The sequence below is a fragment of the Pygocentrus nattereri genome, chromosome 24 (assembly GCF_015220715.1).
Source record: "Pygocentrus nattereri isolate fPygNat1 chromosome 24, fPygNat1.pri, whole genome shotgun sequence".
NCBI classification, from domain to species: domain Eukaryota; kingdom Metazoa; phylum Chordata; class Actinopteri; order Characiformes; family Serrasalmidae; genus Pygocentrus; species Pygocentrus nattereri.
The window spans coordinates 32,817,481-32,879,980 of NC_051234.1; the positions used below are offsets into that span (position 1 = coordinate 32,817,481).

General features: G+C 43.5%; 3 protein-coding genes across 4 annotated transcripts in view; all 3 read right to left on the reverse strand.

Annotated features, from left to right (window-relative positions):
• Nucleotides 1-12,539: 12,539 nt before the first annotated feature.
• On the reverse strand, nt 12,540-17,172 carry ccr9b (chemokine (C-C motif) receptor 9b). The gene is made up of 3 exons (XM_017723317.2): nt 17,042-17,172; nt 16,123-16,178; nt 12,540-14,068 (listed from the first exon to the last, which is right to left on the reverse strand). Exons 1-3 carry the CDS (start codon nt 17,052-17,054, stop codon nt 13,025-13,027), a joined length of 1,113 nt encoding a protein of 370 aa, XP_017578806.1. The 5' UTR covers nt 17,055-17,172; the 3' UTR covers nt 12,540-13,024.
• A 4,326-nt stretch (nt 17,173-21,498) lies between these two features.
• Nucleotides 21,499-40,035, reverse strand: LOC119262351 (keratin, type I cuticular Ha6-like). Its single transcript, XM_037533818.1, has 8 exons — nt 40,028-40,035; nt 39,754-39,814; nt 39,388-39,483; nt 30,206-30,325; nt 27,707-27,927; nt 22,872-23,012; nt 21,850-21,882; nt 21,499-21,649 (listed from the first exon to the last, which is right to left on the reverse strand). The coding sequence occupies exons 1-7, from the start codon at nt 40,033-40,035 to the stop codon at nt 21,864-21,866; spliced, it is 666 nt and encodes a 221-aa protein (XP_037389715.1). The 3' UTR covers nt 21,499-21,649; nt 21,850-21,863.
• Nucleotides 40,036-49,463: 9,428 nt separating this feature from the next.
• lztfl1 (leucine zipper transcription factor-like 1) overlaps nt 49,464-62,500 on the reverse strand; it is a 19,272-nt gene continuing 6,235 nt past the window's right edge. Inside the window, exons 4-10 of one of the 2 annotated variants that reach the window (XM_017723316.2) lie at nt 57,678-57,735; nt 57,224-57,295; nt 56,137-56,202; nt 55,338-55,415; nt 53,862-54,020; nt 52,228-52,331; nt 49,464-50,195 (exon numbers count right to left, since the gene is read on the reverse strand). In XM_017723316.2, the coding sequence (XP_017578805.1) occupies nt 50,177-50,195; nt 52,228-52,331; nt 53,862-54,020; nt 55,338-55,415; nt 56,137-56,202; nt 57,224-57,295; nt 57,678-57,735 (556 nt within the window). In that variant the 3' untranslated portion in view covers nt 49,464-50,176. Of the gene's footprint in view, nt 50,196-52,227; nt 52,332-53,861; nt 54,039-55,337; nt 55,416-56,136; nt 56,203-57,223; nt 57,296-57,677; nt 57,736-62,500 lie in introns of both variants that reach the window. The other variant, XM_017723315.2, reaches the window with a different exon arrangement.

Consider the following 62,500-nt stretch of genomic DNA (forward strand, 5'->3'; position numbering starts at 1 on the left):
ATAAGGGTCTCTTAATCTGAATCTACACCCACTGCATCCAAATGAAAGCTAAATTGCTTGTTTTAGGCACATACAACAACCAAAAGTATCTGCCAATACAGTGAGATAAGCTGACCAATTAAAATCACTCAAAACAAGTAAAAAAGTCTAGAAAAAAGCGACAAAAATCTTAAAAGAAGCTTATAACACTCTCAAAAAGAGAAGAGACCACTTTTTGCAGTGAAGGGGAGGCTCTGAGTTCGAGGCCCACTTTTCATGAACACGGCACTGGTGGGAGATGTTTTCTTCTTTTGTTTTGCACTGGATTTATGAGGCTGTGTGTGGCGTAAGTAGAAAAACATGCAAATTTGAACGACCCCAGACAAAAACCCTGCTCTGCGCCCCCTCAGCCCGGTGAGCCGTGGCGCAGTTTCAGGCCTGCTGCAAGCCGGGCTCCCCTCGCTGCGTGTCTGCGTGTGGGAGCAGCAGCAGCAGCAGTGGAACAGTTGAAAGGGACCACATGAAGGCCACGTGTGGCTCGAGCAGAACCAGAGAACTTGCTAGACGTGCGTCATCTCACTCTGCGCTGGCTTACTGAAAACAGAACGATTGTTATGCGGGGGGGAAGCACGTGTCGCAGTTGTGAAACAGTTTCAGAAGCTCTGTCACAGTTTCTTCGATCCCATTTTTCTTTCGAGCCTCTAAAGATGTCAATAAAATTGTTTGTGTCAGTCAGAAGGAACAAATAAACGGCTGCGGGTGGTTTTGCAGAAAAGCTGGCCTTTTTCTCAGTTTTTATCCTCTATTTTTGGAAAAGAAAAGATTTGTAATTTGCAGAAGTTGCACAGGATCAGCACCCCTGCTCTGTTCAACTGGGTCAGATTGGCCTGGTGCATGTTTTGATTTGACTATCCCTCCTAGAGTTGATATCCGTGGGACAATCCCCTCATTATCTATTATGATCACCTCCTCCTCGGCTTCGCTGTCCTGATCGAGGCGGAGGGTCAGGTCCTCCTGATCTGTCTGACATTGTTCTGCTCATATTGCTCATCTTTTCAGCCTCTGAGTGCAGACGTGTAGTGTTGATAGGCCTATATAGGGCATTATGTGTGTTATATAAACATGTGGGGGCTGCAAACAGGTGAAATTTTCCATTTACATGTTCGTTGCACCAATTAAGCTGAGCAGAAAAGGTTTCATGCTCCAGGAATGTTTGACCTGCAGCATATCAGGAGAGTTAATGTCACCTGCCATAAACACGTAAACAGCCCTGTGTAGGTCTGCACGCAGACTCTCCTCTGGGTCCTAGAAGTGGTTCATTGGCGAGTGTTTGAAGACTGCAGTGGAGGAGTGATGGGGCTTTTGACAGGACGGTTCAGAGTCGGGGTGTTCTGGATAACAATAGCAGATAAAGGGCTCACAGGCTACGGTTCTCTTTGGTTTTATTGTTTCCTTCTTTATAATGTGGTCATAATTCATTTTTCTAGTGTGTGTGCACACATACTCGAGGTTAACCGTTGCAGGTCCCCGAATTCATTTGGTAACATCCCTATTCTTTGTTATTACGGAAAGTCAGAAAAAAACATGTCAATTCAAATTCGCTGCACTGCGTCCATTCCAGGGATTTGGAGACCTCTCTGGTGGAAATGTGTAATTGCACGCAGCGTGAAGAACATTTTGAGCGTGGGCTGCGCTTTGACCCTCTTCCCAAAGCGGACGAGCCTGAAGACTGAAAGAGGACCGAGTGTAAACTCGGTGAAGGAGCGTCTGAGACGCCGCTGGCAAAGGATGTGTTATAAAGGACGCTGTAGCTTGTCATGGGCCGGGCTCTGAGTTCTCTCTCTCTCTCTCTCTCTCTCTCTCTCTCTCTCTCTCTCTCTCTCTGTTTTCTGTCTCTCTGTTTTCTGTCTCTCTCTCTCCCTCTCTCTCTCTCTCCATTTTCTGTCTCTCTCTCTCTCTGTTTTCTGTCTCTCTGTTTTCTGTCTCTCTCTGTTTTCTGTCTCTCTTTCTCTGTCTCTGTTTTCTGTCTCTCTCTTTTTCTCTCTGTTTTCTGTGTCTCTCTCTCTCTCTCTCTCTCTCTCTCTCTCTCTCTCTCTCTCTGTTTTCTGTCTCTCTCTATCTGTGTTTTCTGTCTCTCTCTCTGTCTCTCTCAGCTCTATGTCAGTCATCAGTATCAGCTGGCCCTCATTACTTGTTGCTCCGCCTCCTCATTATCCACATGCTTGTCCACCTGGCTAATTACCGTGGCCTCACTGCAGGCCCGGAGTCGCCGCCCTCTCACTCGCGGTGTTCCTCTCTTCCTCTAAAGCTGCTCTTCAGCTCTGGTGTAAAAGCTGTTTACAGGCGTTTTATTCACCCACTGCAGCCAAACAGGAGCTAAATTACTGTATTATTATTATTTAACACTTGTTTGTCTCAAACAGCTGAAGCTGCATTGACACTTTGAAGTGGAAAATGACGTCTTGGCAAGTGAAATTATCTTAAATCTAGTTGATATATATATAATATTTCTCATTTTGAGATTATTGTAAGCTAATTATAAGATTATTTCACTTATTTCTACATTTTTACTTTGTTTTGAGTGATTTTAGTCAAATTGTGTCACTACACTGGCAGATAAACTGGTTTAAAGCACATTTATCACAAAAAGCTAAATTATCCACCGATGTAGTGAGATGTCTGATGCCACTTGATGGTCCTGTCCTGTAAACTGACGTCCTAATCTACTCAAAGATGTTTAATTTAGGAGAGGGTTTGGATATTTATAACAAATAGCACAGTCTTGGTTTCACTTGTATTTTTGCTTCACTTGTGGTTTGTGTGAGGGGTACAAAAGGTATTTCAAGCTCTGAGGTCTTCAGGGACGGCTACAGTGACCTTCACTGATTCTCTATAAGAGCAGCAGTCAAAACGCTCAGCATCAAATGGAGTAGTTCAGAGTATATTGCATAAAGTGCTGCCCCAGTGACACACACTATTGAGAGCGTAGAAGACCATGCAAAGCTACGGCTGTAGAGTTGCAGGAAGCCAACTAGTCAGTTTTTTTGTGGTTGCTGTTGTCTTTCCAGTATGTTCACTTTCCTGTTCCATGCAATTTCACTATCACGGCTGCTTTCTCAATCACTGGTTTATAACCACTTCATCTAGTTAAACTTTAGATCTGGGCCACGTATGGCAGCAATGACTCAGTTGTTGTACTTGTGGTTGAGTGGTTGGTGAGTGCTGGTTGCAGTGCTGGTTTAAAAGTGGCTGAAATTTGACCATCTCATGCATTTGAATGGTCTTGCACTTTGCCTCATCTGTATTCCTTGCAGTTTGTGGTCCGCAAGTTATGAAAATAGTTGACGCTGTTGAAAGCTGACGCAAGTTTCTTGGAGTGTCAGCTTCTGACGTGTAAAAGTGTAAACGCAAAGTTGAGCTGAAAAAAGATTAATCATACAGACTTTCATTCCACGGCGCTACAGTATCAACAACCCGGTATTTAAGTCAGCGTTAAGTAAGTGTATTTACCAGCTTAAATGGCCAAAGAGACGGCTGTATATTATTTCACTTTGCCAAGTTTTCCATTAAACATGAGTGCCTTAACTTGCCATAGGCATGAAAAAGTGTGGCTGGGCTGTCCGAAGTTGAAAAGACTCCGTTCTCAATGTTACTTTGTCAAGCCAACATGTTTCCACATCATTTATCCATCTATCCATCCATCCATCCATCCATCCATCCATCCTCAACTGCTTATCCAAGTCCGTGTCGCGGGGGCAGCAGCCTAAGCAAAGAGGCCCAGGCGTCCCTCTCCCCCGCCACCTCCTCCAGCTCTTCCGGAGGGATGCCGAGGCGTTCCCAAGACAGTCGAGAGATATAATCCCTCCAACGTGTCGTGGGTCTTCCCCGGGGTTTCCTCCCCGTCGGACATGTCTAGAGGCCATCCTTACCAGATGCCCGAACCACCTCAACTAGCTTCTCTCAATGTGGAGGAGCAGCGGCTCTACTCCGAGCCTCTCCCGAATCGCCAATCTTCTCACCCTGTCTCAAAGGGAGAGCCCGGTGACCCTGCGGAGAAAGCTCATTTCGGCCGCTTGTATCTGTGATCTCGTTCTTTCGGTCACTGCCCAAAGCTGACCATAGGTGAGAGTCAGAACGTAGATTGACCGGTAAATTGACAGCTTCACCTTCTGGCTCAGCTCTCTCTTCACCATGACGGACCGGTGTAGGGTCCGCATTACTGCAGACGCCGCGCCAATCCGCCTGCCAACCTCTCGCTCCATCCTTCCTTCACCTGTGAACAAAATCCCGAGCTATTTAAACTCCTCCACTTGGGGCGAGAATTCACTCCGACCTGGACAGAGCATTCCACCCTTTTCCTTAGCACAAAAGGAACAAAAAACAGCCAAAAGGAAATGCAGATTAAACCAGAAAGTAATGAGCTAACACTAGAGCTAACCGGCGCAGCGGCAGACAGTGTTGATGAGGTGCTGATTCATCATCATCATTGATCATTTACAGCTTTCATTGTTTTCGGATCTGAGTAATATAAGCAAGAGTAATTAGATCAGTCTGAGGCGTGCGCCCGTCCACCAGGCCCAACGGCGAGGGCGAAGCACGGCAGGGAGAGGAACACTGCGAATGAGAGGACACCAGCCGCCTGTCCCGCAGTGAGGCCATGTTAATCAGCCTCACGTTCGATCCAGGCAGAGCAACGAGATCTCGTTCCCTCTTGGCTCAGGTACTCACTTTAAAAACGAGCAGAGAGGGAACAGAGAGCGAGAGAGAGGAGCAGCAGCAACACGACAGCGACAAAAAAACTAAAAAGCTGAAAAGCTCACAGGAGAAAAGGACTGAAAAGTCCATCTAGAAGCCACTGAAATGTGGCCAGCTGTGCACTGGTTTTGTTTTGGTCTCATTGTTGGGTTTATTTGGTGAGTGAAATAAACTTAAATGGCTGCTGCAACACTGAACCCTGCCTCGAGCGTCCTCCGTGAGCCCGGGGTAGCGCATGCTGTGCTACAGTTGTAAAGACGATGGTTCCAAAAAGAACCATGAATACTCAAAGAAACATGTGCATGCTTAAAGAGCTCATTGCATGGTGGTGGAGAATGTATTATACCACTGTTGTCAGAAGAAAACCTCGTATCTTAATTCTTGACGTTTTTCAGTTTTTGACAAATGACCTGTTGCTCTTTACATTGTACGTAAAGTTCAGGATGAATGGACCTAAAGAAATCACCGTAAATGATATGGAAAAAAAAATCTGGTTCCATTGAATTCCATTAAAAGTAAAGTATGGTAACGGCGATATGGTTCTGCATAGCACCAGAAAGGGTACACAAGCATGACTTTGACACACTAGCAGAACCCTTTTTGGTGCCATGTAGAACCATATACAACACATTCTCCACCACCATGGAGCGAACCCTTTAAGCATGCATGTTTTGGTTCTATTGAGAGCCATTGTCTTTACTAAAGAACCCTTAAAGAACATATGAGCCAAAGACCATGAACAGGGGCTAGTTCGTTCTGAGCACATAGGTTGCTTTGCACAGCGTGAGAACCCAAAAATATGAGTCTCACAGCAAAAGTGTGAGTCAACAACTTTTTCACGTTTCCCCCCCATCATATGCTCAACGACGGAAACACAAACTTCCTCATGACTGTATGAGTTCATGAGTGAGTGCAGTCAGCCGGTTCACACGAGGACAGAGACTTTGAGAGAGTACTTTTCCTGGCGGCGCACTCGGACACTTCGCTAAGTCTCGGCACGCTGTTCTCTCGGCTCCCCTTGCAGTGCCGCAGCAGAAAGTACTGGAGTAGCTCAGAACACTGGCATCAGCATGCAGACAGAGCAGCGAGCACATGACTGACAGTTTCCTGTCGTGAGAAGAGAGAGAGACAGAGAGAGTAGGTGAGAAAGTGTGTAACTGCGGTCTCACCTGTAGGCCTCAGATACACACTCAAACCTCAACAACATCATACCTGTTTATGTCTAGCCTATAAAAACAGAGCATCATGATGCCCACAAAGAAAAACACAAACCATTGGCAGTGTCGCAACAATCCTACATCGCCTGCAAAAGTCATCTGGCTTGTGTAATAAAGCTGGAAAAAAGTAAACAAAGAAGTGAGCGATGAAACACAGACTAATCGCAGTGACGGTCATTAAGCACCGACACGTTGCCAGTGCAGTGTGCAATGAACAGATGTGGAAAAAGTGCAGATAAATTATATTAAGGCTGTTTTTTTAAAAGTTTTTTTAGTTAAAATTTTAAGAAGTGGCATCGCTGAGTCAGAAGAGTGACGACAGCCTAAAATATGGGGTGAAATAATCATTTAAAAGTCAGATGTGTCGGGTCAGGAGTTCTTCACACCACGTCATACGTCTTTATGTATTATTATTATTATTATTATATAACAGTGAGCTCCGGCCGTGTGAGCTGATTGGTTGAGAGGCATCTGACTGCTGTTATTTCACCAGAACATCACAGGTTTTTCAGAAATGCTGCATCACTCTGCCTAGATGCCGTTGCTAAGCAACGACTCTGACAGCTGTAGGACATCTGACCGACAGCCGATTTGGTCCGACTCTGAAGACGAGACGACGCTAAATTCCCAAACTGTCGTCTCCACTGAGCAGCTTTTCAGTCGGCAGCTGTGACAGAAGAACAGCTGAACAACCTGGAATCAGCCAGAAATGAACCCAACACCATTCGCCAGACGTGTCTGATCTTCAGAGTCGGACCAAATCAGACTGAGCCGTAAAACTGACCCAGTAAAAACAGAAAAGCTGCTCAGTGGAGACGACAGTTTGGGAATTTAGTGTAAGGAGCTGGAGAACGAACTGCCGGCTGAGCAGCGAGTGGGCGGAGCTCGTTACTCTGACGTAGCAACGAGCTGCTCGTTAAGGAGCTCTAATTAGGAGGAAGGAGCTGAACTTTAAAACATATTAATGACTTACAACTGCATGAAAACAGACGTTGTTGTTTTTTTATGTATATTGGTGTATAGTGCTGTATTTACATATATGTCTGTTTCACATTTGGCCATCATGAATGGTTCTGGTGCATTAAGATGTGCATACAGAGAGAAAGTATATTATATTTTATGTAGTTCTTTATATTCAACCTTAACTAAATCAACAGTATGACACCATTTACATTTCCATTTCCAGCTTTTTTCCAGCAAATTAAAGAGCTCTGTCTGTCTAGAGAAAGTCTCTCTGCTAGTTACCAGTAGGTTAGAGAGAAAGACGGTCCTGAGCTCAGATACTGATAGAAACACAGTCACTGTAGATACAGAGAGAAGGAGCAGAGCTGAACTCAGAACAGTGCAACACACTACAACACACTACAACACACTACAATACAATACACTACAATACACTACAACACACTACAATACACTACATTACACTACAACACACTACACTACAACACACTACAATACACTACAATACACTACATTACACTACAACACACTACACTACAGTAAACTGCAAAACACAGTGCAATACAATAAAATATGATGTACAAGTGCAGCACAATATACTGCAAACAATAATTAACTCAGTGCTGATTTAAGTGCTGTGTAAAGAGACGGTCTTCAGTCTGTGTTTGAAGACCGTGAGAGACTCTGCTGTTCGGACAGCCAGTGGGAGTTCATTCCACCATCTGGGCTCCAGTACAGAGAACATTCTCCACGCTGGTCTTCCACGCGCCTTGAAGGATGGCGGGTCAAGCCGAGCTGTACTCGAAGCTCGAAGGGCTCGTGGTTCAGTTCCAGATTTCACCATTGCCATCAAGTCTGTAGGGGCTGGTCCATTTCTGGCTTTATAGGCCAGCATTAGGGTTTAAATCTGATGCAGCTACAGGAAGCCAGTGAAGGGGTTTACACCGTTTACACCATTAACAGCTGCATCATCTGACAGTAATATAATCTGTCGTATGCACATGAGGACGTTATGGACCCACGTAAAGAAATTGCTGATCATGCCCACATTACCAAACTCACAGTGCCTTGCCAACCAAATCTTGCTTGCTCAGCAGCCTGTCAGTCAAATCAAGAGCGTCACTGAAGACACCATGAAAACGAAAAGCCACATTCTCTCGCCACAAAAAGTACGTTAGCACATTTCGCCTAATGGGAAAACTCCGGATCCACAATAATTGGATTTCTGCTTTGCAACCGGCCAATAAAATATGACGTGACGTAAAAACGCAACGTACAAACGTACGCTTTTTTTTTTTTTTAAAACATCGAGTCACTTTGCCGGAAACAATGAAGATGAATCATCTAAAGCACACGTGTCAGGCTCCAGTCCACATGGGCCAAAACTCTGCAGACTTCAGCTCACTGCCTCTCTGAATACACCTGATTCAGCTCATCAGCTAATTAGGCTTAATGAACTGAATTCAGAGCGTTAGATGAGGGCAAACGCTGATCTCTGCAGCACTTCGGCTCAGAAGGTCCCCGGTTTGACATGCTTGATCTACAAGTTGAAGAATATTTAAATCCTTCATTTTGCTGAGTGTGTAGTCGGGTTTCAGCGTCGCTCCAAAAGTGCTGGGTTGGTCTTGCAGGTGCTGAGTTACAGTTAAACCCCCATGGACCCTCACAGAGCAGGTACTGTTTGGGTGGTGGGTCATTCTCAGCACTGCAGTAACACTGACGTGGTGGTGGTGTGTTAGTGTGTGTTGTGCTGGTACGAGTGGATCAGAGTTTTTAAACACCTCAGTGTTGCTGCTGGACTGAGAACAGTCCACCAACCAAAAATATCCAGACAACAACGTCCTGTGGACAGCGTCCTGTGGGCGGCGTCCTGTGGGCGGCGTCCTGTGACCACTGATGAAGGACTAGAGGATGACCAGCACAAACTGTGCAGCAGCAGATGAGCTGTCGCCTCTGACTTTACATCTACAAGGTGGACCGATGAGGTAGGAGTGTCTAATAGAGTGGACAGTGAGTGGACACAGTGTTTAAAAACTCCAGCAGCACTGCTGTGTCTGATCCACTCGCACCAGCACAACACACACTAACACACCACCACCACCACGTCAGTGTAAATGGACAATGAGAGTAGAAACGAAGACCCGATTGGTCTATGTTGTGTAGGGCATATCTATAGTCATCTATATCTGTTTTACGTTTGATCTTCATTAATGGCTCGGCTTCATGTGCGTACAGAGAGAAAGTAGATCTGGTTTAGACTTTGGTTTGTGAGGAGCCTTGAAATGTGAAAGAAGCAGGTGAAACGACCCAGGTGACCTTTCTGAACTGTAACACACAGGACTTCAGCACTCTCCTGATACAGCTACAGTTTCTAATATATTTCTGAATATTTTATGTACTTCTTTATTTTTAACCTTGACATTTTCTTCGTCCTGTCAGAGCCTTTGCTGGCGTTGGGTTGTGAAAGCAGGCTCTCTAAGCCCATCCCTAGAGTTATCGACACCTCGAGCTCCACTAGTTCTGCAGAGATCAGCAGGCAGTGGATACGGTCTGCTGCACAGGAACTGTTATCAGACGCTCACTTTAAACTCCAGTGGTTTTTCTGGTAGCGTGTTCAGGTTGTTTATGCCGTATGTCATGCTTAGATACCTTAACCTCGATCTCCAGATTAAAAAATGGTTTTCCTTCTTAAAAACAAAGACATATTTGACTGTAGCCATAAACTGCAGGTCTTTCTTCAGTCACGTTCACAGAGTAAATTCTGCTGCAAACATGCTTTGATTTTCATCAGGGAGCAAGTCAACACTCATCAAAGTGTCTAAATGCTGTTTTATCAGTGTAACTGTGGCAGTTGTTTATATTTTTTGTCAGTAAAGCTGCATTTGTTCATCATTTTATCTGCCACGACCTTCAGCATGACCTCCTCATTCGCTCCTCGTTGCTCACCAGCAGCTCAATGTATTTCACACACAGAGGCCTGCAGAACTTTATGGATTATCGGATTACATATTTAGATTAGACTTTTTTGCCTTTTGCAAAACTGAATTGCATGAGCATTTACAATGCAGACATATTTACTTCTAAAAGAAAAGGAAAAAATAAGTAAGTAAATGAAGACAGGAAATGCCTCATTAGGATGCAAACCATCAGTGTATTAGAGATTCTAATTAGCAGTGGTGGCATTAACTGAGTAACTGAGTAACTGAGTAACTGAGTAACTGAGTAAATGTAATTAGTTTCTGTACTTTAGTATTTTTGGTGTATCTGTACTGAAGTTTCTCCGTTCTGGGCGACTTTTTCCTTTCACTCCACTACATTTCAGAGTCTAATTTTCCTCCTACATTTTGAGAAATCTGTCGTTCCTTTTGGTTTCTGTGTGTATAAAAACGTAACATGTCAAAACGAAAGAAGCGCAAAGCCAGAGCACCAATCAGGGCCCAGCGGTCACTTTGTTTAGAGCTGGTTTTGACCTGTTGGTCATACCGACCCAGTGCAGCACGCGGTTCAACGTCAGCGCAGCAGCGTAAAACTTTGGGAGAGTCTGTTCAACATAAATGATGAACTAACCTAACTTTGTGTAAATAGAGCTCAATATAGAAATATGTCCACATATGCAGTCGAGACTGACGCGGCTTTTTTCTGAATTTCTACAAACACCATTTCATTTTATAGTAAATGAGTTTGGGCTGGTTTATGTTTATGAACAGACGCCTACAGATCAACATAGTAAAGGAGCTCATCTGTGATCCTGAGTTTAAAGCCAGTTTTTATTCAACTTAAACTTGGAACTAAGTTGTAAATAAATCTGAAACTGAAACTTTGCTTGTGTGTAAAAAGTGATTTCAGAGCCACTCGGTTCTCCCTGATGGAAACTGTTTACCTTCAGTGTTTTGTGCTTCTGATCATTTTAATAGACGTCAGCGTCACTAATTAATGACGTTCTATTAAAAGACTGGTTTACCAAGAGAGACGCTGGAGGACTTTCACCTGAAATGAGTTCATGAAGCCAGTCTGGTTATAAAAATGATAACAGGACATCAGAGCCAGAATTCCTCTTTTAGTACTTTTACTTTATACTTAAGTACATTTGAAGGGAAATACTTTAGTACTTTTACTCAAGTGGAGGTCTAAAGGGAGGAACTTCTACTTTTACTGGAGGAATATTTTACCTTGGGGGTCTCAACTCAGTACATGGTTTCTGTACTTCGTCCACTGCTGGTTATTAGATTGTATATAATTCTTGTTTAGTCTTTCTGCACATTACCTCCCGATTGTATTGTCATGTAATGCTTTGATTTCATTTACTGCATGATTTTGCCAAATCTTACAGTCTACTTTATATTTTAATGCTATAAACAAAGGCTGACTGTGGTCAGGTGGTCTTTGGCTAAGGGTCCCACACCAAGGCCCTCCAGGGGCAGATAAGGGTGAACATTGCTTGTAGCTTTAAAGCTCCACACTTCAAAAAGATGTGTCTTTGAGGGTTGCATGATTAAATGGTTCTTCAGACTGATGGAGAATGTGCTGTTGAGGGTTCTATATAGAGCTTTTTTTTAAAGGGTTCTGCTATTGTTACGAACTTGACATCATAACAGTAGAAAAACCCTTTTTGGTGCTAGATAAAAACCATGCACAGTACATTCCCCATCAATCCAAAATGACACGCTCTTTGAGTGTTCATGGTTCTATAAAAATCCAGTGTCTTTAATAAAGAACCCTTAAAAAAATCATCTTTTATTTTTGAGTTCAGCTTGTAGCTTCGACTCTTTTGACTCAAGATGAAAGATACTCTTACGGCTGTTTGTAGTTGAGTGTCCAGTGAGGGAAACCAATTGACCGACAATACATTTTTCCATTAAAGAACCATATTTTTAATTTTGTGCATCTAAATCTTCACATATGTTGCATTTGGTGTATATAGACATGTATGTCTGTTTCACATTTGGCCTTCATGAATGGTTCTGATGCATTAAGATGTGCGTACAGAGAGAAAGTAGATCTGGTTTGCACACTTTGGTTTGTGGGGAGCCTTAAAATGTGAAAGAAGCAGATAAAATAGACCTTTCTGAACTGTAACACACAGGACTTCAGCACTCAGCTGATACAGCTACAGTTCATTTAACTGTAACTCAATCACCAGCATGAGTTTATTAACAGCAGCATCATCTGTAGGTAACCCAGCTTTCAAGGACATCAAGCAAAGCAAGAAATCTGTGCTGATTTGACTAGGTGCCCACATAAAAAAAAGAAATTGCTCGGTCATGCCCACGCTACCAAACTCGCAGTGCCTTGCCAACCAAATCTTACTTTCGGAGGTAAATGTGATGCTCAGCAGCCTGTCAGTCAAATCAAGAGTGTCAGTGAAGACACCATGAAAATCAAAAGCCACATTCTCTCGCCACAAAAAATACGTTAGCACAGAGAGGGGGGGGGGAACATCTTGCGGCTTTCTCAGGGCGAAGGTGAAAACAAAACTCTGAGTATAATTTCTATGAATAACCTGAACGACCAGGTGAGGCTACGGAAGTGAAATATCAAGCGCACTTTTGCTTATTTGATGTTTGAAACGTGTTAAGATTGTCGGGAATCAAAAAAAAAAAAAAAAGGAAGAGGAAGAAGAAGATGAAGATTTTTCAGTGCACTTTATTTGAACGTAGGAGTACAGAAGAATTTGAGTTCCAAAAAAAAAACAATCCACCTTTTTCTATACACTTATTTACAACAATGTACAATGCAGAAAACTTAACGATGAAGGAACTTCGTGACGTCAAACCAGGAACATCTAACATCTAAATATCTGAACACTGTTTAAAAGGAAAGTAACTCCCTCAATGAGCTGCAAAAAAAAAAGTTGCATGGAAAAGTATTACAAGCATTGACTATACACCTCTATAACGGTCAGCACGTGTATTTGAAAGAGTCTTGTTTGGTGGAACTGGTTTGTTTGTTGTTATACCGGATATGCTTACATGTAACCTGTGGAAAGAGAGCAGGGTGAAGATGGAAGGACGGATAAGAGGGTTGTGGCGATGGTGAGTGACGACTGGCCTGTGATTGGATAGCCTTGAAACAGTTGATCAATTGACAACTGGTCAGTTGTAAACATCAGGCTACAAAGACAGTGCTGGGGTGGTGTCCGTGTCAGACATAACAGAGGGTCTCTTGGGAACCGGTTGGGCTTTGGTGACTCCACTCATCCCGGTCAAGCAATGGCAGAGGCGCAGCAGATCCTTCCGGAAGCGTACCCCGATGAAAGCGTACAGGATCGGGTTGAGGCAGCAGTGTGTATAGGCCAGACTCTTCACTATCTGTCCGGCCACATCGAAGGCTTTGACGTCCTCGCAGTTGTTCATGGTTGCGTTGTAAGCTTGCGCCGCCTCGACCACCAGATGACTGTTGTACGGCAGCTGGGAGATGACGAACGCCGCCACCACGGCAAAGATGACCTTCAGCGCCTTGTGCTTCTCGAAGTTGCGGGCTTGCATCAGCTTGCGGATGATCACGGAATAGCACACCACCATGACCAGCAGAGGAAGACAGAAGCCTACAGAGATCTGCAGGCACAGCACCATGACTTTGGTGAGGTTGTTGCTGCTGACCGGATAGACCAGACTGCAAGAGAGGTCACCGCGTGAGTTTTCCTTCACCTTAGCGAACAGAAACTCAGGCAGGGACAGGAGGCAGGACAGCAGCCACACCACCAGGCAGGCCAGCTTGCTGTAGAACATCCGCCTACTCTTGAAGTTGTGGGCCGCAGTCACGCGGACGATGGCGATGTAGCGGTCCACGCTGATGCAAGTGAGCAGGAGCATGCTGGAAAAGAAGTTGACCTTGTAGACGGCGGAGACTGCCTTGCACACGGTGACGTGGAACACCCAGCCCTGGGTGGCGTCCGTGGCCCAGAAAGGCAGGGTGCACAGGAAGAGGAGGTCTGCTATCGCCAGGTTGAGCAGGTAGACATCTGTCATGGTCTTGAGACGTTGTTTCACGGTCGTGTAGATCCACACCACGAGGAGGTTGCCCACCGCTCCCACTGCGAAGATGATCCAGTAGAGCGGGGGCTCGTAGGAGCTGCGGAAGCTCCTCACCCAGCTCTTATCACAGATGCCGCTCTCGTTATCTGTGTAGTCATAGTCCGCTGTCCCACTAGACATCTGAAAATGAAACAGGTGTCAAACAGCTTGGAGTTAATGGAAGAGCTCATTTCTGTCACACTTACAGCCTCACAGATATCGATTACGCCCGAGCCTGGATTGGAAAAGACTGGAACAATGAATCACCACTGGCTTTACAATCCAAGACTAGACGTAAAACATGTAAGTGGAGCTGGAGGATAGTGTACACTCTTAAAAAAGATGGTTCTTTGAGGGTTCTTTAGTAAAGGCTATGGTCCTGTATGGAACCATGAACATTCAAAGAGGTCCCAACACTCTTGGGTCCACTCTTGGGGGTAACAGGACAAAGTAACATGTAATGCATTATGTTACTTTTCCCTGCAATGAAATACTGTAATTCATTACAGCTTAAAACTCTTAAAAAGGATGGTTCTTCAAGGGTTCTTTAGTAGAGACAATGGTTTTTGTATAGAACCATGAACACTCAAAGATTTGCATGCTTAAACGGTTCCTTGCTTGGTGAAATGGTTCTTCAGATTGACATAGAATGTGTTCAGTATGGTTCTACATAGCACCAAAAAGGGTTCTTCTGTTGTATATAAGCTTGACACCATCATAAGAGCAGAATCCTTTTTGTTGCTATACATAATACTACACACAACTTTACCATGCAAAGAGCCCTTTCGCGCCCTTTAGTAAAGACAATGGTTCTGTATAGAACCATGGACACTCCAAGAGCCATTTGCACAATGAAAGGGTTGTGAAATGGTTCTTCAGGTTGATGACTGGTTCAATATAGCACCAAAAAAGGGTTCTTCTATTGTTTTAAGCTTGACATTGGAACAATAAAATAACTCTTTTTGGTGGAAACCATTCGCTATTAACCTAAAATGATGCAAAGAACCCGTTAAGCATGCAAATAGTTCTTCGTGTGTTCGTGGTCCTACAGAATTACCATCTTTATAACACAGTCCGTGAAGAACCATCTCTTTTAAAGGTGTCATAGGAGAAGAATCTCAACCTCTGTCACATTATCTAGGCCTGATGGTTCTAAGATTCACCTTCTGTCTTATTTGCAGTTCCTAAAAATAAAAGTGTGTTTTTTGGAACGAGCTCATAGACGAACCTCTTTTGCTTCCTCAAAGGAACCCTTCAGTGGATTGTTCACTAAGGCATCGGTCCAGAGGACCCTGGTAAGCACCTTTATTCACCCAAGGTGCGCTGAGCGCCGCTTTTCTGCCGTCTTAACTGTTTGGATGTGAGTCATCGCTTTATCGCCGCTTTTTCGCCTTTTCTCTTTTTTTTCTTCTTTCCGCTGTCTCACACGTTCAGGGTTATGAAGAGTTTCGCATGTTGCTTTTCTCAAGGTGCTTCTCCCAAACACTGGATTTCCTGTCTAGTGAGTGTCTCGCTGGAGCAGAAGACAAGCCCCGGTTACAGAGCGTCATACGGCTGAAGCCGTACGGCCTCAAACCCATAATCTGAACGTTATAACTTTCAAAAACACATTCCAGGCGCAGGTGTTCGGTGTTACTAGCGGCAAAGAAACCACAGTGCACCACATCCTCCTTTTAGAGCCGACCCCCGGGGGGCGACGCAACCGGGCCCCCTCAGCACGCGGCGAAAAGGGAGCGACTCCATGCGCTGACACAGATATCGAGGCGAGATACAGGTACGGTTTACGCAAGCAGTGGAAACTGTAATGATGAGAGTGGCATCAATGAGCTACGTGTCTAGGCATGTGTCGTGTTAGTTTGGAGCATGAACAGTTAATTTTGTCAGAACAGACGGGCTAAAAAATCTTGAATAATGAAAGAAAATGTATGAATGTCATGCTGATAGTCCCAAATGTGTACGCATGCACACACAACGCGGAAAAAACAACAACAACAGGAACAACACACAGGCAATCGTTTTAACCACTAGATGTTTAACCCACTATGTTTGCTCCTCCCGCTGCACCTTGGTGGGGTGCTGGTTGTATATTTAGGTTGTTTCTTCTTTACGCTACACCGCATATGCTGCCCCCTACCCATGCTTTTGTTCACAGTGTGAAACGGTAAAGTGTTGATGTGCAATAATAAAACACCTACATAGTCTGGTGTCGTCCAGCTGTCAAATATTGGGTCAGTCTCAATGTCCATTTTACCTAAAAAGGAATCAGATGAAGATTAGTTAAGAAGAAAGGCATTGATTATACCCAGAATGTGCACTTATCTTCAGCTCCAACTTTTGGTTAACCCTTTAAAATCTTATTATTCCGTAACTACAGGGGCTTTGGTGCACACTTGCTGAGCTATTCTCAGGTTATAGAGGCGTGGAATAAAACTTTGGGCCTTGGCCTTTTAAGGGGTTAATGTTTTACCATCAATTGTATTTGTGAGGTCTACATGCAAAAACATCAGAATATTGATCAGTCACATCAAAACAGCAACTCAATTTTTCAGTGCAAGCTTTTGAAACATTAAAAGACAAATAAAGCGTTATATTCCTAATAATTAAACAGTAAAAACAACTACACAAAATGTGAATTAGTTAGATAAGCTGCCCTAAAGTAGAAATGTGGTTGCTTTGATGCAATAAGGACTCGAGTAGAAGCAAAAGTAGTCTATAAAAAGTAAGTTGAGCAGAAGTAATCCAGGTCCAAAATGTAAAAATCCTCTTTGGGATTTTGTTCCAACTGGTTCAACGTCTTCTGTGTGCAAATTGAAGCAGCCAGGAGGTTGGAACAAAATCCTGGGGAGGATATTTTACTTTTTGGCCCTACATTATCCACCTCACATAAGAGTAAATAAAAGTTATGAAGTCAAAAGTACAACAGAACTACAGTGGAACTTCTCTCAGTATGAGAACTAAAGGTGTAAGTGCTGTTCTTCTCTATTGAGATCCTTCAGTAGTACTACAGTAGTAATAGTAGTACAGATCCATCATTATTGCACTTACATTGTACTGATAAACATGACTAATTCCAATCCACCTGTACAAGAAATGCACTTCAACTGATTTACTTACCATTAACTGTCATTGAAGAGAGCAGTGGGGAAATCTGAAGCACAAAGAGGCAAGTAGTGTAGCTATGAATAGTCCCTCCTTCGAGTCGTCACCTCATTATAAAGCGTGTCGTCTTGACCACAAACATCATGTGACTGCGTACATTTTACAAGATGAACTTGTATTTCCTCAGCACTCATTTCCGGCACTCTGAGAGTGTCACCGTTTTTGCATCGTCTTGATTGGCTTCTCAGAATTTGCATATTTTGGTCCTGCAGTAATTACAACACAACCACTTCTCCTCTGAGAATGATGAGCAGATTGCTTCTTTGTCTGATCACAGAAAACACTGTAGGCACTTGTGATATGACTCAAAAGCAGAACCCATGGTTCACGCATTGCTTTCCATGAGAAGCAGATATGACCAGTCAAAATCTGACAGTACACCAGGCCTCTCAACCATGAAGGTGCAGAGAGAACGGACGCTGGAACCTGAGCCGGGATCATTCCAAGCGGACGGATCGCGGAATGATGGGTGTGAGGGCTTTTAAAGATTCAGTTTACAAAGTAAAATGATACAAGCAGCACTAATGTAATGTGGTCTGGGTCCCGGGCCAAAGTAAACGGAGGCTTGTGATAGTGGGACAGACATTAATCATGCTGATTTGAGTTGCTCTAGTCCAGCGCTTATTCATCCCAACCATGGGAATCCCATTTTCCTGGTTTCTGACAAACATTATTCAAATGCTCTTGATATTTGAGTCAGACATGTCAGAGCAGGGGAAACGCAAAAAAGGGAGACTACCATTAAAAACTGCTACTTAGTACAGGGTGCTGCGCTGGCCGTTTTATCGGAAACACTTATTATATAGTCGCACTCTGTAGGTTTATAATAACTGACTGCAGCCCATCTGTTGCTGCACAGTGTATCTCATCCATGGAAAGAGATCAGGGGTCAGGGGTGTCCGGTCTTATCGACAAATGGCCGGTGTGACTATGTGGTTTCCATTCCAACATAGCAGGAGCACAAACGATCAGCTGTTTTAAGACCGAGCAACTGATTGAACAAGTGGAATCAGGTGTGATCCAGCTCATTTGGAATTGTGGACTGGACACCTTTGCTCTAAGTCTTCATTATGGGTCAGTTTCTGACCACAGGTCCACTGTTTCCTGGATGTTTTTGCTCAGAAGACGATCCCCAACCCAGCAGTGAAAGTGATATTGTACCAGCGCAACACACACTACCATGATCCCACCACTCAGAACGTATCTGATCTGTGGTCATCCCGCGGTGATTAGAGAGGGCTGATGAATTGTACAGCAACAGGTGGGCTTTAGTTATTAACTGTAAGACTACAAAGTGCATCAATATTGGTGTATCCGATAAAACGGCCAGTGTTTGTAGGTACAAAGTAGACATGCCTAATAAAATAGCACCTCCCTAACTAAAACCAGCCCATGTTACCAATCAGACGTGTCCACACACACACACACACACACACACACACACACACACACACACACACACACACACACATATACACACACATCTTCTACGCTGCTTATCCTTCTGGGTCATGTGGGGGGCTGGAGCCCTTCCCAGCAGTCATTGGGTGGAAGGCAGGATACACCCTGGACAGGTTGCCAGTCCATCGGAGGACAGACAGACAGACAGACACATTCACACCTAGGGCAAATCTACCATGTCCAATTAGCCCGACTGCATGTCTTTGAACTGTGGGAGGAAACCAGAGAACCCAGAGGAAGCCACAGGGAGAACATACAAACTCCACACTGAGTGGACCCTGGCCGCCCGGCCGGGGAATCGAACCCAGACCCTTTTTGCTGGGAGGCAACAGCGCTCAGACGCATCTATAATTGTGTAAAAAAGAACCGAGAATGTTTGTGTGAGTGGGGATTTTCTTCAGAAGTGAAATAATTTTGCTTCAAACAGGGGAAATACCACCGTTTGCTTCAGTGTAGCATCAACAAGACGCGACAATCCTCAAGCGTCAACTTCAAGGACAACAAGTTTAATGGTGATGAGAAAATTCTGAAGTGCGCTTTTAAAAAAAATAAATTCTTTCACGTGGAAGAAAATAAAAATGAGGAAAATCTGCATAAATGAAAAAAGGGAAACCACATGAACTGCCACATGACGAGACTGAGGCGAACAACAAACACCGGGAAAGTACCAGGGTTTCCTAAAAATAACTGGAAATGTCCATGAATCATGAAATCATGGTTGTGATGGGACCAGTCGATCCTGAGAACGTTGTATGGGATGTAATACAAGGGCAAGGCAAGTCATATGACTGAAAAGCTGACTGTAAACCGTCATGTGAGCTCATATGAATCTGCAGCACAAACAGCTGTGAAAACACAGCCATCAGATTATGGCCATATGTGACTGTGTGGCTGTAATGAGATCAGTCAGGTCTGAATTCATGAGTGTGTGTGTTTTCTAACAGCACACTTTACTGTGCGTGCATGTACTGTATGTCTGCGGTCATCATCCAGTGTCAGCAGCGGTGTAATTTTGCGTGTGAAAACCTTGTCAGGTCAAATATGGGTCACCTATTAACATGAACATGAACTGTCAAGGCCGACCTGCGAGCAAAGACTCAGCATTGAGCAATAAGGCTTTGTGATGAGACGGATCCCGTCGGGCTGAGGGTGCATGACCACACCAAAACAGCTAAAGGCCTTTGCATATGTTTCCTGTTAGCATTCGTGAGGAAGCCAGTACAATGTGAGGCCGGCTAGAACTGAGAGTATGAAGTGATAATCTGACGAAAACACTCTGTGGCCCCTCGTTGGAGGAGTTTCACTTCTTAAACTCTGACTTCACCTCATTCCTCTGATCCAAAGAGCAGGGCTCAGGGTGAAGAGATAGAAATGTTCGCTCACGTCTTTACGGTGCTGTTTCTCGGTTTGGACCACAAAACGGTGGCAGCTATGTCCGGTGTCAGAACAGCCTGGGAAAGTGTTCTCACAGGATGTGAAATGCGCAAACTGGGGTAGACAAGCCAGCGGGGCACCTGTGCTTAAAAGTGTGCACAGAAATTTCAAAAAACGTTTGTTTTTCATTTCGGTGCTGCCTGTATGAACCGCAGGCTTGAATAATTTGCATGGTTTTGTGTTTTCATTCGAATTTCTTTTATTTGTGTAATTTATGTAAGCTTTTCTTCGTTATCGTACGTGCAGTACACACCCACAGAGATCAATACAGTACATCGGTGTATCTATGTATCCGTACTACATGGCCAAAAGTGCACGGACACCCCTCCTGCTTGTGGAGTTCAGGCGTTTCAGCCACCATCATTGTTAACAGGTGGATAAAATCAAGCACATAGCCTCGCAACTTCCATAGACACAGACTGGCAGTAGAGGGTCGTACTGAAGAGCTCAGTGATGTTAAACATAGCACCATCATAGGATGCCTTGGGCTCAAGTCAATCCGGGAAATTTCTGCCCTGGACAGTGCAACTGTGCTGTTATTGTGAAATGAACAACAGCCCAGCCACAAAGTGGTTGACAACACAAACTCCCAGTGCTAAAATGCATAGCATGCAAAAATGATCAATCCCCTGCTGCATCATTCACTACAGATTTCCAAACTGCCTCTGGAAGCAAAGTCAGCAAAAGAGCTGTACGTCGGGAACTTCACGAAAAAGGTTTCGGTGGCCGAGCAGCTGCACACAAGATCAGTCTGCACAATGCCAAGTGTTGGCAACCTACCAGGATGCATAGTGCACTAAACTTTAAAGTTTGGTGGAGGAGGGATAATGATAATTTGGGTTTATACAATTTTACACTTCTCCTGTTCCAGCATGACTGAGCCCCTGAGCACAAAGCAGCTTCATAAAGACACGGTTTGATGAGTTTGGTATGGAGGAACTCCAGTGGCCTGCACAGAGCCCTGACCTCAACACCATGAAATACCTTTGGGATGAACTAGAACAGAGATTGTGAGCCAGGCCCTCTTCCCATAGACACTCTCCAAAATCTTGTAGAAAGCTTCCCAGAGGAGTGGAGGCTGTTACAGCCATGAAGGGGGCCAACTCCATATTACTGGCCACAGTGTGGAATTGGATGTCCAACAAGCTCATACAGATGTGATGGGTCAGGTGTCCACATACTTTTGGCCATCTGTCGTATGCAGATTCTGGTCAGAATATATGTTCTGTTTATTTTTGTAAGTGAAAATCAGCAAAAATGTTGCCGTTTTTGCACAATTAGTGCACACTTCCCATTGGAAAAAACACACCGCACTGTATATAATGTCCTTTAACTTTTGCCAGGCTACATTTTATGTTTTTTTCCCCCAGTAGGTTCAATGTAGCAAATAAAGTGCTCAGAAAATCACTTAGAAAAGATATAAAACATGTTATTTGACTATTTATCCATCTTTTATTTAAATCACATAAACTTGCTCATGACAAATGGCATGACTATGTTAACAACAACCTGTAAATACCTTAAACTACAGTCCCTGCTTGAGAAAGTAAATGTTCAAGGTGAATATCCAGAAAGAAGATGCACATCAAGAAAAGGCACAGCGATTGTAGACGATGTCCGGTTTGCAACATGCACAACATCTTAGTACTGGACAGTCCCCATACCTTCCTATAGGGAGGGAAGACAAAACGTGCCACTATTAACACTCTCCACTTCCCTCTTGACTCTAATATCCACAGTTTGTGGAAGTATCTAATATATATTTGTTTAAATACATTCTACATGGTGTTAAAAACGTAGAATATAGTAATATACTGTATCCCAGCGAAGGCCACATCAGCAGCTGGGTGTGCTAAGAGGAGTCTCACCTGCTAATGTTGTTTCAGTGACTGGCTCCAGCGCTGGAGAGGAAGAAAACAAATGGTGACAAATGGAGAATAAAGAAAAGTTTTTGTAACATTTCAATTCAAGTTTATTTATATAGCGCTTTTTACAACAAGGTTGTCACAAAGCAGCTTTACAGAAAAAACAGGTCCACGCCTCTTATGAGCATCACCACAGTGAAGCCAATTTTGTGGTGACTACAGTGGTAAGGAAAAACTCCCTTTAAGAGGAAGAAACCTTAGAAGGGACCAAGGCTCAGTCCGAGGAACCCAACCCCCGTGGGTCGACCCGCACAGAAGAAACAGAACAGAAACAAGAACAACAGTACAAAGAGAGTGCAAAAAGATGGCTGGAACGCTGGAACCACGAATGGGGCACCTCCAGACAGGCCAACGGGGCATCTCGACACATGTGAGAGAGATAGAGAGAGAGAACGGAGTGGGAGGGAAGAAAGATAGGTTAGAAGTTACATTTCCCCTTTAGTAAATGGACTTTGTGGGCATAAACGTGAAATTTCCACGAGGACAGGACCATCCTGGTATCACTGTGCCATGTTTTAACCATGTTTGGCTCGGTTAAAGTAAGAGTAAAGCTGACAAGCAGGGTTGACAACATGCTGACTCATTCAGAGATTCAGCCTGGTGAGACAGCAGACACGCAGCATTAGCGGGGAAAGTTGCCGTGACTAGTGGCGGATTTAACCACCAACAGAAAGAGGGCAAACGGCAGCTTTCACCCCTAACGGCACACATGAGAGGCCTGGCTTCTGTGAGAAACATAACAGACAAAAATCATGAACTGAAGCCTGGGCCCTGGGAACAAAAGGCCAGTTTAGTCTCTAAATGAGTGGACAACAGGAGTGGAGTGTAGGAGGGATGAGGGAGGAGGAGGTCAGTCGCGCCTCGGATCATCTGTTAGATCAGTGCACTATGAATAACTAGTCTGTTTGTTAGAGGCAGTTATTTATGCGGTGGTGCTGGAGATGCAACCAGATGGTATATCTTACCATGAATATCTTACTTCAGATCGGGTCTCCGCAGTGACGTCAGCCTCGGCAGGATTAACAGGGGAGGAGCTTCTGGTAGAAGGGGGCGGAGACTCCGATAGGTAGAGCGTGGACGAACCGCGGCTGGCCTGTGTCGGGAAGCTGCACACAGGAGGTGACATCAGATACATGTGGCAATTGCGTCAGACAGAATTCTGCAGTCATACGAGATCACAAGAAATAATCAGCTGTACGTAGGACTGTATAAATGAAGCACTGAGCCATGATGCGTTCATGTGAACCTGCGGAGGTTTAGCCATTTTTTTATCAAATTAAATTTAACGATGATAATATTAGATTAGATTAGATTAGATTAGATTAGATATTGTTTTCACAGTCTGTGCCATTTGTACATTGCAGTGAGATGCATAGACCATTACATTCAAATGGACACCAAATAAACCTGAGTACAGGCAAGCCCACCCATAAAGCACCATCAGAGGGAACTATGTATTGGCGACTTCCTCTAAATTAGACATTGTGGAACATCCATCTCAGCTTGTCTAGCTTGTTAAGGGCTGATATGGCTGAAGCTAGAGGTGGACCAGATGACAAACATATAATGTTGTGATCATTTTCATGATACACAGTAGCTGCGTTCCAAAGTCTAGGCTGCATTTCTCGGCCACTACGTCACAGAAGGCCGTTCCAGAGTGACGGACCCTTCTTACACAGCCTGGAAATGCAGCCTACGTTCTGAGTGATTTTGAGGACTCAGATGTGTCATTCCAGGCCTTCGGTTACCCACAGTTCTCTGTGGAAAAACAAACAGCACCATAAAAACGTCAGGAAACAAAGCCATGGAGCAGAGCTCGTTTTAAAACGGAGGTTGTTCACGTGCTTGAGTTCATCTTCGTTACCTTATAACGTGTAAAACGACGGATTAATTAAAGCGTTCGTCTGTATGTCGCACATCATCCGTATTTAATTTAGAAGCATTTGTGTTTGTATGTAGTTTATAGCTTATCATACAACCCCAATTCCAGTGAAGTTGGGACGTTGTGTAAAACATAAATAAAAACAGAAAACGATGATCTGAAAATCCTTTTCAACCGATATTCAGTTGAATCCACTACAAAGACGAGATATTTAATGTTCAAACTGATAAACTTTATTGTTTTTTGCAAATATTCACTCATTTTGAATTTGATGCCTGCAACACGTTCCAGAGAAGTTGGGACAGGGGCGTGTTTCCCACTGAGTTACATCACCTTTCCTTTAACACTCAATAAGCGTTTGGGAACTGAGGACACTGATTGTTGAAGCTTTGTAGGTGGAATTCTTTCCCATTCCTGCTTGATGTACAAGCTTCAGCTGCTCAGCAGTCCAGGGTCTCCGCTGTCGTATTTTGAGCTTCATAATGCACCACACGTTTTCAATGGGAGACGGTCTGGACTGCAGGCAGGTCAGTCTAGTACCCGCACTCTTTTACTACGAAGCCACGCTGTTGGAACACGTGCAGAATGTGGCTCGGCATCGTCTCGCTGAAATAAGCAGGACGTCCCTGAAAAAGACGCTGCTTGGATGGCAGCAGATGTTGCTCCAAAACCTGTATGTACCTTTCAGCATTAATGGGGCCTTCACAGATGTGCAGGTTACCCCTGCCATGGGCACTAACACACCCCCACACCATCAGAGATGCTGGCTTTTGAACTTTGAGCTGAAAACAATCCGGACAGTCCTTTTCCTCTTTGGCCCGGAGGACACGACGTCCATGATTTCCAGAAACAGTGTGAAATGTGGACGCGTCAGACCACAGGACACTTTTCCACTCTGCGTCAGTCCATCTCAGATGAGCTCGGCCCAGAGAAGGCGGCGGCGTTTCTGGGTGGTGTTGATATCTGGCTTCGCTTTGCATGGCAGAGTTTTAACTTGCACTTGTAGACGGAGCGACGAACTGAGTTCACTGACAGTGGTTTTCCGAAGTGTTCCTGAGCCCATGTGGGAATATCCGTTACAGAATGATGTGGGTTCTTAATGCAATGCCGCCTGTAGGGTCGAAGGTCACGGGCATTCAGTGTTGGTTTTCTGCCTTGCCGCTTACCTGCAGAGATTTCTCCAGATTCTCTGAATCTTTTGATGATATTATGGACTGTAGATGATGAAATCCCTAAATTCCTGCAGTTGCATGTTGAGAAACGTTGATCTTAAACTGTTGGACTATTTGCTCACGCAGTTGTTCACTAAGTGGTGAACCTCGCCCGTCCCTGCTTGTGAACGACTGAGCCTTTCAGGGATGCTCCCTTTATACCCAATCAGGACACTCACCTGTTTCCAATTAACCTGTTCACCTGTGGAATGTTCCAAACCGGTGTTTTTTGAGCATTCCTCAACTTTCCCAGTCTTTTGTTGCCCCTATCCCAACTTCTCTGGAACGTGTTACAGGCATCAAATTCAAAATGAGTGAATATTTGCAAAAAACAAAGTTTATCCGTCTGAACATTAAATATCTCATCTTTGTAGTGAATTCAACTGAATATAGGTTGAAAAGGATTTGCAAATCATTGTATTCTGGTTTTATTTATCTTTTACACAACATCCTAACTTCATTGGAATTGAGGTTGTACTACAGGAGAACATCTCCTCCATTTCTGTGAAGAAAAAAAAGCAACAAACTCAATACAGCAGCTCCATTTTCTCTCGCCAGTTCCCTCATGAGTTTGGCGCCACTCTGGTGGCGTCACCATGCAGCCTCGTTAATTGATTAACACAATGATTGTTATTCAATATTTGGCTCTAAATCCTGTTAAACTGAACTAATTTTGCTCTCTTTATAGAGGAACATGCATTTAGTCAGTCTCTTACAAGTACTGATGGACAAGATTCATGATCCACTATATGGACAAACGTATGTGAACACCCCTCCAATTTTTGAGTTCAGGTGTTTCAGCCACACCCATTGCTAGCACATGGATCAAATTAAGCACATAGCCTTGCAGCCTCTGTAGACAAACACTGGCAGTAGAGGGGCACACTGATGAACTCAGTTGTGAAATTTAGGTCTTGCTAGATCTGCCCCTGACAACTGTAAGTGCTATTATTGTGAAATGGAAGCCTCTATGAGAAACAACAGCTCAGCCACGAAGCTGTAGGCCACACAAACTCACAGAGTGGGCTGCTGAGTGTCTGTCCTCTGTTGAGTCACTCACTAAAGAGCTCTAAACTGACTCTGGAAACAACATCAGCAAAATAACTGCACATTAGGAGCTTCACAAAATGGGTTTCTATGACCGAACAGCTGCAGACAAGCCTAAGATCTAAATGCTGTCATGGAACGTCAGGGAGACGGACCAAAGTGCAAAAGAGGAAAACCTGTGAGAAAGGGTGTTAAATAAGTTTACTGAGGCAATGGAGTGGGAATTGGGCCCAGAGTTGAGGTGACCCAAGAGCCCGGCTTGAACCGCAGACGTACTGATTGATGCTCTGTGGAAAGCTGTTTGTGGCTCAGGACTTCTTGTGGTTTTTAAGTCATTTTGGGGCAATTACCATCTTTCATTTTTCCAGCTCTCTTTCCTGCTCTTTTTGATTTTCTTTTGTTTTCTTTTTCATTTAAATACACACCTGGGTTAAGTACTGTACCGGTCACCCCTTACAACTGTGTATCAAAGGGCTGCTGTTTGCCACAGCTTTAAGTAGAGGAGTCCACAGGTGTGTGTGGTTGGGCCTAATCAGCCCAAGGTCTTATGCCACCTTGTCACTGGTGCCCTCTGCTGGCGACTGGCGACACAGGCAAACACACAATGCCGAGCATTGGTTGGAGTGGAATAAAGCGCTGCCATTGAACTCTGAAGCCGTAGAACCGTGTTCTGAGGAGTGAATCAGCTTCTCTCTCTGTCAGTCTGATGGACGAGTCTGGGTTTGGCGAATGCCAGGAGGACGTTACCTGCCTGACTGCACTGTGCCAGCTGTAAAGTTTGGTGGAGGAGGGATGATTAGACAGGGCTAGGGGTCGGTCTAGAACCCTCAGTTCCAGTGAAGGGAAAACTTAATGCTTCAGCACCAAGGCATTCTGGACTTGTGTAGACTTCCAGCTTCGGGGGAACAGTTTGGGGAAGAACCTTTCCTGTTCCAGAATGACTGAGTCCCAGTGTCATGGCTGGGTGAACATGACTGGCCCAGTCATCATGTCTGACCTCACAAATGCTCTTCTGGAACTTTGGGCAGAAATTCCTACAGATATTCTCTGGAATTTTGTAGGAAGATTCCCAGAAGAGTGGAAGCTGTTGTAGCCGCAAAGGAGGACCAACTCCGTATTAACGCCTATGGATTTAGAATCGGATTCATAAAAGCTCCTGTAGGTGTCCCAGTACTTTTGTTACTGTGAGGAAGAGCACAGAACCGCACTAGAACAGAGATTCTACAGAAGAACAGCTGATAGAACAGACATTTACTGACAGTGAACTTATCACGAGTGAGCAGCCAACTAACACTGGAGTAGCCAGGGGGCATTTCGCACATTAAGTCCATCCATTTTTGGCCAAAATAAAGTTAACGGGCTAATATAAAATATAAAAAGCTTCTTTTTTAGGTTCCACTACTCCACAAAGTTCCTTTGGTTACATTTGTGTCTTTAAAATTGAATTGTGGTAAAATAACATATTTCAGAATGCATCAAATAGTTTTAGAATAAACAAATTGTTGTTTTATATTTACATTCATAGTTCGGGAAGCGAATTTCCAAACAGTCAAATCTCCAGTGAGCTGTTGTAGTGATCTGGGCATTTTGATCACTTTGGGCACCAAATTAGTTCTCAGGTCTAAACAGCTCTCTGTTAAAGTTTACGTACAGGTCTTACCCCAGCTCCTCCCCATCCAGGAGTGACCAGTAGGTGGCGATTTCAGCCCCGAGGGCTAACTTCATGTCCAGCAGCTCTTTGTGGCTAATGATCTGTTCATGCAGGTCACATTTTGCTGCCTCGATTGCAGCTTCCAGCCCAGCAATCTGAGCCTCGTACCTGGAAGCTACGGAGTTCTCCTGAGACCGAGCTTCAGCCAGAGTCCGCTTCAAGCTTCGGTTCTGGAGGAGAAACGAGGAAGCAGTTAAATGAAAATGAGACACTTGACTCGGGCAGTTTGAGGCAGTTGTACTCGTTGCGCTATCGAACTAGGTGGCTATTTTAAATAAGAATGCGTTCTTAAAGACTTGCCTGGTTAAACACCATAATCACTGCTGCGTCTGATCCACTCAGACCAGCACAGCACACACTAACACACCACCACCATGTCAGTGTCACTGCAGTGCTGAGAATGACCACCCAAACAGTACCTGCTCTGTGAGGGTCCATGGGGGTCCTGACCACTGAAGAACAGGGTAACAGAGTATCAGAGAAACAGATGGACTACAGTCTGTAACTGTAGAACTACAGAGTGCAGCTATACAGTAAGTGGAGCTGATAAAGTGGACAGTGAGTGTAGAAACGAGGAGGCGGTCAGAATGTTACGCCTGACCGGTGTATACATATATACACACCAGCACAGGCCCTGGTCACCCGACTGGGGAATTAAACCCAGGCCCTTCTTGCTGTGAGGTGACAGAACAACCCACACTGCCACCGCGCCTATTCAGTATAAGTGGAATATACTTAAACTTTTCTGTATGCTTGAAAGGGAAGTCCACCTTTCAAATTTTATTTGGGAATAATGATTGCAGGTGTTTGGATTGGGAATAAGAATGCAGCTGCAAGACTGACCTGCCCATTGGTGCATTATGCAGAGTAATATACAACAAGGGACACCGCTGACCAGCTGAGGTGTTACATCAAACAAGCCAAGCATCCACTTTCACAACTACAACAATGCAGCTCCCAAAGTATCACTGAACAGCGTGAAAACAGTACAAAGACAAGATATTAAGTGTTTCATCTAATTAACTACAAACACATACACTATATATATTAACTTATGTATATACATTTTAGCTGCTGTCTGTTTTTATTTACATTTTCCAACTGTCCCATATTTGGAATTGGGTTCATACGTGCATAGTTAATGTAATTTTAAAAAAAACTAAAAAAGCTCAAAGATTGTTTATACCTCTTAGAGGCCAGTTCTGTGAGGTTCAGCCCAGTCCCAAAGACAGATTTTAATTCTCATTATCTCATAATATCTCATTATCAATTATCTTCTAACATTCACTCAACTGACACTAGAGCCCATGTGTCAAACACAAGACCCGCGGGCCAAGTCAGACCCGTGACGCCACCCTATTCGGCCTGCAAAATTATTTTAATTTTCCATTAATAACCCATTTCAGCATAAGCTGCACTACATTTCCCAGCATGCGCTGAAGTGAATGGGTAGTTTTAAAAACCCTGATGCCCATCGGGGACATTTATAGAGGTTTACCTGTTCTCTGCAGCTAATGTGGTCTATTACTTTATACAGGGTTACTTAGACTTACTTATACTTAAGATTACTTCTGAATCGTTCGAGTATTCAGTGCCTATTTTTTTACCCCTGTAGTTTCGGCATATTGTGAATAAACAGTGGTCAGTTGGGGTCATGGCAAAGTAAAAATAAAGATTTGTTGAGATTTTGTCATAAGGCCCTTTCAGTGGCTGGGTTTGACACCCCTGCACTAGGTAAACACCCAACTTACAAGGCTTAGTGACATCTTGTGTTGCGGCATTCATCTGTTTGATCAGCCGAGTTGAGACGAGCGCATCCCACAATAATCCCCTGAATCATGCACTTCTGTGTAAAACCATGGTTTCGAGGGACTACAGTGTAGATGACGTAAAAGTCCCTTTGACAAACCAAAGGATGTGAGATGTTTGGTGCTGAGCTGAGCTACAGCCAGCCGGCAGCAGTGATCACCCGTGTCGTCCTGTAAGCTGTTTAATTGTGTGGCAATTGATGGGGGAGTTTCTGATGGCAGGCGTGGTAGAAAAAAAGCTGTATAAAGCACAGCAGCCATCAACCACTTCCTGGCTGCTGTTCCTGAGCACTGAGATTTATTTCATACGTCTGTAGTAATCGACGTCAGCAGCCGGGTCCTAAAGCTGTTGCCGGTTAAAATAATCTGCTTTGAGCGCTGCCGGGAAGCAGCGAGTCTCTGGTTGCAGGCCTGCTGCCTGTGATTCACCCTCTGAGGCTCACTTTCACTGGCAGGCGGTGGGTGAGACGACATAAGCAGCTGTGCAGATGCAAAACTTGCTTGCAGCGGTTTCACACGAATGAATCTAACACATCTCGCCTGGGCCAAAGTAACACAGCTGTCGGCGAGGGTAAAGGAACATGCTTTCCGAATCTACCGTGGCTCTCTCTCACGCACACAGTCATGCATATAAACTCACCACGCTGATAAGGTTGTGCAACCATATTAAAAGGGTCTGTAGTTTCCTTCTACAGGCTGCAATCAGTTCAGCAGACGAGAGAGGCTGCCGAGTCAGACCGGCTCTCTGAGTCGTCTTCTTCTGGAAAACAAGGAGAACAACAGATTAATTACAGATGTAAATACATTGAGTTGTCAGTTTCTTAGGCTTTCTAGACATGTTCCTTTGGACGTCTTATCAGAAACACCTACCACACAGGTGCACTTTGCAGAGAATGGTCCAGCGACCAAACATGAATCACAACTCAAAACCACTTTGTCCAACATTTGTGCTGGCAGTATGTCTAAAGTGGCTGTAGAACATTCAGGAGGGATGTAAAGGGGCTGGGATCAGCGGCCTCCCGTTCTATAAGGCTTGCGAATGTGATGTCAGGATGCAGCGTCTAATGGGCGAGCCGCCATTTTGGCAGGGTTGGTCAGTCAAGGCTGGGTCTGAATAGTTGGATGAATCTTCCGCATCCCACCTGCTTCCCATGACTTGGAATATGAGGAGTCAGAGTCATGATGTCAATTCAGTGCGCAGCAGTCTTAGCCTGTGTAGCAACATTCATATTTCAGCTAATTAGCAAGCTCATAATTAAGAGAATCCAGTGACAACCGCCACGCCTACACACAGCCGGATAATCCGTTAATAATCGGACTAATAGCTCAATCAGAATAGAGCACGTCCATGTAAACACCTCACCTGAACCTGGCTTTCTATTTGTCAGCTTCTTGTTCGAATTTTCCTGTTCCATCTTAAATGGTGGCGGTGGTGGATGCGCACGTCGCCACCATTAGGACTTATCATACGATGGTCATAAGATGGTCATAAAATGTCATAAAATGTCGTAGCGTCACCTGCTTTAGTGGACAGGCAACACAAAACTGCAGAATGTACAGTACTGTGTGAAAGTCTTGGGCACCCAAGACCCAGTTTCAAAATCTATTTATTTGTCTAGTTTGTGTTTATTTGCTGAGAAATGTGTAAATATTTGAATAAATTTATAGAATATTATTAATATATATATATATATATATATATATATAATAAACAGTGATTTTCTGGATGTGAGTGTGTGTGTTGACCCATCTCCAAGCCGCTCCTCCTCGAGGAAGTCCAGTATTATATGTAGTTAAAAAGCAGCTCCTGGTTTGACCAATCAGTGCTCAGTAAATTGAGCTCATGATGTAATTGATGATATTAACGAGTCTCTGTGGCGGCTGTGAAGGTGTCCAGGAAAAATATGGACCCGAGAAATTCTTGTTACTGTTTATTGTTTTTCTGTTTATCTGAATTATGAATACGACTTTATTCTAATGTATATTGTGATAAACTCACTGCTGAGGGAAGCTGTTTTCTTTCTCTCCCTCTGACACACAGGTTTCCAGTCGCATCCTGGCATGTCTGTCTGACATCTCTACATGGATGGCAGCTCACCACCTGAAGCTCAATCCCAGCAAGACTGAGCTGATATTCATCCCTGTGACTACAGGTCCTCATGATCTCACCATCTCATTCGAGAACTCTGATTGTTCCGTCTGTAGAGGCGAGAAGTCTTGGTGTGACTCTGGACGGCCAGTTATCATTCTCGACTCACATGGCCAACCTGACTCGGTCATACAGGTTTCTTCTGTACAACATCCGGAGGATCCGACCCTTCCTCACCCGAGAGGCCACCCAGGTGCTAGTGCAGTCTCTGGTCATCTCAAGGCTTGACTACTGCAACTCACTCTTGGCTGGTCTTCCCATGCAGACCATCAAGCCTCTGCAGCTCATCCAGAATGCGGCAGCACGGCTCGTCTAATCTGCCCAAGTTCAGCCACGTCACCCCACTGCTGCGCTCCCTTCACTGGCTTCCTGTAGCTGCATCAGATTTAAACCCTAATGCTGCCTACAAAGCCAGAAATGGACCAGCCCCTACAGACTTGATGGCAATGGTGAAATCTCGAACTGAACCACGAGCCCTTCGAGCTTCGAGTACACGGAAGACGAGCGTTGAGAATGTTCTCTGTACTGGAGCCCAGGTGGGGGAATGAACTCCCACTGGCTGTCCGAACAGCAGAGTCTCTCACGGTCTTCAAATGCAGACTGAAGACTCTTTACACAGCTCTTAAATGAGCACTGAATTATAGGCTGCACTTATTTTTATTGTACTTCACTCTGTATTGTAGTTTATTGTACTGTAGTTTATTGTATTGTATCTTATTGTTATTGTATTGCATTGAATGGCTCAGAGTTCTGCGTTCAACTCTGGTTCTTTTTCTCTTGGTGTCTGCAGTGACTGTGTTTCTATCAGTATCTGAGCTCAGGACCGTCTTTCTCTCTAAGCTACTGGTAACTAGCAAAGATACTTTCTTTAGATTGACAAAGCACTTCTAGTAAGTCGCTCTGGATCAGAGCGTCTGCTAAATGCTGTAAATGTAAATGAAGCTGGTTAAACATTTGCTTAGACGCCCACAACTTTCACACAGCGCTGTATGTGAGCTTATTAACTCGCGAGGTACTTTCGGCTACGCTGAGGCCTTAAAACCCAGGGCAGGCCATGATCTGCTGCAAGAAAGTAAAACTCCTCCCCGCCCCCCTCAACCCCACGTCAGCCTTCACCGTGGCTTAGCACAGTACAGCAGTTACCGTGGTCAAAACGCATTAATCTGGACCTGTTTCTGAACCATATATAAAACATTGGATATTTCAATGATATAATGACCGCAGTTGCAGTGCTGAGAATGACCCACCACCCAAACAGTACCTGCTCTGTGAGGGTCCATGGGGGTCCTGACCACTGAAGAACAGGGTAACAGAGTATCAGAGAAACAGATGGACTACAGTCTGTAACTGTAGAACTACAGAGAGCAGATATACAGTAAGTGGAGCTGATAAAGTGGACAGTGAGCGTAGAAAAAGGGAGGTGTTTTAAAGTTATGCCTGATCATTGTTTATCTCAGCTTTATATACCACCAGAGAGTCCTTACACTCAGGCAGGACTCAGTGGTTGAATGTCTGGTGATATTATTAGCACCCTGATTACATATTTAAGTGCTACATTACAAATGAGGAACTGAAACCCAGTGAAGCCTTAAACATGCTGGGCAAAAGTGGTGGGAAAATCTGTTAACAGATGAGGCTCTGTCTAGGTCTCATAAATCACACACACACACCCCCACACACACACACTTTGCCATGCACTGATGCTGGTAGATAGTCTGAGGGCAGACTGTGGTTTACGATAGTTTCAGTAAAAACAATCTGAAGGGCTCAGGCGGACGCTGTCACCATGCCAACGACACGGTAAAGGACGGGCTTTACCCCATTTTCAGTGGGGTCCTGATCTGAGCTCGGTGCTCATGACAGGCAGTATATCCTTTCACAGGAAGTCTTATATAGATAGTTAACCATAGGGGTGAGTAATATGATGATGTTTTATCATTATTGTGATCAACTGTTATCATAATATGCTGCTCTGAGCATATCGCCAATAAAGAACAGTGACTAACTGCATGTTATATTACATGTGAGCATCTTTAGGCCGGGCTGACTGGGTTCAGTGCAGTGCAGTTTGTCAAACACGGAATAAAAATCGTTATAGATGCGGATTTATCATTATTAAGATTATTATTACAGTAGTTTTATTTATGGCCGAATGTGCTATAGACAGCTCTATACAGAACCTTCTTGAAAAGGGTTCTGTATAGCACCCAAAAGGGTTCTTCTGTTGTTATCAGCTTGACATTGCAGCAATGGAAGATCTCTTTTGGGTGCTATATAGAACCATTTACAAAACCAACTACAGCACACACCCTGCACCACATTTGCATATGCAAATCACTGCTGAGCTACCACTGGGTGATGAAGCTGGTGGTTCAAAGCTTTCTAGAGCCTTTTTTTTAGTTTGTGTGCTTCGTGCAACACTCTCATGATGAACTGCGTGGTTAGGGTTGTAGGGTATTTACACTATATTGTCATTTTAATCAAATTATTTTTCATTTTAATTTTTGGACCTAATTTTAAAAAGGCAGTTGTCCTTTATGTTGTGTCAACATTTCATAATGAAAGGATCGACAGGAATGGTCCAAAATTGCTCAAAAAAAAAAACCCTGTCCATTTACTTCCATTAAAAGTTGAGAAAGTTTTTCCTTCTCCTGTAAAGTTTTTTGGAGATACAAGGTCTTGCTCCAACAGCAGTGATATGATTATCAATATACACTAAATTTTAAAGTTTTCACTCCCCCATGCAGATCACTGAATTCAGGTGTTCCAGTCTCTTCCATGGCCACAGGTGTATAAAGCCGAGCCCCTCGGCCTGCAGACTGCTTCTACAGACATTAGTGAAAGAATGGGTCGCTCTCAGGAGCTCAGTGAATTCCAGCGTGGTACCGTGATCGGACGCCACCTGTGCAGCAAGTCCAGTCGTGAAATTTCCTCACTACTAAATATTCCACAGTCCACTGTCAGTGGGATTATAACAAAGTGGAAGCGATTGGGAACGACAGCAACTCAGCCACGAAGTGGTCGGCCACGTAAAATGACAGAGCGGTCAGCGGATGCTGAGGGGCATAGTGCGCAGAGGTCACCGACTTTCTGCAGAGTCAATCACTACAGACCTCCAAACTTCATGTGGCCTTCAGATCAGCTCAAGAACAGCGTAGAGAGCTTCATGGAATGGGTTTCCATGGCCGAGCTGCTGCATCCAAGTGTAAAGTTTGGTGGAGGGGGGATCATGGTGTGGGGCTGTTTTTCAGGAGTTGGGCTCGGCCCCTTAGTTCCAGTGAAAGGAGCTCTTAAAGCTTCAGCACCAAGAGATTTTGGACAATTTCACGCTCCCAACTTTGTGGGAACAGTTTGGGGACGGCCCCTTCCTGTTCCAACATGACTGCACACCAGTGCACAAAGCAGGTCCATAAAGACGTGGATGAGCCAGTTTGGTGTGGAAGAACTTGACTGGCCTGCACAGAGTCCTGACCTCAACCCCATAGAACACCTTTGGGATGAATTAGAGCGGAGACTGTGAGCCAGGCCTTCTCGTCCAACATCAGTGTCTGACCTCACAAATGCGCTTCTGGAAGAACGGCCAAAAATTCCCATAAACACTCCTAACCCTTGTGGAAAGCCTTCCCAGAAGAGCTGAAGCTGTTATAGCTGCAAAGGGTGGGCCGACATCATATTAAACCCTATGGATTAAGAATGGGACGTCACTCAAGCTCATATGTGTGAAGCCAGACGCCCGAATACTTTTGGCAGTGTAGTGTATGTCAGAACCCCAGCGTTGATGTTGCGACACAGGGAGAGGGGCATGTGAGATGATGTATGAAGTGGCTAATGTTCTGCATTTTCAGTGCAAGTTGCACAGCTATGTTTTCTGTTTGGTTGTTTAACATCAGCTATGCTCAGATATGTTTGTGGCACCCCTGACAAAGCTGGATGTCACCCCAGGGTTCCCGGGTGAGAAAGGCTGCCCTAAACCACATCAGCAGGTTTGTGCAGCCTTAAGGAAGACCTGTTCGTATGCCGGAGCTGGACTACGCTTGGAGGATGTATTTGCAGAAGAGGTTTGGGTGACTATTCAATTCTAGTTAGTCTTGTTAGAAACGTTAGCCTTGCAGCTCCAGCACTAAACTAAGGAAGCAACTTTTGGACACCGAACTGATCGAGTACATCTGAGTGGAAAATCGCACAGACTTTTCATCGAACCATTTCTTAAATCAGTAAGACTGACGCGTGCTGCAGCTAAAAAAAACAACACTCTGCTGACTGCGGTTATGACCAAGTGTGACTCTTTGGTGCTGTGAGATTTAATCTATGGTGGAAAATTGAGGTGTTACTGACAACTGACAAAGGTTTGTGTGTGTGTGTGTGTGTGTGTGTGTGTGTGTGTGTGTGTGTGTGTGTGTGTGTGTGTGTGTGTTTGTGTGTGAGAGAGCGTGTGAGATTAATGTTATCTGCTGCGATTGAAACAGGTTTCCCAGGCCAACGACAAGATCTCTGCTGCATCGCCGTAGGATTTTATACTGAATAAACACTTTTAATGCCACGTCAGACGTTTTACTGAAATCACCTTCTATTCCACCTCCATTCTACAACAGCAGGGTGATGAAATTACAGCTGACCGCTCTCATCCTGGACATCACCTTTTCGAGACTCTCCCCTCTAGTAGAAGACTCAGCCGTAGGGTTAGGGTTAGGGTTACAGTCCCTCCTCTGGAATAGAACGATTACTTATGCTAACTTTCATGATTCTATATACAACCCTGTTTCCAAAGAACTTGGGACGCTGTGCAGAATGTAAATAAAAATAGGATGCAGTGATTTGCAAATCATGTAAACCATATTTTTAAAGGAAAACAGTAAAAGGACAAGTAATCAAATGTTGTTTTTGAGAAATATTTGCCCATTCTGAATTTGATGCCAACAACATGTTCCAAAAAAGCCGGGACGGGGGCGTGTTCACCGCTGTGTGTCATCACCTCGTCTTTAACAGCTCTGTCAGTGTTTGGGAACTGAGGAGACGCTGCTGTAGCTCTGAAAGTGAAATGCTTTCTGTTCTTGTTTGATTCAGGATTTCAGCTCATAAACAGTTTCAGGTTCTCATATTTTTCATTTTATAATGGGCCAAATGTTTTCAGGGGTGAGTCTTTAATGATATTCAGTACCGTAGACGATGAAAAGCAGAAGTTCTTTGCTGTTTTATGTTGAGAAACGTTCTCTTTTCTAATCGTTGCTCTATTTGATGGTGCAGTCTTTCACAATAAAAAACAATAAAAGTTCACAACCATTTTTTCAACGGAGTTGTAGAATTATTTGCTTTACTAAAGAACCTTTGAGTAGTTTTTAAGGAAATAATTAATATACGTACAGTATATACGTATCTTTGTGGTCAGATACTGTTGAAGGGCAGAGGAGGGCTATCACAAACTGTGTATCAACAAATGAGCATCAACAAACTCCAGCAGCACTGCTGTCTCTGATCCACTCAGACCAGCACAACACACACTAACACACCACCACCACGTCAGTGTTACTGCAGTGCTGAGAATGATCCACCACTCAAATGGAGTAACAGAGTATCAGAGAAACAGATGGACTACAGTCTGTAACTGTAGAACTACAGAGTGCAGCTATACAGTAAGTGGAGCTGATAAAGTGGACAGTGAGCGGAGAAACAAGGAGGTGGTCAGAACGTTATGCCTGATCAGTGTGTGTGTGTGTGCATATATTACATATATATATATAATATATTCCATGATATTATTACCAACTGAAATACCTTCTAACATCTAAGCAAGTAAACAAACAGTTTCTTGGTATCACTCAGAATAACTGCCACTCTGATGACCTCAGCTCATTGTGTGACCTTTTAATGCTGTAAAATTTTATCTCTGGAGGGAAATGAAGAAACGGATGACAAAGACATGTGTGTGTGTGTGTGTGTGTGTGTGTGTGTGTGTGTGTGTGTGTGTGTGTGTGTGTGTGTGAGAGAGAGAGTTTAACTTTATCTGCTGTGGTTCAAACACTGGTTTCACATGCTGGGAACTGTCTAACGTCTATCCCACATTGTGTAAACTGTAAGATTGTTATTTTACATTTAATCTCTGAAGCGCATGGCAAAATGTATGACATCACACTGTGGCATGAAAGAGTTCTTCATGTCAACATGAAGACAATTCAAAGTTCTGGTCCATAACACACCTTGACTTCACAGCGTACAGGAAAAGGGGGGACAGTTTTTTTTAACTCTTACTCTCAGTTCTTGCTCTCTCTAGCTCTGCTACAACAAACACCGCCTTGGCAGTGCCAGCCCCTCCCTTCACAACAAACGTCCCTGCAAAAGACCAGAGTCTACGCACTTCTGATGTAACCAAAAAATAAGTACCCAAATCTTACAAATGCTGTTTGTAGAAATTCAGAAAAAAGGTTCCTATCAGGACCACTGTGAGCAGGTCTGGTGTCTCACACCAAACCGGTCTGAACGGCTCTGTTTACATCCATTACATCGCATAAAAATGTTCAATATAGGTGGAGCATGACCTTTTCATTTCCAGTGTGACCTTTCCTTTACTGTTCTTGACAAACATCTAACAGTCACTGGTGTCACTGGTTGATCTGGGGCTTCTGTCTGATGAGTGATCTCTCTTCATGTCTAGATTCATTTTTCTCATGACTCTTATTTTCACTGTTGTGTTGTCCTTTCGTTTTCCGGTTGGAGGAGGAGGGGTTCCCTTTTTGAGTCTTGGCTCCTCTCATGGTGTCTTCCTTTCATTTTCCCTATTTACTGTCTCTTCGACCTGTTCGACATCCACCTGGACTAATCTAGACTCTTCAAAACATCTGGATTAATCTAGGCCCTCCTTGACATCCATCTGGACTAATCTAGACCCTTTCCAACACCCATCTGGACTAATCTAGACCCTTTCCAACACCCATCTGGACTAATCTAGACCCTTTCCAACATCCATCTGGACTAATCTAGACCCTTTCCAACATCCATCTGGACTAATCTAGACCCTCTTTAACATCCACCTGGACTAATCTAGATCCTCTACGACATCCATCTGGACTAATCTAGACTCTTCAAAACATCTGGATTCATCTAGGCCCTCTTTGACATCCAATTGGACTAATCTAGACTCTTCAAAACATCTGGATTAATCTAGGCCCTCTTTGACATCCATCTGTACTAATCTAGACTCTTCAAAACATCTGGATTCATCTAGGCCCTCTTTGACATCCAATTGGACTAATCTAGACTCTTCAAAACATCTGGATTAATCTAGGCCCTCCTTGACATCCATCTGGACTAATCTAGACCCTTTCCAACATCCATCTGGACTAATCTAGATCCTCTTTAACATCCACCTGGACTAATCTAGATCCTCTTTGACATCCAACTGGACTAATCTAGACCCTTTTAAACACCTGGACTAATCTAGACCGTCTTCAACATCCATCTGTACTAATCTAGACTCTTCAAAACATCTGGATTAATCTAGGCCCTCTTTCACATCCATCTGTACTAATCTAGATCCTCTACGACATCCATCTGGACTAATCTAGAATCTTCAAAACATCTGGATTAATCTAGGCCCTCTTTGACATCCACCTGGACTAATCTAGATCCTCTTCGACATTAATGTGCACCGCGGCCTTTAGTACAGCAGAACGGCTCACCTCCTGCAGGACTTTGGTGATAAAATACAGGTCCTTCCATAGTTGTGCTCTCCTAGCCTCCAGCTTCACCTGCACCCTTGAAGTCATCGCAATATCCTAGAGAGGACAAAGATCTTAGATGTGTAATGACTGTCCTTCCTGTCCTTGAGATGAAAATGAAAACAATCCTCATACGTTCTAAATCCATGACTAATCTGTACATTTCTAATGTATTATTAGTGCATTAAATGTATATATATATATATACATACGCCATTTCTTCCCTAAACGAGTAAAGTAAACGAGATGAGTAAAGTCATAATCTGAAACATCTGTTCATCACAAAGGCCATGACAGCTCACGTCAGTGGCCGGTCTTCGGTATCACCTTTTTCATAGCAGCGATGCCGGCCTCCAGCTGGAACCTGAGGACCCGTACAGCATCGTATCTGTGGATACAGACAGCACTAATATTCAGCATTCAATATCAAACGTTATGGGAAAAGACGTTTACCTGCACTGTACCCCTACAACGTGCACTTACATGGCAGTTATTTAGGTAGAACAGCTAATAAACTTAAACTGGAAGCTGTGTGTATCATGATCCAATCTGAATAGATTAAAAGTGCTTTGACCACTTACAAGATTTCCTCTTCAGGTACCTGATCATGTCAACGTTGGTGATATTTGCAGATTTAGGGTATTAACAATCAAGCACAGAGCATAATCAATAAACAGTTCTTGGTTTCACAGGAAAATCACTCATCAAAAAATTTAATACTTCTTCTTCTTGGGGTCCCGCAAGGTTTTGCTTTAGGGCCTTTGCTTTTTTCTCTTTGTATGTTACCGCTAGAAGATGTCATTAGGAAACATCAATTTTCAATAATGTTTAATAATATTTAAAAGAAACTAATAAAAACTAATTAAAAAACTGATTAAAAAAAGACTATTTAAGCAATTTGGTTAGGTAGGTCCGTGATAGTTGCAAGAATACTATGATGGAGTTTCATGGTGGCCAAGGACATAGATATTTACCATCTTAGAGTCGGCTAAGGTCTGAGATACACCAAATGACTTTTTCTTTCAGTGTAATTTTTCCATTTTTATCATCTTTCTACTGTTATTTTATGTTTTAAATTGTCCTACTATGTTATTTTCCATTTTTTTAATGTATTTTTGTGTGTGTGTGTGTTTTGACTTGTTTTGTTGACTGTTATTGCACTGTTTATATGTATGTATGGTATGTCACCTTCACCCCCGGAGGAATCGTAGCTATCGGGATAATAGCGGCTAATCGGGATCCTAAAAATCAACAAATAAATAAAATTTCATAGCTATGGATTTAGCCCTGGGCTGTAATGCTAGAAGCTGATGCAGCTAGTATGAACCTGTAGAAAAGACTGAGATCTTGTTTCTACTGCATTCCTGTAAGGCGGGGAGGGGGGGGGGGGGGGGGGGGGGGGGGGGTTTAGGGGACAAGCTTTGAGTGAAAGATAAACACACTGAACTTTAACGTGTAACCTGGTTCATCTGTGCAATACTCGATACCAAATTGTACTGTCCAAATGGGTGGTAATAAAAATGATTAATTTATTTTTAATAATTAATTACGTGTGCAATAACTCAGAGGTGCAATAATCTGAGCTGCTGTATACAGTATGTTTTATATTTATCATCACCGCCACTGCCACTTTAAATGTGTACATGTTGCAAATTTCTCTCTTTTGTTTCAAATGATTAAAGTGTTTATTCTTTTACACAAACGGCTGCAACAGTAATGACTGCAATTTCCCTGAATTTCCTCTGAATCTGAATCCACAGCACTGCTGCGATGCCCGTGTTGGTCAATGGTGCTCATTATCACTTGCTCTTGCACCAGTGGCTGAACTGACCCGAACAGAAACCAACAGAACTCACAGTTCTAGGTTCTGTTTATTTTCCACCTGCGTAAGACAGCGAGGATGGTCATAACCATAACCATAACCATGATTTATGATTTGGGCCACAGTCAGTAATTCTATACCTACAAAGTGCATGTATATTGCAGGTGTTTAGGTACAACCACCAATATGTGCACATTCAATAAACTTAATCTGGAAACTCTGCATATGTAGATCTAACTTGAATATATTAAAAGTGAAAATCGTTGCCAGGTTTTGGTCACAGAGATGATGTCCACTATGACTGATCATGTGATTTAGGGTACTAACAATCAAGCACAGAGCATAATAAATAGACAGTTCTCGGTTTCACTGGAAACCGGCCTTTGCTTTTTCCTTTGTATGTTATCTCTAGGCAACGTCGTTAGGAAACTTGATATCAGTGTCCATAGCTACGCTGATGACACGCAATCGTACATTTCCATTCCCTCTGATGATCAACACTGATGACTGACTGACCAGCGAACCTTTATCCTGCATGTAAACACTAGAAATAAAGCAGCTTCTTATCGTTTGAGAAATAACATTTACGTTCAGCCTTTTCTCTCTCAGAGCAAGCTGAGCAAGCAGAGGTGATCACTGTAATGATCTTCTTACTGGAGAGAACAGCCCATCCTCTAGAACCAGAGGAACAGAACAGAATGCAGCAGCACGGATCCTCACAGGACCAACACAGGTGGCTCATATCGCCCCGTTACACACGTAATTGACCACCTGGATCTGTTAGAGAGAGTTTAAAGCTCTGGTCCTTAAAGCTCTAAACGACCCTAAAGCTCCTGAATGTCTGTCTCCTTATGATCTCAGATCTGCAGATTCTGACATACTGGCACTTTGAACAGCCACCAGCATGAGCAGTGCTCTAAAAATAAAAACATTATTATTATTATTATTATATTTAAAGTAATTTCAAAAGTAAATATTCCTGCCACATACGACTTACCTGACTTTAAGCTGGAGTGCACTTGTTCTGATGTTATCTAGAACTCTCTGTAGTCTGACTGTGTCCAGAACCAGACATTCCATCTCCCAACGACTCTCCACCAGCTTGCCCTCCTGTTCCATTACACTCACCACAGCACCTTTATCCACTGCTGTGGCATGGACTCCTCCGCATAGCTGAGTCAGCCTCGCCTCCAGGGTGACCTTCTCCTCCTGCAGCTCTTTCACTTTGGAGATAAGCCCAGTCAACCACTCACCACAGCCCACTAGGCCAAAGCCACCACCAGTAGCCGTTAGGGCTGACCCAGATAACGGGGTCAAGTCCCCGCTCAGTGTGATTGTTTGGCTCATGATGTCAGAAGGACATGTTGGTGATGAACCTCGTCCCAAATCCAGCCTTGAAGCAACACCAGCACTTAAGCTTAGCCCAAGACCCAGACCTCCGTCCAGCTGCAGCCTCAGACCAGTGCAATACAAGAGGACATCAAAATCTGAGAGGTGGACGTAGCACTCCAGACGAGAAGGAGCGTGAACTGTGAGGGGGTTGGGGGAAGTGAGGTACGGGGAAACAGAGCAAGACTGTCCATGCAGAAACTGAGGAGGAGGGTTTTTACCTGAGTTTTGCCTCAGGACACAGCAGGAACACTGCAAGACGCGATATCCTGGCAAGTCAAGTGATCTTTATTCTAGTTAATATATCTAATATTTCTCATTTTGAGTTTGTTGTAAGCTTATTTCAAGATGTTTTACCTGTTTTGAGCGATTTCTGTAAAACGAATTCTCTCACTGTGTTGGCAGATAAATGTGCTTGTTGTAAGAAATGTGCTTGGCAGCACAGAGAGAATTTAATTAAAATAAAATAACTAGTAAAAGGGTAAACATGTCTAGAAATAAGTCAAAAAAATCTTATAATAAGCTTACAACAACCTCAATATAAGAAATATATCAGCTAGATTTAAAGCAGCATTATGACAATTGGTATTTCTTGCTCTTGGGCTCCCCCTACAGTTGCTGAGTGTACTTCACGTTTACACCACCGAGTGCGTTTATTTAGATCTATTTTAGATCTAAATAATCTAGTCATAATCAGATTCCTGCAGTTATCTGATTACTCAAATGGTCGTGTAAACGGCGCAGTCTGAAAGTAAGGTCTAGAAATCTGGTTAAGAATCTGATAAAGAGGCTGGATTTCAGCCGAGTAATTAGATTTCTCAGTGCTGTGAACTCTCACTCTTTCACTCTGAGCATGTGCGAAAACAGACGGCGGTACCGGAAATAAGCGAGCAGCGTCGCCGTGGGACGCAGCAGAAGACTTTTGGAGCGTCGCTGAAACCGGAATGAAGGATTTAAATATTTTTCATCTTCTAGATGATGTTTGTTCATCTTTTCAGGTAAAGTGACTCGAAAAAAAAGCCACAGCAAGAAGTTAAAGTTTATGTCGCGTCTTCTTCTGTGAGTTTACTGGCTGGTTGTAAAGCAGAAATCTGATTACTGTCTGACTCGTGTAGCCCTGGAGTTTCCTCTTTATCTGATTACTCAATGCATGGAAAATTGTTGATCGAATTAATCATAAAATCTGATTTTCTACAGTTAAGAGACCCTTATTAGTCCCACAACGGGGAAATTCCACCTCCGTGTTTAGCCCATCCATTCAGTGAAACACCACATATACACACACACACACACACACTAGGGGGCGGTGAGCACGCTTGCCCGGAGCGGTGGGCAGCCCTATCCACGGCGCCCGGGGAGCAGTTGGGGGTTAGGTGTCTTGCTCAAGGATACCTCAGTCATGGACTGTCGGCTCTGGGAACCGGCGACCTTCCGGTCACAGGGCCAGATCCCTAGCCTGAAGGATAGAGAATCTGATTCCCGTTTGTATACAGACTCTATAGATTACACTTGCAGTTCTATGTTTCTGTTTGTTAACAACCGAAATCGAGAGTGTAATCCGCAGCATCCACATGCCTGATTGATGCACATATACGTGAATGTAGTTGAACATGGGGGTCAGAATTCAGCACACCAGCTAAAGATAACATCAGACGACTAAGCATCCCGTCACCTTACGAGGCCGAGTGACACGACAGGTTTTTATTACTCCCCGAGTGTACAACTGCCCACATGTCCGGCCGGACACCGAAGGATGACTGCCGAGCCCTCCTGCTTCCCACTTCAGACCAGCTGCCCATGCCAGAGCTACCACCACCTACCCTGGACCAGCTGCCCACCCTACACTGATGTTCTCATAGACTCCCAGCTATTCCTACTACTAACACTACTGCTATTAATATTAGTAGTATAATAACTCTGTAGGTAGTCTGACCAGAGGAGGACGGGTCCCCCCTGGTGAGCCTGGTTCCTCCCAAGGTTTCTTCCTCAGTTCTGAGGGAGTTTTTCCTTGCCACTGTTGCCCCTGGCTTGCCCACCGGGGCGGTTTTACATTTTTTACATTCTTGTTAAACCTTTGTCTCTACTGGAATTCTGTGAAGCTGCTTTGTGACAACATACATTGTAAAAAGCACTACAAATAAATTTGATTTGATTTGATGTTGATGTTATTTTAATGTAAAATTGTTCATAATGTTGCATTAAGATGCCAAGATATCACTTTTTGCAGTGAAATGCAGTTTTTTATGTCTGGTTTAGTTTCATACTTACCTAGATTTATCCATTTTCACAGTTATTACTATGAGACTTCTGTAGCCTGTTTTCCAAGCTCCCCTCCACTGTAAGTACAAGTATGGGCAAGAGGGAAGATTCCTCGGCTCAGTGTAGGGCAACTTTGGTTGCAGAAGCCCCCCCGCCCCACTCTGTCTTCTTTCCCAGTCCACTGATGACGGCAAAATCTCTACATATTTACTGAGTAGCTCCGCTCAAATCATGAAATTTCATCTGGATCACCGAATTCTTGGGATTTATTATGCTGTGAACTTGTGATCTGTGTTTATTTTATGGAGTACAAGTAGTTCATATAATCATACAGTTCTGATTATTTGATTAATGAATATTTTTCATTCTGATTAATGAATATTTTCTTCTTTTGAAGTGAAAATGTAAAAGTTGGCTTTTGGGCCAGGATGTCCTGTAAGACTCGGGTCTCCTCTAACATACTGCCCAGAAACTTTATTTCACTAGATTCACACCATCAAGACTTCACTGCAGTGTGACTGACTTGAATGCAGGGGTGTAGCCAAGAGGTGGTCAGTACCACCCCAGTGTGCTGTATGGCCACCCCGCTCATCACTGCTGTTGGAACAAAACCTCATATCACCATTTTTTGTTTTTTTTCAGTTTTTAACCCAATTTGAAAACTGCTTTTGTTCTTTACATTGTGCCTAAATTTCATGATGAATTGACCAAAATAAAAAAATTCCGGTTCCATTGACTTACATTAAAAGTAAAGTGTGTTTTTTCCTCCTCCTCTAAAGTGACCATTTGGGAGATTACCAGTGAAATGCTCTCCAACCTGCTGTTAGAATGTTTATACTTTACTGTAAAATCTGCCATCAGGGCAGCTACTGATGAGTTATAAGAGACGGATAATCAGCTGGTCCCGGCTCTGATGGGCCACTCTGCTGAGAAATCAGACGAGTCGCCGGACGCTGGATGTTCTACACTAAGAGAGCGCAGATAAATTCATCTGAATGCATCTCCGCATCAGTGGAGCACGCTGGTTTTCCTCTGGATCACTACATCAACCAGTCAGGCAGCATTCAGCAGCGGAACTGATGCACAGGAACAAAACTCACAATATTTTTACTAAACCTTATGAAACAGGAGCCTCATCAAACGCATGAACCAGACCGGTTTCAGATGTTTAAGCTGATTATCAGTGAATAAAAATCATTCTTTCAGTAATGTGGGCCAAAAATAACCACAGAAGAAATGTATTAACTGCATTTCATTCAGTTTGTTCCCAGTAATTTTCCACCGCAGTAAAAATACTGGGTCTAACCTGGACAACCTGTAGTGGACGTTCTAGCTACATCTGTGCTGACCGGCTTAACTATTGCAATTGGCTGAAACTGGGCTACACATTTTCCTGCCATCTTGCTGGAGATGAGCTTAGCAGCTCAGAGTAACATTCACACCTGAATTATTAAGCCTAATTAATATTATATAATTAAATTCATTGTCACAAATTGACAGTTCTAGTGTTGAATCACTAAGACAAACAGACAGAGGCCCCAATTTCATCTTAACCCTTTTCATCTCTACTCCACGCATTATGAGAGCAATTAGCACTTTTCTTGACTTATTTCTTTGGACCTGATTATTAAATCCAAATACATTAAAAATAATAATAATAATAATGTGTGCAGGGGTCCTTTTGGAGTGTGTTGCCTTGAGGCAACATTGTGTGAAATTGGGAAGAAGTGATATGGAGCCGTGTTCCCTGAAGTGGTGAGACCTGGCTTCTGACTGGCTAAATCCATTCCACTGTCACACAGTGTTGCTTCTAGGCAACAAACTCATTTCTGCAAAATCTCTTGCCAAAAAAATTGATACTCTAATGTTTATAGAGATAGTATGACCAAGCACATGCTTTTTATTGACGTACTCAAACTCTTATCCTTTGTTGTTAACACTTTCGCTGTCTTTAAACACGTACAACGTTACTGTAAAGTGAGGGAAATGAGTTTGTTGCCCTGAGGCAACGTCATGCAACAGAGGTTTAAATTATAACATGTTTGGTGTTTACTCTGATTAAATAACCCAATCTATGAAAAACGTCACCAGATTTGGAAAATGATTCCACATATAAATGGTGCACTCAGCAAAAATTCACCAGGGGGCTTCTTACCCCACATAGGGGGGCACCTTTCCCCAGTAGTTCATTCTGCAAGATTTACTTCATTTTGCTATAAAACAGAAGCGTCTGCTGTTCCAGTTTTTTCCTCGAACTGTACGCAGGTTGATGCATCAGCCCCCTGTAGCTAAACACACACAGAGATGTGGTTTAGCTTGGTTGTAAATGGACAGGCATGAGGAACCTACACATTTACACTGACCGCAAGAGTTTATTTCGGATGGTGTTGTTTTCCACACAGTGAAATATTGTATTTTAGAGATTTAGAGGGGGTCAGCAACATCTACGTTCCATCTACGACAGTATCAGCAGCGAAGAAGCCAAACCAGCCGTACTGTGAAGGTTTATGAGCTCACCACAAATACACACACACACACACACACACAATCTTTACATCACTATTACAGTGACACACACGCACAGCAGGAACGTGTCCGACCCTCTGGAGGTTCCGCCGCAACTACAGTCAGCCGTAGCTTCTGATGGACACAAATGGATGGAAGTCTTACAAAAATATACTGTGGACAGCATCGACTAGACTGTGCAACACAGAAAATATCTTAAAAGAGGAATTCCACTGATTTTGGTAGAATTCCTGCATAATTCAGTGTGTGGGATGTAAACAGACTGGTTTCGGAGCGGTTTGGTGTGAAGCGGTTCAGACGTCTTTACAGTGGTGGTGATGGGAACCAGGCGTCGCCATGACAACAACACAGATACAGACACTTTATTCACCATCCGGAACCAGCAGGTACCAGCCTCACCAGGCAGCTTCAACAGACTAAGCGTTCTGACCAAGTTTCATTTTCAGTTGGAACTGCGGACGATTCGTTTCACGGAGGCTGTAAACAACTTCCCCTGTTAATGTTTCATTACTTAAGCTATAATTAATTAGTTGTACTAATGAAAGCATGACATTTAAGATAAACAGCCTGTCGCGGGAAACAAGCAGAGGAGTCGAGTGGAAAAAGAGATCTGTGGACCGACTTCAGCAAAAAAGGGGGAAAACATTAAACGTTAGCGGTCTTAACAAATCATAAGTGTCTATATTAGCCGGAATTGGACGAATACATACGGTAAGTTAGTGCAGGACAAAAAAGAGTCAGTGTTGATCCACTCAGCACTGATGGGTTCAAACAGCTGGAAACCACTGCTGAGCTGGTTTGAGTTTAACGTGAAACTAAATATTCACTATAGGGTTAAAATCTGGACCCTGGCCAGCCAGAACCAGTAAACACTGGTATATCGCTGTTCTCGAGAGGAAACCTCATATCTCAAAAACCTCATATCTCCAAAATAGTAACTTTACAGGAGAAGGAAAAACTCTGCTTTACTTTTAATGTAAGTCAATGGAACCAGAGATTTTCCAAGTCATTTTGGGCCGTTTCCTTCCATCCATTCTTCATGAAACTTATACACAATGTAAAGGCTCACAGATTTCAAATCATGCCAAAAAAAAACAAAAAACAAAACTGAAAAATGACAAAAATGTGATGCGAGGTTTTCTTCCGACAGCAGCGATATTTTAGGCTTGTACATGTATGTACATATATGTAGAATGTACATATAGAAAGTAAAGCATTAAAGGGGGCAGTCGTGGGATGGAGGTCAGGGAACTGGCCCTGTGACCGGAAGGTCGCCGGTTCGATCCCCACAGCCAACAGTCCATGACTGAGGTGTCCTTGAGCAAGACACCTAACCCCCAACTGCTCCCCGGGCGCCGTGGATAGGGCTGCCCACCGCTCCGGGCAAGTGTGCTCACTGCCCCCTAGTGTGTGTGTATTCACTAGTGTGTATGTGGTGTTTCACTTCACGGATGGGGTAAATGCAGAGGTGGGATTAAAAAAATATCTCTTAATTAATTCTTAACTTAATAACAGTAAAGGGCAGCTGCGTTACGCCCTGTTCACACCTGGTATTAACATCTATTTCAAGTGATCTGATCATAAGTGGAGACGTATATCCCTGGCATTTTACCCCTGGCATCTCCATGTGTCTGGAAAGTGACTGGATTTGGTGACCGGAGGAACGAACCACTTACATTTACTACGTCAGTCTTATCACCAAACTGTCAGGAGCTTTTAACGACGTTCGATGTTTCTGACGTCTGGTTCCCATCACCACCACTGTGAACAGCTCGGACTGTCGTTTTCTCTAGAACGGCAGATTTCCCATCCAACCACTCTGAACAGCATTGTTTACATCTTAACTGCTGAAAGATGCAGAAATGTTAATAAATCTGCGAAATTTCCCGTTAAAGTGTCCTTTTATATCGTCACACTGGACAGTCTAACTGGTCTGCGTAAACCTTTGAGTAGAAAAGTACATTCTGTTCTGGTTCTGAAATGTAACATTGAGAAATGTTTGTAATGCGACGCATAAAATAAAACCCATGAAGCTCAAGAGGAGGAGAAATTTTCACCATAGTGTTATTAAACTAAGCTCATAAGAAAGACACGCGTTTCTGCTCAGAATGAACTACAGTTAAGAACACAGCCGAAACAAACAGAAAAAAGAAACAACAAAAATGAAAAGAAAAAGTTCTCGACTGATGTGGTTCTACTCTGCTACTGCATGGCCAAATAACTCTTATCTACCGCTGCTAATTCATTAACATTGATTCATTAACATAGCAAAACAATTCATAAAAAGAACAAGAAAAAAAGAAAACAACAAAGGGTCCCAAAGAGGGGCAACGATTTACGCCTCAGGGTCAAAGGAGTCCCCATGAAAGAGATGGGAACGAAGCTTTAGGCATGAAAATTTCCTCCTCAGCTAACTAAGCATGAACTTTAGTGCAAAACATGAACTGGTAGAGTTGTTTCCATGATAAGCTGCACACATTTAAGAGTCTCAAGCTGAGAGAACTACAGACGAACCTAAATAACATCCCTATCCTGCAAAAAATATTACTTCTGCTATAAAGCCGTACTCAGAAGGGCGGATTTTCTGAAGAGGAACTGGCAGCGACTGCGTTAAAGTCCCCTTTAGTCCTTCTGTTCTTTCGTTCTTTGGTCCCTTGCCTTTTTGTAGTGTATAGCATCAAAGTTAAAAGCGTCTGTCCATAAACTCCCCCCCCCCCCGTCGCGCTGAGCAGGTGTGTCCCACGGGGCAAGACTTCACTCGTCAGACTCGTACCTGCGGAAACAGCACAACATACATGTATAAGAACACAGCCACAGTGATTCTAAACAGGGTCACACTTCGGCGTTTTCCCAGCGCGAACAAACCCGGTTCAGTTTCACAACTACTGCCAACATGAAACTGCAGGCTTTATGCAGCGCGGACTTAACAGACAGGTTTAAAAGAGGAACTCTAATCGAATAATTACCACCAGCGACATTTCAATACGCTTACTAACACAATGCCACTTAATGCATCAGGTCAGAATCAACCCCTACAGTAACCTATGGGACAGCGGTTACACCTCAATTCTACACAATTCCACACCAGTCATATCACCAGCCAGTCTAGCTGAAGTTCAACCAATGTAAACATGTAACGTCAGCTCAGCAGCTCAGACACTGAGCCTGAGAATTCAACCTCTAATTCTCCCAGGTCATTTTTTTCCAGCGTGGTGCCGTGATCAGACGCCACCTGTGCAGCAGTCGTGAAATTTCCTCACTACTAAATATTCCACAGTCCACTGTCAGTGGGATTATAACAAAGTGGAAGCGATTGGGAACGACAGCAGCTCAGCCACGAAGTGGTCGGCCACGTAAAATGACCGAGCGGTCAGCGGATGCTGAGGGGCATAGCCAGTGTTGTCTAAGACTGATTATCATGCTGAAAAAAGCACATTGTTTATAATGTTAATGATAAAATTTGATGATATTCTCCACTTCCACATTGTGTCGTTGTAAAACAATGACTAAAACTCCAGCGTGTATGAAAGAACATCTGCGATACAGTGACGTGCTTCCCATCTGACTTGCTTCTCGACTTTAAACCCACTGTAATCACCGACGAGCTCAGCCCCTCCTGCAGCTGTGCTGGCTGTGACACCGTCGCCTGTGCTGTACTGTAAGCCCTTAGAATTTTACTCTGAAGAGAAAAAAATGATAATGTGCGGCACTAGGGCTGGAGGATTCATCAAATTTCAGTGACTATGAAATCAAAATAATTGAGAAAATTGAGAAAAAAAAGTTTTTGCGCCGAATTCCGTTTTGCAAATCCTGTGAACCTCTTTCCTTTATTTTTTTGTCTTTTTCAGTTGAAATTAGATAAAGAGAAGATTTTTACACTTGTGTGTTGTTTACCAAAAGAAAAAAATGATGTGATTTATTACTTATATTTCAGATTCTTGGCTTTTGCTCATTTCCTGTGAAGAACATATAAAATAACCCATTTTCAGGGTCTTCTCTCTGTTCACCCCCCCCACAATTATATTACACAGGTGGTGCTGGGCTGAACCTGCGGGGAGTAAAAGTGTGAAGGTGCTGTGTCCTTCACTCTGTTCTCCTCCTACATGGCCTAGTGTGTGTGTGTGTGTGTGTGTGTGTGTGTGTGTGTGTGTGTGTGTGTGTGTGTGTGTGTGTGTGTGTGTGTGTGTGTGTCTGAGGTGGGACAACATGGACAGGCTGCTGACTGGCTACAGCTGCTAAAGGAGAACCCTACGCTGGACACTTGTGATATTTTAAACATCTGGTACTTTTACATAAATTGTTGTGGCTGTATTGATTTAACTAAACAATAATGTGGTGGATCCACCAGACCACTGAGTTACAAGCACATCAACACCACAGAAGGGATTAAAGTTCAGTCAATGCGTGATGTTTCCAAAGTCAATGAGTGACTGTGATAAGCAACAATGATCTCAATATTGACCAAAATAATCGTGTTGTGATTTTTTTCTATAATTGAGCAGAAAACTCAACTAAACCTGCACACCAATGTTCAAAGATGGCAGTGATTCTCCTTGATGTAGCATGAAGAAACCAGAGAATTTCCTGGTGATAAGATTAATGTAGCCACAGACTCAAACACAGCTGTTTTCACAGGAAACCAGCGAAACTGAACAGGGTGGGTCAGACTGAACCGTCTCTACTGACAGATCAAACACAGTGCTGACTCCAGCATTTTCAGTGCAGTGGAATCCTCACCCTGAAAGCTTTTAAACAGGTGAGCACCTCTTAACTGATCATCTAGTATCGTTTACAGCAGCACTCACCTCTGTAGTCTTTTCCTGAGATCCTTAATCTGATCGTTCTTCTTACTTAGGATTTCCTTCATGTTCCGATATGCAGCCGTCTGCTGGAACTTCTTCTCCAGCTCCTGAACAAATACGTATCTTTTTTTTTTTAGCATGTATGGATTATTATGGGGCACACTGCGGTCACAGCGGGGAGCGGGGCAAGATGTAACGCAGGGTAAAAAGTAACATGGACTTTATGTTCAAGAAGGCTCTTCTTCTCATATACACATCAAAATTGGTGAATTCTTAACATTCGGATGTTTTATTATTTTTAATGCACAGATTCATCACAAATGTAAATGCAATTTAAATAACACATTTATTTCACTAATCAACATTTTTTACTACTTAATTTATAAGTCTCCTTTTACTAATCATATTTATTATGATGCATATATTTTTAGATACAGTGCCATGAAAAAGTAGTTTAATTGTTAATTACTGTACTTACTACACTTTCTGCACACCTCGTTGCACAACTTGCACATTTGAAAACACCAAGACACTTTATTTCAGTACCAATATCTGCACATGTTTATTCGGTATTGTCACTATATGCTCTTACCTGCGCCTCCCTGTACGGTCTATTGCACTGCCTTTTCATCTCAGGTTACAGATCTTATTGCATATTTGTGCCTAATTCTAGTTGTATTTATGGCTGTGGAGGGTTTTTTGTATTTATTCTTGTTTTTATATTGTATCACCCTTATTATAATTATTATTACTGTCCTGTGTTTTGTGACTCATACTGGCTGCTGAATCTCCTTCAGGATAAATAAAGTGTCTGTCTGTCTGTCTATCCATCCATCCATCCATCCACCCATCTCACTATCTATCTCATTCACTCATTGGGAAAAAAGTTAACTAACACCAACTGGCCCTGTTTGAAAAATTAATCAATCAACAAATTAAGCAATGTCAGTTCATAATCTAAACTAGATGCACTAAGGTTTGACTGATGTCAGCCTTGTAGAACCCAAATCTCTTAAATAGAACCTTTCCAGCAATGTGAAGGCTGAAAGTTCTGAATGTGCAGCTCACTATGCCTCAATCAAAAGAAAGAAAGATGAGGAAAAGTTACTGGAATATATCAGGGAGGAAAAAAGTTTACAGAGCCATTTCTGAGGCTCTGAGACTCCAGAGAACCTCAGTGAGAGCCACTATCTCCAAATGGAGAAGATTTGGAACAGTGAACCTAAATTCCTCCAAGAGCACAGCGACGACTCATCCAGGAGGTCACAAAAGAACCTAGATGAACATCTAAGGAGCTGGAGGCCTCGCTCACCTCAGATAAGGTCAGCATTCATGACTCTACTGTTGGAAAGAGGCTGGGGGCCAAAAATGGAGTCCATGGTAAACGAGGCAAAAATCACCGCTAACCAAGAGGAACATAAAGGTTCATCTCACATTTGCCAATAACATCTTGATGACAAACTGTCAGAAATGGCAACTTTTTTAGCTGTTCATTTGTTATAAAACGTAAAAAAGCAGCAGGCATTTTTTAATTGGTGTAGCTAAAAAAATAAAATGAACCAAAAATGTGCTGCTTTTGTTTTTCTTTTGACAGTGTTGAATGTTACCATCTTGTGGGTTGAGCGAGAGTCCGGTACCTTCTCAGCGAGGGACAGCTGCTCCTGGACCCGCAACAGGTCATGTTTAGCCAACACCAGGCTCTCCTGCAGCTCCTTCTGGGAAGTAGCGTTTGCGGTCAGAGATTTCTCAAAGTCGGCTTGCATGGCTGCGACCGTGTCCTCCAGGTTAGAGATCTCCTGAGCACGCAACGCGCACTGAAATAGATCAGGAGGACGGCCGGCCTTTACTGTCAAGTTTGCTGAGTTTTGTGAGCAACAATCTACACAACTGAGCAACTTCTGTTTCTAATGTGTACAGTGATAAACTCAGTACATACCCCAAATGTTCCAGAGAGCCGACAGAGGACAGTGAAGAAAATAATAAAAAATTAAAAAAATTAAATCAAACGGAATCACCAGCCAAAAAAAGGAAAATAAAGAATCAGCATGCAGCAACACATGTGGAGACCAATCACCAAATTATAGAAAAAAATGAACGCATCTTTATCTTCATTCTGCGCTCACTACAGATGAATTTAGCTGGAACACCAGGCTAGAGGTCTGCACTCCTGCTGGACCCCACACAATATCTCACGGTGCAGGACTAATTTTCAGTGTTGCGTGCGGGAGCAGACGGGATGATGCATACATGAAGAGAAATCCCGGAAATTAATGAACAGCCTAAATAAAGTAGAATGATAACTAAATCATATATAAACAAAACAAAATGACAACAAAATTAAGTCGCTTTATTAAGCTGTGAAGCAGCTGATCAGATGAACAACACACAGATTCTCATATCTTACAGAGACGGCGGAGCCTTCAGCCCGATGGCCACAGCTGCCCAGCAAATCACCAAAAATAACTTCTGAGGTTTAATTCCTACTTTATATTTACTGGGAACAAATGGCGTTTGGTGAAGTTACTCACAGTGAGCCTGATGACCACGACTGCCGTGTTATTGCAGCAGAAGATCACATGTTTGTGATTAGACTGTGTCAAATTTTGGATGTCAGTTCACCTTCATGGAACTGCATGGGCAGGGGCGGGACAAAACGTTTCGGTGGCGGGCGGGGGCGGGGCAAAACGTTTCAGTGGCGGGCGGGCGCGGGACAAAACATTTCGGTGGCGGGCGGGGGTGGGGCAAAACGTTTCGGGGGCGGGAGGGGGCGGGACAAAACATTTCGGTGGCGGGCGGGGGTGGGGCAAAACGTTTCGGGGGCGGGAGGGAGCGGGACAAAACGTTTCGGGGGCGGGCGGGGGCGGGCCAAAACATTTCGGTGGCGGGCGGGGGCGGGCCAAAACATTTCGGTGGCAGGCGGGAGCGGGACAAAACGTTTCGGTGGCGGGCGGGAGCGGGGCAGAAGATTCCAATTTCATGCAGGAGTGGGACTGAAAAACCAGTCCCTTGCAGACCTCTACACCAAGGGCTCAAAACTCACCACACAGTCTTAAAGGCGTTCCTGAAGCTTGTTTTAGTTCAATTAAGCCAGAGTTGTTTAGGGACAGACATACCTGTTGATCTCCCTGGATCTTCTGAAGGTCTTTCAGGGCCCTCTCAGCCTTGACCTTCTCATCCAGAGCACTCATGGCCTACAGTGGGTACAAATACATGATACCATGACATAGAGCAGGGGTATCAAACTCAATCAATAAAAGGGTCATATTAAAAAAAAAAAAAAAAATCACACCAAATCTGCAGCCAGAGAAAATAAAACATTTTAATTAAGGTTGTGCTGTAACCTGAATTGGCCATTGTTCTTTCAAAATATTCAAAAACTTCAATAGTAAAATATAGACACTTGTGGTAGAACTTGAAATATTACATAAATACTTTAAATATTCAATATTTAAATGTACCCAAGGGCTCAGTGTTTAAAAACTACCTATTTGCTTGAACTACACACCTGGTGTCCTTTCTTTGCTGCAAGTTCATTAACACTTGGGCTCAGTGTCTGAGCTGCTGTTAAGTGTTTATGCTGAACTGCAGCTGAAATGCATTTGGTGATGTGACTGGTGTGGAATTTTGTAGAATTGTGGTGTAACTGCTGTCCCATAGATTGTTGTTGGGGTAGGAGTGGAGAAGCACATTGCATTGCAGTGCATGCTGGGGACTGTAGTGCAGTGCATTGTAAAATGAGCTAATATTAATAGAAAATGAAAATACTTCTGCAGGCTGGGTAGGATTGGAGTTTCACTCATGGGACATATGGACGCTTACCCTGCTGTAAAACACCCAAATTAGCTCACGCAGAGGAGCTGAATCTGGACTTCTCTAACGAGTTTCATCCAATTTCCTGATTTATTTCTTTACCTGGCTTTCTAAAGTGCGGAGTCTAGCTCTCAGCTTATCGTTTTCCTCCTGTAGTCTGGAAATCTCCTGAAAAATAAAAGCAGCAGAGTTATAAACAAAATGAGCAGTTATTAATAAAGAATCTGAAGACTTCTCCCATTTGATAAAACAAAGTAAGAAATTAAATCACAGCAAGGAAACGGAACCTTCTAGTGCTCTGTCTGAATTGGTCTCTCTTTGCTACACCCTACATTTAAAACTCTGGATTGCTACATAGAGCACTATTAAAGGGAACTCAATTGCTGATGGTAAAAAACTGTTTTATATTCTACGTTGGTGCGTTTTGCTTGATACTGTAGATTTCATCACATCAACACTACAAACATCCTGCAGTCAGTCCACTATAATATATAATCTGACCACACACATCAGAGGAGCTGACTCACATCTGTAACAGGTGTAAAGACCAGTGGTGGACAGTACCTGAGTACCTGAGTACCTGAGTAACTGAGTAAATGTAATTAGTTTCTGTACTTTAGTATTTTTGGTGTATCTGTACTGAAGTTTCTCCGTTCTGGGCGACTTTTTCCTTTCACTCCACTACATTTCAGAGTCTAATATCCGACTTTTTCCTCCTACATTTTGAGAAATCTGTCGTTCCTTTTGGTTTCTGTGTGTATAAAAACGTAACATGTCAAAACGAAAGAAGCGCAAAGCCAGAGCACCAATCAGGGCCCAGCGGTCACTTTGTTTAGAGCTGGTTTTGACCTGTTGGTCATACCGACCCAGTGCAGCACGCGGTTCAACGTCAGCGCAGCAGCGTAAAACTTTGGGAGAGTCTGTTCAACATAAATGATGAACTAACCTAACTTTGTGTAAATAGAGCACAATATAGAAATATGTCCACATATGCAGTCGAGACTGACGCGGCTTTTTTCTGAATTTCTACAAACACCATTTCATTTTATAGTAAATGAGTTTGGGCTGGTTTATGTTTATGAACAGACGCCTACAGATCAACACAGTAAAGGAAGTACAGATCCACTGGATGCTAAAGTCAAGCTTAAGACTGAGAGAATCTTTGTTGAGGTGATGAGGACTTATTTACCTTGTTGAGAAGTTCAGATACTCCTCCCTCATTGAGTGGGGCTAACTTAGGTTTACTGGACTCCTGATTTACCTGAAAGGGCATGAGAGGTTAATGCATCATGACAAGAGTTTATACTTGTATACTTATATCGCTGCTGGTGTGGTTGGTTGGTGTAGTGGGTAACACTAAGTAACAGCTTTTTTTTTTTTTACATGCAAAAAGCCCACCCTGATCTCAATGCGACATCCCTCACATTATCATACGGGTGAGCAACCTTGATTTAGATTTGTGCTGCATGTTGTGTGAGAAATCGATGTGCTGCATGTCACACATCGCTCTGCAAAGTTAACACATTAACCATGAAAAAGTGACGAGGGGCAGAAAAAAAAGGTTTTAAACACCATCTTCATAAACAAGTCTGGTCTTTCTCCGCCTTCAACATGTTGGTGTTCTGGAGCTGAAAAGCACCCACCTTACTGTTGGACTTGAAATCTGTCTTCTCAAACTCGGCCACTTGTTCCAATAACTCTCTGTGGAGGAATTGAAAGCAGAGAGACAAGATATCAGCAGGAAACCAGACTAGAGCGGAAGAAAAAGCTAAAGAACAATATACTGAGGATTATTAAAATCATTCAGATTGAAGAAGGAGGTTTGTAATAGTTAAGAGATTCACAATGTGGACAAAGTATACGTGTTGAGATTCTACTGCACTTGATATTCACCTGTGAAATCTGTTCAAATGCATTGCTTCAGTACTAAGACACTGTTAAAGACTGGACAGCATTATTATAACCAAAATCATTTACATTTGCTGGATTATACCAGTGTTTCCCACACACAGGCTGCACTTGCGCATCCCCCAAAGTACACTTACAGCCACCCAAGCCTGCTTTGTCCAATTTCACAAATTCCAAAGAGAAAATATTTAACATTTTTAGGAATAAAGCAAAGCATCACTCATTTTTATTCAATATTCAACACTCAGTGCAGTTAAATGGGACTAATTTTGGTCTTGTGATGAAACAAGTACTGACGATATGCACAATATGTTCAGAAAAGCATAACGTTTTTTGATATATATAATATGTCATTGCCTTCATACTGCAAATGTAGTCGTTGAAAAGCAAACCTACACTGAGACACATCAGTGACCTGCACGAGCAGCTCTGAATGTCCAAACCGTGAAGGCAGCAGCTTTTTTTCTGTTTCATGTTGAGAAGGTAGGGCAGTTAACACGAAGCCTTCACCTCCTCCTGAAAACAGTTTAACACTTAAGACTGCAGTGGTAAACACATCAACACTTCACGGCGATACTCTGTGGTTTGATAAGGCAGGCGAGCACTGTGGGGCCTGCAGAGCAGGGCGTTTTCCCTCGCTCTGTGTGTTTGGGTAAGCCACGGTGTGTGTGTTCCTACGCTGTTGGGAAGGAGATTGCCATTGGCCCCACACACACACACACACACACACACACACACACACACACACACACACACCGCTGTTTCTCTGATCTGTGTTTTTGCTGTTGGTGCATTTGCTCTTCGCCATGACTATAACGTGGCCTTGGAAACCACAGTCAACGTTAGATGTGCTCACACACACACACACACACACACACACTACACTTTGTTCAGTTCAACGAACTGAACGAGTTCACAACAAAACCTCAAAATTGTGTGTTGGGGAAAAAAAAAAAACCTGCCATGGGAGGATCACCTTAACTACTTTCCCCCTCATCTTCAAAGAGGTGTGTTCTACACCTTGTGGTTCTATTCCAAATAGTAACGTAGAACAGGTTGTAGTGCCTCACAAATGACAACCTCAGTTTCCCACGTACACACAGTGCTGTGCAGAATTAGTAAAGGGAACGGTTCTATATAGAATCATCAACACTCAAAGAACCATCTGCATGCATGGTGAACTGGTTCTTCAGATGGTGGAGGTGCGGTGTATGGTTCTATACAGAACCTTTTTAAAAATGGTTCTATATAGCACCAAAATGGGTTCATCTATTGTGATGACATTAAGCTTGGAACAATAGAAGAACCCTCTTTGGTGCTATAAGGATTTTCAAAAAGATTCTATAGAACATTTGTGCATGAAATGATTCTATATAGAACTAATGGCTCTAAATAGACACATCCCCTTTACCCCCTGAAGAACCATCTTTCTTAAGAGTACATGGAAACAAATAGCCCCAACGGAAATCCTTTGGCTGAGGTGACTGACAATTAAGAAGATACTAAAGCAGCAATACAAGAACCCTTTTTGTGCTATATAGAACCGTTTTAAAAAGGTTCTGTAGAATATTTAAGCATGAAATGATTTTGTATAGAACTTGTGGTTCTGAACAGAACCATTCCCTTACCTAAAGAGCCCCCTTTTCTTAAGAGTATATTGAAACAAATATCTTCTATGGCAACGCTTTGGCCGCAGTGACCGCCACTTAAGGAGACTGCAGTAGTTACTAAATATAAAGGCTCATATAAGCAGTGTGGCCATTTCTCGGCTCATACACACGCATTAAATCTAGAAATGAAAAGCGGAACTGAGCCATGCGTGTTTGAGAATGAACTGGAGTGGAACTGGACAGCCCTGGTTTAAACCGTCAGGCCAATATGTCCAAAAGTTTGCAGACACCTGCTCATAGTGTTTCCTCTGAAATGAAGGTATTAATACTGAGTTTGTGCTGCAGTAACAGCCTCTACTCTTCTGGGAAGGCTTCATGTCTCGTCCAACATCAGTGTCTGACCTCACAAATGCTCTTCGGGATGAATGGGCAGAAATTCCCACAGACACTCTCCAACATCTTGTAGGAAGATTCCCAGAAGAATGGAAGCTGTTGTAGCTGCAAAGGGGGACCAACTCGATATTAACGCCCATGGATTTAGAATGGGACTCCTGTAGGTGTGATGAGTAGGTGTCCCAATACTCCATGTAGCGTATGTAAGTGTATGTATTCTAAATGTGTCCAGACACGTCTTCTAGTTAGTTAGGTCAGCTTCTGTAAGGTCACCCGTTGTGGACAGCTTGTATAATCCCTATAGAAAGTACTGACCAATAGAATGGGATCCTCTGGAGCAGCTGCCCGTGAGCCTAAGGTCACCCTGCCCTATGCCAAGTGTCAGGACAGTAGCTTTTACAGAATAACAGTCCCTGAGTTCTTTGTCTTACTATAATGCCATGAAAGAAAAGAGTATTACGAAAGTATCCTAACTAGACAGAACCTCCTAAACACTCTCGACTTTAGGACACCCGCAGTGTCCTGACTTCTGCTTTATCCTTCTGATTCAGTCGGGTTTAGGCAGCATAACAAGTTCAGTATAACCAGCATAATGGCATTACATTCATTATGCTGCAGAAGGTGGTTTCACTTACTGGATATTTATTTTTAACTCTGTGGTTCAAAAATCGCAGATATGCAGACTTCTGGAGAAACGGAAACTGAAACTCTGCTGGGAATCTTCTACAAGATTCCGGAGAGTGTCTGTCAATGTTCCAGTTCATCCTAAAGGTGTTTGATGGGGTTGAGGTCAGGACTCTGTGAGAGTCAGTCAAGTTCTTCCACACCAAACTCACCCAGTCATGATTTTATGGAGCTGCTTTGGTCACTGGGGCTCAGTCATGCTGTCCAAAATGTCTTGGTGCTGAAGCATTAAGATGCCCCCTCACTGGAACATAGCCCTGAACCCCTGAAAAACAGCCCCGTATCATCATCCCTCCTCCACCAAACTTTACAGCCGGCACAGCGCAGTCAGGCAGGGAACGTTCTCCTGGCATTCGCCGAACCCAGACTCGTCCATCAGACTGACGGATAGAGAAGCTGCTCCAGAGTCCAGTGGCGGCGCTTTACTCCACTCCATCCGACGCTTGGCTCTGTGCTTGGTGATGAAAGGCTTGAATGCAGCTGCTCAGTCATGGAAACCCTGCCATGAAGCTCCCGGTGCAGTTTCGGTGCTGATGTTGATGCCAGAGGAGGTTTGAACACTACAGGTATTGATCAGCAGAGCGTTGGACACTTTTAAGCTCTGTGCTCCTCAGAACTCGGCAGCCCGCCCTATAACTCTACGTGGTCTGACACTTCATGGCTGAGCTGCTTTGGTTCCTAAATGCTTCCACTTTTAAATAATACCACAAACAGCTGAACATGGAAAATCTAGGTGGGAAGAAATTTCACCAACTGACTTGTTGCAGCGGTGGCCTCCTATTACAGCACCACGCTGGAATTCAGTGAGTTCTTTAGACCCATTCTTTTACTAGTGTGTGTAAAGGCAGGCTGCATGGCTAGCTGCTTGATTTTATACACCCGTGGAAATGAGACTGTACAAAATGCCCGAATTTAATGATTAAAATCTATGTCCCAATACTTTTGTCCATACAGTGTATTTAATATTGTATACTTGTATATCTTCCCTCATCGGGGGTCGACCAGAGGAGGAGGAGTTTCTCCCTTGAGCCTGGGCTCCTCTCACGGTTTCTTCCTCTTACATGGTTCTTACATGGCCTCTTTTTATTTATTTGTTTTTATCTATAAACTGCTTTTCGGTAAAGCTGCTTTGAGACAACACTAGTTGTAAAAAGCGCTATACAAATAAATGCCGTTTTGTTGCTGTACTGTTAAATACACTTCAGGAGGCATCAACGCAGAAATCTAGATCATTTCAACAGCAGTGAATTCCCCTCATTCAGAGCCCCCACTGTTCCTGAACTGCAGCTCATCATTGTACTACCGAAACTATGAAACCAACAGCTGAAACTAAGAGAGGTGCCAAACCAGTGTGAAAGTGACTCTGCCACTTGGTTGCATCCTTCGTGCCTTGGTTAACTTTCCCATCCCACATTAACGTTCATCTCCCCCTTCTTATTTTTAATACGGACGCACATACGATCATGGTCTGTTTCCAGTCTCCTGCTCCATTTTTCATTCTTTTCCGATGCGGAATACCGCTCACTGCAAGCACGCTCACGTTTACGGCCAGGGATCCTGCAGCCGCACGGGTGAAATTAGTGTTATGGATGCGCCGCCAGCCTCGGGCTTCTCGTGAACCTCTGCTTGGCTCGTGAACTTGTGTGGTTTCAGCTGACTTTACTATGTGAGCTGCAGGGAAAGGAAGGAAGTGGCTTTCTTTGATTGGAAAGGGGGGCATAGCTCCACGACCCGGTCAAACCCAGTGAAAGTTTCGGTAAAGGTAGCAGGTATTCACGATTCAGTCACCCACCTAACGCACTGCAGTTGTCAGTGGCAGGTTACAGTCATTATGTTTGAAATGTAGAACATTTTTGCTAAATAATGTTTTG

What these genes read in the sequence shown, in the direction of transcription:
- ccr9b (XM_017723317.2), bottom strand. An exon ending in GCTGGACGACACCAGACTAT is followed by an intron (nt 14,069 to 16,122) that starts GTAGGTGTTTTA and finishes TTTCATTTTCAG; the next exon opens with ATGTCTAGTGGGACAGCGGA.
- LOC119262351 (XM_037533818.1), bottom strand. An exon ending in GCATCGCTGCTATGAAAAAG is followed by an intron (nt 39,484 to 39,753) that starts GTGATACCGAAG and finishes TGTCCTCTCTAG; the next exon opens with GATATTGCGATGACTTCAAG. An exon ending in CTGGATGGGGAGGAGCTGGG is followed by an intron (nt 23,013 to 27,706) that starts GTAAGACCTGTA and finishes TCCTGTGTGCAG; the next exon opens with CTTCCCGACACAGGCCAGCC.